The 72,089-nt window shown below is 46.1% G+C and overlaps 1 long non-coding RNA gene across 1 annotated transcript; it reads right to left on the bottom strand.

Annotated features, from left to right (window-relative positions):
* Window positions 1-30,182: 30,182 nt before the first annotated feature.
* On the bottom strand, window positions 30,183-71,446 carry LOC149864017 (uncharacterized). Its single transcript, XR_016442674.1, has 3 exons — window positions 71,338-71,446; window positions 36,044-36,103; window positions 30,183-31,200 (listed from the first exon to the last, which is right to left on the bottom strand). It is a non-coding gene; the product is annotated as an uncharacterized LOC149864017 (long non-coding RNA).
* Between the last annotated feature and the right edge of the window lie 643 nt (window positions 71,447-72,089).

Below are 72,089 nucleotides of genomic sequence, written 5' to 3'. Positions count from 1 at the left end.
TAGACTACAGGATTCCCTGTTAGTGCATGATATGAAGCATCCTCTGCTATTCAAGCATAGTGCCCACTGCACAGGTATTCTGCCAATGTACCTTGTTCTTCTTCCACAGCACGTCCATCTTTCCTGTTCCCAGGCCCTGCTCAGAACCATGCTTCTCTGCCATGGCATACTGATGGCGTATTGCAAAGGACGTGATAACAGTGCATGCCAAGGCCAGTGTAGGGAGTGCCCGCGAGGCTCTCTGAGCTGTTGCCACAGTGTTCTTCAGTCACAAGCTCACAGCTGACCTTACTGAGGTGACCTTGCTGAAGGGAAACTGGGAAATATCTTCTGATGAGGTGGGCCCAAGCATACCACATTAGAAATGGTCACTCCAGGCTTTCCTCAAACATGGCAACTACTGACTTCGGGCTTGTGGCCCAAACCAGGCTAACCTGCTCTCAGCAACTGGGGGAAGCAACTAGAAGACAACTATTCTCAATGGGAAGTAGGACCAGAGGGAAAAACAAATCCCTGTCAGTATCCTTCCTGCAAGGGCCTGGAAAGGCAAATAACTTGCTGTTCGTTTTTCCCTTCAGAAAAATAGTCCAGTGGGTTTGAGTGCCAGCTGGGCATCTGGGAGACCCACATTCAATTCTCAGTGACACCATATGATGGTGGGCAGGTCACTGTGCCTCAATTTCCTGCCTATATTGGGGGTGATAGCACTTCCTGACCTCACAGCAGTAGTTGTGAGAGTAAACACATTAAAGGTTGTGAGGTACTTGGATACTGCTGTCCTTGGGCCTGCAAAAGTTCTTTACATGGACAAGTATCTCTCAGAGCCCTTCTTTCTTCTCCATCTACAATGGACTGATAGGGAAAAGGTGACTATCTGAGCTTCCCCAAAACCTGGGCCTCCATGTATCGCTTCACTGCTTAGGAAGAGGAAATCCTACATTATGAGAGGATGGCTTGTGTGAACAGCGGCCACATCCTGCTGTCATTCTGTCCTGACCGTTTCCCAAAATTATGCATTATTATTAGCTAAGAGGGAGGAAGTGAGATTAGTACAAGAACTATAAGGAACTGGTGACAGGTAAATGACAATGAATTGTACTGAAGGGAGGCAGCCTGGCTGGATGAATGTTATCAGTGGAATTCCTTGTGGATCAGAATTAAGATCAATCTTATTTAATATTGTTACTAATGGCCTTGGCACAGGAAAGTAGGAGTGTACTAATGATATATGTTGAAGAGACGAAGTTGGGAGGCATTGTCAATACAGAAGAGGGTTGAAATACTATACAGGAAGACTTGGATGACCCTTGAGGGCTGGAATAACAGTAATGGAATTAAATTTAGTAGAGAAAAATGCAAGGCTGTGCTTTTGGGGACTAATAACAAGAATTTCTCCTATAAGCCTACCAGTTGGAAACTGCAGAGGAGCAGGAAGACTTAGGTGTTCTACTTGGTCTTAGGATATCTATGGGCCACCAATATGTTGAGGGTGTGGAAAAGGTGAGCCCAATCCTAGGATACACTGGAAGAGGAATTTCTAGTAGAGAGAGCAGTAAATGTGTCATTATACAAATCCTCTGGAAAGATGCACTCTGGAGTACTGGGTATAGTTCTATTTAATCCCATTCAAGAAAAATGAATTTAAACTGAAACAGGCATAGGGAGAAACTACTACAATCAGCAGGATGGATATCTCTTGCATGTGAGAGGAGATTAGAAGATCTTGACAGCAGGTTCAGTCTAACAAAAATGAAGGCAGGGAGGAGGGGAGTATGTTTGTTCTCTAGCCATACATGGAGGGAAACACCAGGGAGAGAGAGCTATTTAAGCCCAAAGACCTGTGAGCAAAAGAACAAATGGATATAAACTAGACATGAATAAATTTAGTCTGGATTTTATAAGGTTTCTAACCTTCAGATGAGTGAGGTTCTCAAACCATCTACCTCTGAGGCAATCCATTTTAGATGGATTTTGATAAGCTGATGAAGGGGACTATCTGACTTGGTTGCCTGTGATAGGATTGGAAAACACCTTCTAATATAACCCTATGTAGAAATTCACAAATAAGTGTAGTGCAGGGTAGACAGGTTATGGGGTAAAGATCAGTTGAATTATAGGTTGACACTGAACTGTGACTCCAGACAGACTTCAGACACAAAAGAGCCAGCAAAGAAAGTATGAGTTTGAGAAAAGAAAATGAGGTTACTGTGCAAAGTGAATAGAGTAGCCAGGCCAGTGGTTCTATGCGTGGGGTGTAAGAATTTGGCCTGCACAGCTGCCTCTGTTTCTAAGGGGACATTCTTCAAGTTATTTTCCCAAAATATTTTTCATAGTTCCTGTGGCCTTGATGATAGTGACAGAGGGAGTCCTAGGGAGACTCCTGCTTTCTAAGTTTTCTTCTGCAAAAATGAACAATATAGCAGTTGTCATATCACATCTGACCCATGGTCTACTTAATCTAATGTCCTGTCTATGAGACTATTCAGTCTTGGATGCTTCAGATGGTGAAATACACCATCTTGTAGACTGTTATGAAATTGTCTTTTAGTTTGTTCCAAGAAAGGGCCAAATCAGTAGTTGGCTTACATTCTGAAACATTAGGGATTTAAATCCCTTCTGTTGTCTTCATCCTCATTAATATAACAATGGATACTATTGTTCAGACATAAGCTGCTTGTCATTGCTTTCAAGGTTCTTCCTAATTTATTCCTGCCTTAACTACCTATCTCTTATTCAGTGTTGAGGAATTGACTCCCAACTCGGATCAGTTCATGATGCCAGTCTCCCTCGCTTACATTTTCAAACCCCTCCCCACTTTCCTCTGCTGCCCCTTCAACTTGGGAGGAGATCCCCATGAATTGTTCACAAAGCCACTTTGTTGTTCTTTTCAAAACTCTCCTTTGCCACGATGCCAACAAAATCCCCTTATTAAACTTGGATTGCTTGATGTACTGAGACTCCTGGCCTCCCTTTCTGATGTTGTCTTTAGCTCTTCTATCTGTTCTCATACTTAATTTGTGAACTCTTTGGGGCAGGGACTAGCTTTTTATTTTTTGTAAATCAATTAACACGTGGGGGAGACCAGGTGCTATCCAACAAATAGTAAACAATAACGATATAAATGTTGATTCCTTGTTTCAGTCCTTGTAATTGCTTGGATGCAATAATATTTTGTTGCAGTGAGTTGCACAGGTTAATTAGGCTTCCTGTAAAATTATTTCCTTTGATCAGTTTGGAGTGCTTTGGCTTTTAATTTCATGGTGAGTGTTCTTGTTCAGTGTTATGAGAAATAGTAAATGCAAGCTCCCAATTTATGGCACTACATCAATACCATTAATTACTGGAGAAGATAAAAAGGGAACTCCTGTCTGCATAAGGGTAATCAGACTTACCTGCTTCACAGGGAAGTTGGGAACTGAAATTCATACATTTCTGAGATCATGGCATGAGACATGTTGAGGAAATGCAAAACATTAGTGTATTGTGCTGAACATCACACTTTAAAAAAAAAAAAAAAATTAGACTCAGCTTGCTGAGGGAAGGTCTGCATTGCTATTGAGACCTAATCCTGAAGACTGATGTGTACATCTTATCTTACCTTGTTGCAGCTGCACATGGTCTTTCCTGCACCTTGAACAGAGCCCAGCCCTTCCAGGAAGATCAGCCCACTACTTGACTCTCCTACTGTGCTCGTCTCTAACTGCAGAGGCAACAGAGACAGGAAGTGGGATGCAGAAGGACCAAAATCTCAGGAACAAAGAACTGTGGGATAGCTTCTGGTAGACTTCCTGGACTCCTACTGTGCACTTCCAGGTGAGTTCTGAACACACAGCAGGGGAGGTGCAGTGAAGGGGGTGCTCATGCTAGGATGCTGGTGTTCAGCTGAACTTCTGAGGTCAGGTTGGACGGGGGGAGGCAAGGTAAGCTGGTCAGCAAGTTGGAGCTTGAGAACAGCTTTGAGTAACAACATAGACAAAATCCTGAATTTCCTTGATACATTCCCAAGAAGTTTATTAGGATGAACTTCAGCTGTGTTTTTGTTGTTCATTGATAAGCTGTATCAGTAGTATAACTGCCTCCAAAAAAAAAGGGTTGTTCTAGTAAAATCATTTTGGTACAAAATTCATAATGCAAATTTAAAATAGTTATACACTTAAATCTGTGTGCAGACCAGACCCATGCTGTCTATGGGACTATATGTTTCTTGCATGAATTTGGGGAAATCAAATCTGTGAACACATCTCAGTATTCAAAGAAGTATAAGTACATGGAAGATGGTAGAATTAATTGACTAAAATCTAACATTACAACACAGAATAGCTGAGTTAACGATTTAGCTGATTAAAGCTTAACTGTGGGACAGAAGAACTTTTAATTTTTACCGATGACTGGACTAGAGAGACCTTAACTTTTCTAAAGGTTCAACACATAACTGTATGGGCAATTTTGCAGGTGAAACTGTGGCCGAACTGTGCATCAGCTGGGTATGTGAGCATTGGAGAGGCATCTACATAGAACTTGGGGTAGGCTGGTGTCTGAGTTATTCACAAAACTGTAATAAATTAGTGAATAATGTGAGTGAGGGCTGCTTAAATATTTGTTTCCCAGTGTTCATGAGCAACCATTTCCTTGTTGAGCAGAAATTAATTTGTGGGGAAATGTTCAGATAGTAGCAGGAGCATGAATCCTGTTCTTGCTTACCCTGATTCTACCAGCACAACCCTACTGGGTTTTGAGGCATCATGTCTGAAACTGCCAAACTAGAGGGGAGTGAAGGGGTGCTCAGTTGAGACTCTTCAGAGCAAAACAATCTTACCCCCTGCCCCCATCGCTACCCTGCAAAGATCTGAACCTGAGCTTCCATGGATTAAATTGAATAGACTTTTGGCCCTAAAAATGGTATCTGGTATTCAGGCCAAAAGCACCAGCACTCCACTTCGGCAGGGAAGGGACCTCTCCGCACCACTCTTGCTATGCGAAAGGGGTCAGTTATGTTTGGAACGGCCATCTCTGAAACCATCTGTCAACTCTTCTGGGTAGCCATGCGCCCAATAGATGGAAGGGGGAGAAAGGATTTGATTAAATTGTGAGAGCATGATGGAGGCAGAGGTACCCCAGAAATGCTTGGGTTCTCGGCTTGTTAAGCCTCAGAGAGGACACTGTTGAGCTGAGCTGGCTGCTACCCTCTCAGGGCTTGCTTGTCCATGGCTCAAGCGAGGTGATGTTGCATGGGCCATTCCCCTCCATCCACCCTCCACAGCCTTGCTCCGTGCTCTTTGCCAGGGCTAGGGACAGGGTGCTGACTTGATTCCTAACAGTAGTGTAAAAAAGGGTGGGAGACTGGGGCACCAGCTCTGGATTCCTAAGAGAAGGAGTGCATGAATGGCAGCTGCTGCTGCCACCGCTGGCCCTAGCCCCTGCTGCCGTTGTTGTCCAGGGTGCAGACCCTGGTAGATTTATACCTCTGATTCTCAGCTGCAGTCAGTACCACCCTTAAGAGCTTTCTGAACCCTATCCCCTGTTGCAAGGGCCTGTTTGGACCACTGCAGATCTCTGCTAGGGCATGCCTCCTCCTGTCTTGGGTCCTGCCAACACCCTCCTGCTCTTCCTGCCCTCCATCTGTGCCAAGCAGTGGGCTACTGAGTAGTTGCCCATATCTTTGTGACTATTATACAGGCCCTCAATGGCTCTTAATCTTACACTTCTGCTCCTTTGGCTGGCCCAGCTGACAAAAGGCAGCTGCAGTGTGTGGCCTTCCAGTAGAATGTACTTGCCTCCACTGGCGCCAAGCAAAGGTAGTCGGCTGCATTTTGAGGCAGCTGTAGCTTTCCCCAGGAGAAACCAGTGCTGCATTTGAATCTTGCAATCCCACAGCTCACTGCTGTCAGCTATTTGCCAGTGAGGAGCAGCTACAGACTTCTTGCCAATAAAGGATAGAGAACAATGCTCCTGCCATTGTATTCAATGCTGTTTTGATCTCCATGGCCTTCAGTCCCTGTTTTCCCATTTCTGGCCTCTCTGCTTTCTTCCAACCTCCAAGATGTTTCTCCACTGCAGCTTCTCTCGCGGAAGCAGTCACTTAGCAAAAATCCTATAATAGCCTTTGTGGTTTTAGCTCAATTTTCTTCAAAATTACCATATGCTCTAGGCTTTGCAAAGGATTAAAAGCATGAGAAGGCTGGATTCTTAAATCCAAGCTAAAAGGAGTGTTCTTTGCAATACAAATGAAAGTGAGAATGAAAACAGGGTTCATGCTGGAATCTAGGAGGCACCCATACTGTGGGACTCTGGTTGCTGCTCAATAGCCTTGTGGCCTCAGTAGCCAATAACATGGTGCTGAATGATACTGAATTTCCATGGTGTGCAGACATCAGGGCAAACTGCTTGCTTCAGGTGGTTTAGATGAGGGGAGGCTACCTTATGGCATGGGTGCCACACGTGGGATGGCCTCGTGTGTGTGTGTGTGTGTGTGGTGGAGAGGGGACAAGTAACACAAAAACAGATAGGGCAGGCATAAGAAAACAGAGCATTAGACTGGAAGGGAGCACAAGGTAGAAAGCAGAAAGAGCAGGAGATCAGTCAGGAAGCTGACTAGCAGTTGGGGCAAGGGAAAAGGGTTGGAATAGCATTTGGAGAGAGTGAGGCTAACTTGTGGCATGCCTACCAAAAGGTTGGCTCCCTCTAGCTTAGACTATTACAAAGTGCCAACTCTCAGTCCATGTCAGCGTGTGATATTTACTGCCTGAAGTATGTCCTGGTTAGATCTACAGAGTAAAATGGGTAGGTCAGAATACTGTTGCACCTGAAAAGCTCTAATCAAGATGAGCTTGTTGTGAATTCATTTATTACAGGTTTTCCTTTGTTGTATTCACAGACAGACTTTGCTCTGAAGTTTCAGTTCTGGTAATCAGGGCACTTCCTGCTATTTATGCATTTGAGCTGATGAATATGCATAAAATTATGCAAATAAAGACATTAAGTATTTTGCCTAAAATCTTCAGCTCTTTGGACCTACTGCCTTAACAGGTCTGTCCCAAAGCAGCTGCATTTTAGTGATGGGTGAAATAGCCCTGCATTGTAGTTCTTCTTTCATGGGGAGGAATGTTGCAAGGCTTAATTAGCTGATGTTTAGAAAGAAGATGCTTGGAGGTCCTCTGATGAATGGTGCTCTCGAAGGACAAAGTGTGGGGAAGGGGATGGTTCTGGGAAGCAGAATTCCAGAGTTCATTGGTAAATGGGCACTGGTACGAAAATGGAGTTTGCAAAAGAGCTGAAGATATTTACGGCCTGTGTGGCGATTCCTTTCCCAGCGCTTTAGTTTTAATGGCTTGGCTGCTTTCAGCTCTCTTTTTGTTTAATGAATATGTTGCTGAGTTATTGGAAGCACAAACTGCATCCAAAAGCAGGACACTCGGGGTTTATTATATTCATATAACTCAAAAACAGCCAAATTGATTTTCCCCCCACTCCCTCTTTTCTTCTTGTAAATCTTTTGAGTGGATTTAGTGCTGGTGAAAGGTGCTAGACTGACAGCCCTGGCAATAGACATCTTGCGCTTATCTGTAGAACAGCTGCAATTTAGGCAGTGGAAGCTCCCTCCCCCCCATTCCCTGGCTCCCTGTGCCTCACTTCTAACCAAATGAAACTTCCTTCTGCTGTAGCCAGTTGTCCCTGCTGAGACTACTCCTTAGTACCACTTGTGCTGAGGATCTGACCCTGAATAACTGAGATGGACAATCCACAGCTCCCACCGACTCAAGCTGTAGTCAGAAGCACTTCTTCCTCTGAAAATCAAGCCCACAGGGTAACTCAAATGGTTGGGGGCAGGGGAGGGAGGTGCTGGGACTCTCTCCTTGGTCTGTACGTGTATAGTGCCAAGCACGATAGTCAGAATCTCTGACTGGAGACATTTAGATGCTAATATAGTACTGACAATGCATTTATTTAGTTTTAAGCAAATATTTAAAAAACACAACTTTTTGGACACTCTAGGTGCCCTGGGCAGGAATTAAAAATACGTGACAAAAATCCCATAAGTGCCATTTGTATAGTGTGGTGTAATTTGCTGCCAGTGAGCCAGGTGACTTAACTTGAACCCTAGCTACAAAAAGCACTCTGGCTTAGATCCTGCACTGGGAGTTAGGCACCGAAATACCAGTGAGGTTCTACACCTCTGGCCTGTTTCCAAGTGCCAAAGCCAATCCTGGCTTCACCTTAAGGTCCCGTCCCCAGGACATCCAGGCATACAACAAAGCCTTAGGGCAAACTCCAAGAACAGTATGGGCACCCAGGTCTTTGGGTATCTGTATCCTTAGGGAAATTTCAGCTCCAGTATAACCATGTAAGACCTTTGGCGGAGAGGTTAATTGGCTGGCTGGGTTCTGTTATATGCCAATTCATTCAGCATTTGAGATGAGGCAGTGTGCTAGCTGCTCTGGTGCCTTGCTGTCTGAGATGTATCATGAAGACAGCCATGAAGCTGGGTTACAGTGTGTGAACACTTTGAACTCTGTGCTAGCCAGCTGACCCCTAGTTTTTGCTTTGCAGCTACCCCACCTGGCTAATCCAAGTATAACACCAATGGGCTTGAAAGGGATCGCTGGCCTTTCCTCTAAGGGAAAGGATGAGGGTGGAAGAGAGGAAGAAACTGGGAGCAAAAGGGGTGGTGGTAGAGAGAAGGTTGAAAGAGACATAAAGGACTGTGCCTTCAGTCTGAAATAACAATAGGTTTTAATTCAGGTCCCAATTAATAAGGCATTTTGATCTACAGTTGTTGACTGCAGCAAGAACCTAAGTGATAAAGGGGGAAGGGGATTCCTGGGGGAAAGAGGGAGAAGGTCGCTGAATATGCATGGCCTGGGTCTCTTTGTTTAGCTGATATCTGACTATATTTATTCTTCTAGATTACACATTCTGACTGCGGAACAAAGGGCTGGCAGAAGCTGCTCTCTTGTGCTTAATAATTTGAGTGAATTTACATTTCAATGCAGCCCTGTGCCACTTCTCCCCCATGGAAAGAACAGAATTTCCCTATAGAGGGGGAGGGAAGAGAGAAACCCCCACCCAAATGGACAGGCAGGGAGATTTATTGATATTCCACTCTGAATTTATTCCTTGTAAATCCTATTTTTCTGGGTATGTGTGTGCGTGCATAAGCTTTGTTTTGTTTGTACATCAGACATTACCAAGTACAATGAGATGCCCCTAAACATTCTTCTCCACGATCCTAAAGAAGGAGCTGATGAAAGCTCTTCAACTTAACAGCAGGAGCAATGCTTACTGTGTCTAGGTTGCTTTGTATTTTTTGTGTGCGTGTATGTGTAGCATATACGCTTTATTTCCCCCACCCTTGCCCATGGCTTGTTCAAATAACATCCCCACCCCCCAACACTTCCCCACCGAGTGGAGTGGAATGATTCACTGTCAAGTAATTAACCATCAGCAATACAGAAAGTACCTTGCTAGGCAGAAGTGTGAAAACACATCTACACCTAATGGAAATGGGACAGAAGATTTCCAGTTTGAGTGACACGCAGGGAACTGCAAAGTGACAAAGACAGAGTTATCCGTTGTTAAAATCCCCTGAACTCCCAAACCGTTCTCTAATGTCCTTTGTACAGTTTGGGGGCTGAAGAGGTAAAATTGACTGCTTTTTGCAGTACTGGGGAGATGGATGGCTCAGAGTTGCTTACTGCTTGATCACTGGGTTGTGTTTAGTCCAGGCTGGGACATTTGATTCTATTGATGGGTGGGGTGGGGGAAGGACAAAGGGTTCGGACCACTGCTGGTTCTGAGGCTTAGTTGAATTCCCACACAGAGTGCATCTTGCCTTGCTTTTGGCATGCTATGCGTGCAAGGATGGTTGTGGGTTTAATGAATAGGCTTCTGAAGAGCTCTGGTGGGTGACCTTTATTCTTTCTAGACCTCAGTTCTCCCTCCCTAAAAGGGGAGATGAGAGCTTTTCTTTTCTCCTCTTTGCCAATCTGGTCTATTTAAATGGCAAGCATTTTGGAGCAGGGATTATGTGCGTGTGCGGTGCCTAGCACAATGGCACTCTGAACTCTGATCAGGCCTTTTGGCATTTCTCTAGCATAATAACAAATGATGATTACTGAAACGCAGGTCACTGAGAAGCCTACATGCCATTCAGTGTGTGGCTCCTGTTGGTTTGTCCCTGCTGCTTGACGCAGCCCTCCTTCCAGCCTCTTGCCTTGTAAAGGAGATTCCTTTGGATTGAGCAGGTCCCATTTGGATGCCTGAGAGAATGTGGTGCAAGTTCAAGGGAACGTGGCTCTAGGCTGGTAGGATCTCATGCCATAGAGCCCAGGTGGAGCTACATGATGCACCAATGTACATTCATTTGCTGGCCCAGGTAGCTTGAACTTGATGCAAATGGAGACAATACCATCATCTGATTGTAAAATAGGTTAAGAGTGAGATTGAAACCCAAGGGCAGCCCAGTGCTGAGCAGCCCTTCTTGATAGCAAGTGCTCTATGGCAGCATTTCTCAACCTGTGGATAGTGACCCAAAAGTGGGCCATGAGAATATATGAAAGGGTCATGAGCAAACTTTAAAAAATGAGTCAGCAAACTTTAAAAATGGATTCTCCTTTAAAGGAAAAAAACGTGGGATACCATGACTTTTCCCTTGCAGGCTGGCAGAGATCCCTTCTGCTTTCCCCCTCCCCAGGCCCCACACACTGGGAGTTGGGGGTGGGGGATAGTGGGTTGGGAGTGAGGGGCACTGGGTTGGGACTAGCCATCAATGTTTACAAATGGATTCTGCTACAAAAAAGGTTGAGAACCACTGCTCTATGGGACTGCTGGCCTCCCAGATGCACAGCATGGTGAGTACAGGCATACGTCAGAGATATTGCGGGTTCGGTTCCAGACCACCGCAATAAAGCAAATATCGCAATAAAGCGAGTCACATGAATTTTTTGGTTTCCCAGTGCATATAAAAGTTATGTTTACACTATACTGTAATCTATTAAGTGTGCAGTAGCATTATGTCTAAAAAACCAATGTACATACCTTAATTAAAAAATACTTTATTGCTAAAAAATGCTAACCATCATCTGAGCCTTCAGCGAGTCGTAATCTTTTTGCTGGCGGAGGGTCTTGCCTCGATGTTGATGGCTGCTGACTGATCAGGGTGGTGGTTGCTGAAGGTTGGGGTGGCTGTGGCAATTTCTTAAAATAAGACAACAATGAAGTTTACTGCATCAATTGACTCTTCCTTTCACAAAAGATTTCTCTGTAGCATGCGATGCTGTTTGATAGCATTTTACCCACAGTAGAACTTCTTTCAAAATTGGAGTCAATTGGAGAATTACCAAAATGTGACACAGAGACACAAAGTGAACAAATGCTGTTGGAAAAATGGCGCCGATAGACTTGCTCGACGCAGGGTTGCCACAAACCTTCAATTTGTAAAAAACGCAATATCTGCGAAGCGCAATAAAGTGAAACGCAATAAAACGAGGTATGCCTGTACAAGGTTCCCACTGCCACCTGACAGCCAGAGCCTCCTTACACTGCAGCAGTGATATAAGGCTTAATTAATCATGCTTTGCCTGCCCCCTCTTGCTCTGAATGCACTAAACCTAGAAGCACAGCAGTGAGGCTCTGAGGACAATCCCTGCAATTGCTCTTAGGCTCCCTATAGGGTAAGGGCGGGCAATCTTTTTTTTCAAGCTGTGGTCCAGAGCAACCCAGCTGTGGTCCAACATGAGCCAGGTGGCTTTGGTGCATCAGTGGCACAGGTTGCAGGAATGGGACCCCTGCTAGAATTGCTCATATGCTGCCACTGCTTCTCCTAGTCCCCTGCCCCCTGGATGTGGTGCTGGTGTGACCTAGAAGCAACACTGGAGCAGGCACGACTCCTAGTTCCCAGCCTTGGTGCAGTGCCGTACTGCTCGCCCCACCATGGGCATGAGCGTAAGCAAAGCTCTGTGGTTCAGTGGGCTGGATCTGGCCTGTGGGTCCCATGTTGCTGGTCCCAGCTAGAGGGGAAGGCAGTCAGTCACCCTACTACACCTGGGTGGAGCAGTGCAGAATTTCTGCCTCAGAACATGTTCATTGCTTGGAAATAAAAGCTCTTGAGGAATTCAGAGCTTGTCCTTTATCTGAAATGGACATTTAATTTTCAGTTCTGACACTCCCCATTTGTTGTTTTGCATGAATTCCTGTTGAAAGGTTGGGCACTTTTTATTTCAAATCTTTATTTCTTGTAATCTTCTCCTTCTTTTGAAGGGTGAAAGCTGAGGAAAGTCTTAAGTGAAACATAGGTTTTTAAGCCAAGAAGCAAAATACAGAACTTCTCCATGGTAAAAAGGCCCAGACCTAAAGCCCATTTATCTGCAAACCAAGACTGTGGGGATGTTTCCATCTGGATCCAAACCTTATGCCTGAGGCCCATCCATATCATAGACTAGTTGGAAATGCTGGATCTGAGCTCCTTAAACCACATAAAATATTGGAAACGGATTCATAGCTGGATTTCACAGCACCACCCTCCTGTTCAACAAAACATTTTGATAGATGCACTATCGAGTGCATCTCTCTCTCTTTACATATAGCTGATCTTATGGGCCAGTTCCCCAGACTGTCTTCAGTGGAGGTAAAAACTACGTAACTGCACTAAGTTTATAGATTTCATAGACATTAGAGCTGGAAGGGACCTTGCAAGATAATCAGGTCCAGCCCCCTGCCCAAGGGGCAGGAAGTCAGCTGAGGTCAAATGATCCCAGTAAGACAGGCATCTAAGTGTTTCTTGAAGGTGTCCAGAGTAGGTGCTTGCACCATTTCTGGGGGGAGTCTATTCCAGGCTCTGGGGACATGGACAGTAAAGAAGTTTTTCTTATGTCCAGCCTAAAACCTTCTTCTGGAAGTTTGTGACCATTAGACCTTGTCTGCCCTTGGGGTGCTGTGGTGAACAAATGTTCTCCCAGTTCCTGATGGATACACCTTATGTACTTATTGGCAGCCAACACATCTCCCCTGAGCCTTCAGTTCTCCAGGCTGAAGAGTCCCATGGCTCTCAGCATCTCCTCATAAGGCCTGTTCTCTTGCCCTCTGATCATGCACGTGGCTCTCCTTGACTCTCAAGCTTCTCCACATCCTTTCTGAATTGCAGAACCCAGACCTGGATTCAGTATTCTAGTTGTGGCCTTACCAGGGCCACATAAAGCAGGAGGATGGCTTCCTGGGTCTTGCTTGAGATGCATGGGTAGGTGCCAACCAGGGTTTTGTTTGCTTTGCCAGCTGCAGCATGGCATTGGTGGCTCATGTTCATCTTGTGGTCAATCGTGACCCCAGGTCTCTTTATACCAGCTGAGGCTCTGTTCCACAATTTTTATTTTTACTTGATGAAATGTACATGTTGTTGTTACTACTACTACTGTTGTTACTATAATCATTACACCACGTATTACAATTTGCATTCCATAGTGTTCAACATCCCTTACAAGAAATGGAACTCCGCTGTGCTAGGTGCTGCACACAGAGCAGGAGACTAGACAGGCAAACAGAAATACAGAACCAATTGTCAGAAGCTCATGACTTCCACGTGTGTCTGATAATATACTTATGTGCCTACTTATCCTTCGTTTGAAATACAGTACGTGTATATATGCTTATATTGTGCTGTCTACATATATATGCATGTGCGTGATATCGCATGCTACATACATACACACACAGTACTTTAATCACTATTAAATCATATTTTTAGACCTCTTTAATGATTTAACTATTGATTTTTACATATTGGCTTTCATCTGAACTTTACAAAAGATGTCAGCAATGCATATCTTGTCACATCTCATTTTCACACTGGTGCTGTCGCTGTATGATCCACTGCTAGAAATAAAACACGACTAGAATAGTCAACCATCTGTCTGGAAAGCACATGCGGTCCCAGATGGCTGTTTTTCTCCTGTTTTCTGGTAGCAAAGTCCTCTGTCTAAGGAATGAGGGAGAAATGTGTAACAATTCAGTAGGGAGGGATATGTACAATAGGTCCCCCCTCCCCCATGCTGGGAGTTAGGATTCTACAGCAAGCGGGGAGAACTTGGGACCGTTTCAGGCACTACTTGGCTGAGAGCAGGGATTTGTTTTCTGGAGAGCAGGAGGGATTTGGCTACTTTCAGATGAAGATGGATGGTCCTATTGGTAAGGGCACTGGTTTGAAGGAGATGACCTCAGCTTAATTTTCTGCTCTGCATTGACCTCTTATATCAGGGCTGTCCAATTTAACCCCTTACATACAGTTTGGGAGGAGTTAATTTGCAACCCTGGTTTCCCCCTCCCCTGCTGGACTCCTGCCCAACCACCACTCCCCGCATTGTTCCAGCTGCAGAAGCCACCAGGGGCTCTAGTTTCTCTCTCTCTGTATCTCTCCCCAGCGCTCCCTTCACTGCTTCAGGGGGTGGGATGGGGCAGGGCAGCCTGCAGTGGTGGGGCAGCCTGTGATCTAGGGTACCAGAAAGGGGGAAGCCTGCAGTTGGGGAGCGTAGGGCGGGATGGAGCACATGGGGGTGAGGGGCAGTGCTGGGAACACAGTGCAGCAGGGAGTGAGGTATGCAGTATGCAGTTCTGGGGACCTGTGGCCCCCTGCTAGTGCAACCTGCGGGGCATGCGGCCCCCGAACACTAGAAGTTGGACAGCCTTGGTCTATGAGACCTTGGGCAAATTATTTAGTCATCTTCGTGCTATACTTAGCTACAGGTAGTGTGGCTTGTGGATTCCAGATTAGAAAGTGCTCAAGTAATAGGGGCAATTAGTACCCAGATAAAGGAAGCTGTCCCTAGAAGATGGAATTTGCTAGAGGTCAATGACCTTTCTGCCTCTTCTGTTATGAGGGTGTTAACTCTCCTGAAGGGACCTGTGAGACTGACATCCTCTATTTCCAGTTATGCCACCTTGACTTAGCAAGACCTTTACTAGAAGCAAGAAAATTCACCCTCCATGACCTTTCTGCTGTAGAGAACTGCATAGTGCAATCCATGAGAGAGACACTTGACCATCCAGAACTGGGCTAAGACTCAACAGCTTGCTGCTCAAGGACCATCAAACACCTGTCTCATGCTAATGGCTTCATCTTACCAACTTTCTCAGAGCTTAATGTGGAAAATTTACTGAAGCAACCCCAATCCCACAGGGTCATTCAGAAGGAGGCCTGGCTATAAGCACTGAAGCAGAGTATTTAATTATTGGATTGTTAATCACCCTTGGTCATGGTTGAATGTTAATGACCAAGGAGGACTTTTTTCAATGCCAGTAAAGGCGAACAAGGACCCTCAGATATGCCAAAATTAGGGGCTGGATCCTGTTCCACTTGTTAGGTGCCTCAGTATTCTTAAGTGTCTAAGCATGATTGTATTCTACCTTGCTTGCATCCCTGCAAATCTGTTAAGACATCTGCTTCTGTAATGCATTATCATCTTAGCCTTATGACTAAGTCACAAAAAGCAGTCGGGGCAACCTTTCTACCTTCAGTTTTAATGGGTTTTCAGGGACTCGAGCAGGGTGGCATAAGTCCTCACTTAGGTGCCTAATAGGTAGAATAGGATGGGGCCTTAGGTGTTTTTCCTGGCAGCAATCTCTAAGATTCTTCACTGATAAAACTAGGGCAGATAACCCAATACCTTAGAAAAGGACAGGTTGGTTAAGAGGTGAAATGCAGTGAGCTAACAGAAAAAATAAGGCTATTGGTGGAAGAAAGTCATTTTGCATCTCTCTCTCTTCCCTCATTCTCTCGCCTCACCCCTGCACACACCAGGCTTTTAAAGTAAACTATGGTGCCCATGGATTAACAGTGGATGGGATGGAAGAGAAGTAAGCCATATCCCAGTGGAGGCCAGTACAAATCAATCTGTAGGATTTAGCATCTGACCTTCTCTTTTTTGATGGTACGTGCTTAAAGCAAAGAAAAATAAAAAGATGAAGATGACAGATTCATACTATCAAGGACTGTCCCTCCTGAATGGGGGAGAAGTCATCATAAAAAACCCAAAGTGCTCTGGGAAGCAAATGTCTGAGAGTGGGACATGGACGTCTCCCTCTTAATTGATGCTTCCAATCCAGTTAAAGTCAGGGAAGAGGTTGGAACCTTCTGAAAGCTGTTGGGTGGTCCCCATTAAATGATTTTTTTGCTTTGTTCTAGCTCCCACCTACATCATGAAATCATCACTCCGTTTGGCACTAACTGGCCCACTTTTCTTAGCTTCTTCTGAGAATGCTAGTTATGACTGGATCATCCAGACTGCATTGTTTCTCTCAGCCTTGGAACCTGTCTACATAACATAAAAAAGGCATTTCAGCCCATAGTTGCTTGAAATGTTTTGAGCTTGCAACATGTATGCAAGGCCTATATGCATGCACAATTCATCTGCAGTGATTCACAAAGGCTGGTTGTGTCATTTGGTTGCAAAGTTTGCAATGAAGCATTTAGTTCAGGACACACCTAATCTGTGCAATACACAACAAACTCTTCCTAGAGCAGGCGGGGTCCTACAATTGATACAGGGTACATCTACATGAGATGCTAGAAGCACAGCAGGCTAATTCTACTGCACATTAGCACAGCAGGCAAAAACTGTGCCTACTGTGCAGTAGCACCTATTATGGCACTTTAAGTTAGTACCTATTATTACAGGTACTAAACTTAATGTGCTGTAATTATGGTGCATTAATGAACATGTAGATGGACCCACAGATTCTCTGTTTCATCTGATCCTTTGATCCCAGTGAAGTGCCTTGTATCCAGAAATGACCAAAACCATTTGACCTGCTTCCACCAACCATTTGAGGATTCTGCAGCACATCAGTGCAACAGTAATTACAGGCAGTCCTTGACTTAAAACATTTAGAGTTACAATGAATGGCACTTATGATGTTTATAAATTGACACTCTGTTTTGACTTTCTGACATCAGCTTTGACTTTATGACACCTGACCTGATGCCATGCCAACAAACAAGTTCTCTGCATTGTCCATCTTCCTAGAGAACATCTGTCCAAACTTCCTTGGACAGACTTTTTTAAAGAAAGCAGATAAGACTCCAGAAAAACCTGCAGCCAAGACTCCTGAGAAGACTCCAGCCAAGAACCCTTCAAAAAGTCCAACCAAGAGCCCTTAAAAAAGTCCAGCAAAGTCACCTCAAAAGTCCTTCCGGAGCAATATGATTGCTATTTACAATATAAATACATTAATGTAGCTATACTACTCATCTGTAATTGAATGAGTACACAATGCTGGGTTATTTTTGGTGAAAATAGGGTATTGGGCCTTGGTTCAGGAACCAATCCCCCATTTATAACATTGCTCCTTTGGGAAAATTGGTTCCGAGTTACAACATTTCAACTAAAGACGCAGCTTCCAGGAACCAATTGTGTCGAAAGTCCAAGGACTGCCCGTACCATGTAGGCAGAGAGAGAGAGAGAGTGTGTGTGTGTGCGCGGGCACCAGATTGTAGTAAAACCAGAATTTCAGTGATGCTAACCTGATATGGTGACAAGCAAGGTACACCTACCAGTGGTTGTTTTAGGGCTTGATTCTGGTAACTTAGCATAGTAGTGTAATTAAAGGCGGGGGGAAGCAGGGTACTAGCCACAGGCACTAACTTTGGATTGTGCAAAAATAACAGCTGCTACTGTTGCTGGCCCAACAGTGGTGACAGCCTGGCCATTACTGCTGCCCCATGAGCTGCTGCACAAGGAGCCCCTTTGGCAATTGCCATGTGACAGGTTAGGGTTTTTGGAGTCAGTAAACACCCATGTCTCACTACAATCATCCTGCCTTGGCCAAGCCTTTTCCAAAAGATATTAGAAAAACCTGCAGAATATTGTGAGCAGGAGTGGAGCAATCATGCAGCCAATTTATCATACTGGGAGCCTGTTATCTAATAAGCATGTAATAAATTTGCTAAGTGACCACCTTTAACTTCCCTGGTTAACTTCCATGCATGCACATGTTAGAGGCTGCAGCAGCTGATGGGGAAATGTCATTGTCTCTGATAAGCAGATGATGTCAGGTGCACCAGAATGGCAACTGTCTGGCTGGCTTCTCCAGTTTCTCCTGCAACAGGAAAGGCAAGAAATATGAAGTAGACAGAGAAGGTCAGATCCTCATGTGGTCTAAATCAGCATTGGAGTTAGAGTGACAACACTGGCTTTCATTACCTGAAAATTTAGTCCAGAAAAAAGACTCAGATTTGTTTAAACAGTTTCACAGGGTTTTCTTGGAGAGTGTGAAGGGTTAATTTCCCCCCAACTTTTTCACTAAATATATGGAATAAGTAAAAAACATAATAGGGACAGCAGCAAGGCTATTGATGGAAAACAATGTTATCTGGAGAGAGCACTGAGTAGAGAATCATAGACAACGTCTACTGCTCTGAGAAGATACCCATGAAGTCAATGGATGGCATTTGGAACTGACCATGACTGTGTGGTCAAAGCAGATTAAGGAAGGAGGTGCAGAATCACAGACCATCTCTCCAACCAGTTTCCTCCACCAGTGCTGATGAATGGCCATTCTGGCCTGTTGCAAGAGGAGGCAGATGGTCCTTGTGGGACCACTCAGTCTGTCAGCGTGTGCATAATTGCCAAGCCATGCTGTAGCCGTGCTTCCATTACTGTAGGACCAGTAATAGGAAGAGTTGAAGAGATGTCTGGAAAAGTACAGCTAGAACCTCAACCAGAGAGGTGGAAGAGGGACTGCAACTTGTTGCACTGCAGATGTGTGTGTGCAAAGTCTCTTTCTCCTCAAAGTGCAGGTGACAAAGAATTCTTAAGTTCTGCCACCGATATGAGTGTGATCTTGGTTCCCTATAGGGTGTCCCAGCTGGGAGTGAGAGGCACCAGCCTATTCAATCCCTGTGGCCTTGAAGTAGCTGTACCCACAAGAACGACTTGGTACACTATCAAAAGCCACCAATTTTAATATTAGGGACAAAAATCAAGGAGGTAGGCATGTGAGTGAGGTAAACATTCAAAATGAGCCATCAACTGATGTCTCCAGCAGGTGTGTACAGCACCAGTTTATTCAAACCTGGAATGGTAGATTGAGCCCTCCAATTGAAAGAAGCATGAGTGTGCGGCCACAGGACTAAGGCCTATTGAATTTTGAGAAGAGTGGGTGGTGGAGTCCACCAGGATGAAATAGCCATGACCTCAGATGAAGACACAGTTCTTCCACTTGAATCTTGGGGAATCATGGCCAGAGTCTACCAGACAAAAACTCTGACCCCATGGATGAGAGAGGGGCCAGAGCCCAGGGTTGACAACTTGGAGGGCTGAAATCCTTTAGCTCTCTATGGTAAGGTAAAGCACGGCTGGTGACAGCAGAAATTTTGACTTTGTATTGCTTCTTATCTTGGCACCTCTTGGGCAGAGATGAGCCTGTCTTTCTGTTGACACTTAACAAAGGGGGTCCATTGGTGATGGGGCATGTGTGTGCCTGCACATGTGTCTTTAATGATCAAGAACAATTTTCTTGAGACCTACTGATTTGTTTTATAGAGGCATCCACACAGGCGTCAGACAGAAGGCCAACACCTTGGGCACCGACTCAGCAAAACACTGAAGCACATCCCTGTTTGTCACAGCACAGTCTTGCAGGTGGATCAGATGCACTGTATTAAAAGGGCTAATCATTGTGAGCCTTACATTTTTACTGCATGTAAGAAACCGTTTCCCAGTAGACAGCATGATTGTCATTAGTGGGAGCTATAGGAGGAGGTGTATGTCCCTCAGTCACTTCTGGACAGAAACTGGCAAAGCAAAATGTGCTTAATTTCAGAGGGGGCAAAATAAGTTAATGGCAGAACTCCCAGTGTGTTTAGCATTTTGGCCTGGCAGAATCTGGTCCTGGGTATTGTTCCGAGAAGTACATTTAAAAAAAAATGTACCAGGTTTTCAGTGCAGGTATCTACTTACACCAGACATCTTTCATTTTGGAAGGTGTTGTACTCCAGTTCATATCCTATAAGTATTCTTACTTGGCATTTTTTTCCCCCTACTCAATGTACTTCTGTGCCATTATTGGCTTGTTTGAGATAAGCCAGGGATCAATAGCAGGCCTTTGCCAGTATCATATTAATTGAGTCTTATGCTTACAGCCTTTATGCTATTGATTGTAACAGTAACTTCAGTTGAAATTTGGGAAGCACTTATTTGAAGTCTGAAAAATGAGAAGAAAGTAGAACACTGCATTATTGGATTGACTTCATTTCCAGCGGATTACGCTCTAATAATTGCATATGTCCAGTCTGCTTTCATTACTCGTAGTTCTAATAAAAATACTAGAAATGCTTTCACATTTCGATCTGTAGGATTACTATGCTTCCTTTGGAACAAGCCCCAGAATGCTCTGGACAGGCACAATATTGCAGACTTTTATCTTAATAACTATGCAAAAGCTTCCCCCTCCCCCATAGCCATTCAAATCCTTAGACATTCTTTTCTCTCTCTCGCTCTCTCTCTCTCTCTCTCTCTTTTAAGGAAACAAAAATGCCAATTACTGACTGAGAACATGAATTTTTCATTGACCTCCTATAATTCTACAGAAAGCCGAAGAGTCTGAAAAGTAATGAATTAAGATTTCTTAAAGAATAAAGTAGAGAGAGAGAGAAAGATCACCTGCAGTTAAAGGCCAAGTGTTAGCTCAGATGAGTTTCTTCTTCAGTGATGCTGTCCCTTGTTAGTGGAAACCCAAGACGTCTATGGATGCAGAGAGGTAAGACGAGCAAGGCTGTGGGGCTGATACTGTCCATGCATCATTTATCCCCATTAACCCTATGGTGACTGTTAACCTAAGTTAAAACAGATTTAGTTTAAGCAGAAAGTTCAATGTACTGTGTCCCTACTATGCTTGGGAATGTCCAAGGGTGCCAGCTATTGGTAGAGTGCTTGATGGTGTTGGCAGAGCCCTGCTGCGAGGGGCCAGGAGAATGCTTTGATGTATAGGGAGCTAGGCCACAATCCTCTGCTCTCTTGTTCTTGCTGTACTTGGGGGCTGGGAAGAGGAGTCAGACATGGATTTAAGATGCCTTTGTGTCTTCCAAATTACAGGGCAGCAGGGGGTGAACTCAGCCCCTGGTACAAACTGACACAGCCTGAGCCTGCTCTGATTTTCAGCCTTTAATGGGGTGTGTGGCAGAGTGGTGAAGGCGTCTTGGTATAGCTCAAGAGATCTGAGTTACAGTATTGCTCTAAGACTGTCCTCAGCTGAAAGGGTTATTTGGTATCAGGCTGGGGAGTCAAAGGCAGCTTGGATGTGATGCCAGCTGCATCTCTGCCCTAAATACTGTTGACTACAAAAAATGGTGCTTCTCAACCACACTAGCCCAATGTGCTTCTGGGCTAGGGTGGACCTTTGGCCTTTTGAATGCACCTTCATGCTCCCAGACTGGTGTAAAAGCCCTTAGCATCACCTGAGGCACAGGGTCTTTGCACTGAAGACTGCTGCTTACTCCTCCTGAACTGTATACTTCTCAGATGCTCTGCTGGTTTGGGAGTAAAACTACTTGGCTTCTCCGTCAGAGTCAGAACTGCTGTCCAAACACTTTGGCTTCATCTAGTGGCCTGTTATAAATTAGTCAGGGGGGATCAGCAGGCATTGGGGGAATCACTATTCCTCCGTGCACTGCCAGGAGTGACCAGGAATAACGGTCACAAGCTGGCAGAGGGTAGGTTTAGGTTAGATATCAGGAGGTGCTACTTCAAGGTCAGGGCGGCTGGGGCCTGGAACCAACTTCCAAGAGAAGTGGTGCAGGCTTCTACCCTGGGGGTTTTTAAGAGGAGGTTAGATGAACATCTTGCTGGGGTCGTTTGACCCCAGTATTATTTCCTGCCATGGCAGGGGTCAGACTAGATGATCTACTCAGGTCCCTTCCAACCCTAGAAACTATGAAACTATAAAACTGTTTCCTGAAGCATCTCTCCAAGAGACCAGTGCTATAGACTCCCTATAAGGGGAGATTCACAACTGGTCCTCAGGAAAGAGACTGAAACCTGATGTGCCTTTTGTTTTTACACAACAATAATTATACATTTTTATACAAACTACCCAGACACAGCTGACTATCATATAATAGTATTTACTAACTACACACAAACATCCATGGCTTCACTAGATCTATTCTGCTGCCCTGTCTGGTTTTTGATGGCTAATAAAACATAGAAGGCAGGGTATATTTGCACCTTACAGACTAACCAAAGTAGACATACACATATAGCACAAGGTTTTGTGAGCTCTAGCTTACTTCATTAGATGCACAGAACATAGTGAGAGCACCACTAGAGGTTTCACAAACTATTTAAAGAGGTACTATTCTGTTCCTATGTATTACAAAAGTCTGTGGTGATTATGTCAGGTTCTACTAAATTTTTTGTCATTATTACAAATTGGCTTCATGAGAAGGACACAATTACAAGAGACAAACACTTTTGTTCAGTGCCATAGTGGTTCATAGGGAAACACAAGTTTGTGTCTGAGGAAGGAATGCCTGTTTCCCAAAACCAATTAAAATGTAACACTTGTCTTTTGTTTTGTTTTGTGTTTTGTTTTTTACTGACACCCTGGCTTGGAGGGGGAGAGCCATCATGCACAGATGCTCTTTGCAAAATAAAGACAGTTTCTTGCTCACAGCTCAGTGTTTGGCATAGGCGCTAACATCTCACGCTGAGCCACTTTGGATCTTACTGGGACTTTTTATTATTATTATTATTCTGCTGCAAAATAACCCAACACAAACAGCTAACAAATTCATTTATTATTTTTTATAAAAGGTTTTTTAGGGGCTGGCAAATTGCCTTGCCTTTTAAGATTCATGGTGGCACTCCTGGATGCCTCTATTTCCCCCTCCCCCCCCCCATTTAAATACACAACAGTGAGAGGGTTTGAACGTCATGGTGTTAATATAGCACTGGAAGCCTCCCTGAGGTTGTTTGTTAAAAGCAAATTGTACCTGTTAAGGGGCTGGGAAAGGGGAACACAACCGCTGTTAACTGCTTTACCAAATTGACTCTGACTCATTCATTTCAAATGAAAATTGAAATGCTTTTGACTTTTTTTTTTCCAGTGGTGAATTTGCTTTACTTAACGCTAAGTGGGGATCATTTCTTGTGATTACTGAAAAATGCATCATAACTTTTGATTACGCTGCTATTAAGGATGCAGAGTGGCAATTGCTGCCTCTCACAGAGAGAGAGAGCGAGCGAGTGAACGAGAATACACTGCTGGAGGAGTCTGTATAACCCTTTACTCTGTGGAGTGCTGTAGGGGAGGAGTCACAGCTGGGGGCATTAAGAGAGAGTGTAACCTCTGGGTCAAAATCATACCTGGAGTAAGCAAGTGCAACTCTGTTGACCTCAGTGAAACTTCCAGACATGCCTGAAGTGAAGTATGTATTTAATTGCTTTAGAGAACTATGGTCCTCATAGTGGCATCAGTAAGGTATTCTTGACAAGTGGTAGAGAATCCTTTGCCTGCTAGTGGCCAAAACACAGCCTCTGTAGGTTCATCAGGGTCCTGATCAGTGTTTTTGCTTTTCCCAGCTCTGTTAGTACAATTTAGTCTTTGCAAGGGTGGGTCATTAGCCTTGAGGGTCTCTTATTCAGGTGGGAGCATGGGTGGGACAACGAGTTGATTGAAAACAGAACTCAGTCTTTAATCTTTTCTGCAAGGAAAGTTAAATGGAGAGCAGAAATCCCTAGCAGCTGAACCAAGTATTGTTGATCTGACAAACAAACTTGAGAGATTCACAGAGTGGGAGAGAGGCTCAGAGGATTTTTTTTTGTGGTGTTTGCAGAGTTTTAAATGGCTGCAGGAATGATTAGTTAAGGTCAAAGGGAATTGTCTAAGAGCAGGGAGTGAGACTCTGAGGAATACCTGTGTGCAGAAGGAGGAATCCAGGCTTCTCAGAGGATTCCCTAGACTTCTAGGGCTATGTTTAAACTTTGCCTTTCAAGCATGGAAGAAAGATGCTTATTTTTCAAATGGAAGCTGAGATTCTTATTTAACTACATGAATCCAGGCATAGGCAGATCTAGGATTTTGAAAAAAGGGTGCAGATGGTGTGGCACCTCACATAACAAAACACCCATTTTCACTCAGTTAGTTAAAAAGAAAATAGAAGCTTTACTAATAAGCTAGGGGCACAGGGCTATTTCAGTAGTATTGAACCTATCTAGCCCTGTGAGCTGTAAGTGGCATGGGGTCCATGGACTGGATCTAGTGCATGGTGTCAGTCCATGGGCCTGATCCAGTGCAGTCTGCAAATGCAGCCTGATTTGCAAATGCATCCTGGTGCACTGGCTCAGTCCCACATGCTGGATCCAGCCTTGGCTTGATGGCACATGGTGGTGTGATTCACCATGTGGGGTCATGCCATCTGGCCCATGGGGCTCCCCACAGGTCCAGAAATTTGGTAGTATGGAAGCAGTGGCAGCATTAATTAATACTGGAAATCACATTAATTAACATGGAGACTGTGGCAATTAATGCTGCCACTGCTCCCCTGCTACCAAACTTCTGGACTTGTGGGGAGCCCCCCACCATTATGTTAGAAATAGAATATTGTTAAAAATGCGCAGCTTGCATCTTGCACCTGATAAGAAAGAAATACTGCCAAGGACTTTTTCTTTCCCAGCCTTGCTACAGCCTTTCTTATGCTAATTGCGGTTTCTCCCCCTCACCTGCCTTAAGTCTTTCTCATGCGAATTGCAGGAGCCAAAATTCAATTATCTGTGTCCTTGAAAGGGGTGGGGGGGAAAGTAAACTTTTGGTGACCTGTTGTAGTTTCTGAGCATGCTTAATTAGCTGATGCATATTTACTTCTCCGCCCTGCATACTTAAGTAGTTAATTATACTATACATGCGATGTATGTAGTGATGTAACTTACATGTATGCTTGTATGAAACGGAAGTAAGCTGTAAGAGTTCCTGTTTCTGCACACGTGCCCAGGAGAGAGAAGATAAATTTCGCTTGCGAATACCAATGCGGGGTCAGAGTAATCTGAATACCTGACTCTGCTCTGACCTCTGTTTGCAAACAAATGCCACCTTTGTGCCGTTTAATGTATGTGTGTCTGTGATTTTTTGCGGGCCTCCAGAGAAACGAACCGCTTTATGCATCAATTAGGCAGGTGGGGCAGGGCTATAGCTCTCTCTTCTCCCACTGCTTCCTCCCTTCCCACAGCATGCCCCACCACCCTCCACCATCAACATACAGAGACAAGCAGTTGGGGGCAATGGAGGCTTCACTTCTTCTTTCAGTGTCCCTACCCAGGGAGCCAAACCCCTCTGGATCAGCCCATGCCTAGATTTATGCCACCCTGGTTGTGCCACTGTTTCAGCCTCCCACAGCCTTCCCCACATGCTGCTCAATGAATAATCAAGGAAAGGGTCTGCAATTTACCTCTTACCTTCACCTTTGTACTTCTTACCATCACCTTTACAGCACCAGCTTGCCTCTGATTGCTCCACCACAGCACAACTCAGCCTGCCTTCAGCCCTGTCTCTCCCTTCCTTGCTTTCAAATTGTTGTGGGTTCAAATGCCATAGAAAAGAATCACCCAGCAGCAAAGATTAGTGGAAGATCAAGGTTTGTTAACAGCTGTGATGTGAAGAGATTAGTAGGGATCACATAGATAATAATGTGCCATGAAGTCATTTGACTCCCTCAGCTCTCTACCTGAACAGAAATGTGGCTGTCCCTGATGGGCAGTTTGTTTTAAACATTGGCTGAAGCAGGAATCAAAAGGGGGTGTGACTGCATCCCAAGTCCCCTTGTCCCACCCCAGATCTGCCCCTGAATATAGGAATGGGGCTTTAGTAGAAATATTAAATATCACAAAAATTGAGATGAAATTATGAGAATTGGCATCACAAATTTAATTAAAAATGCAACATTTTGCTATGGAAAAAAATGTTATCTCCAAAAAATGCACCATTGGTTCATGTATTAACTTGTTTATATGTAAGATTTTGAGGCAACTTGTTTTGCTGTAAAATGTGAAAGATAAAAAATTTACTGAGTCCAATTTTTGCTCAAACTGCTGTAGTTGTGCAGTTTTGAGTCAAGGCAACATAGCCTGTAAAATTCTCGTTTTATCCAGGAGAGATAAAAATGTACTCTGCTTTTTCTGCTGCTCCTCTCCAAGTGCTGAACCTGCAGAGACAGTTCACACTTACTTACATAAGGTCAGTGCTGCAAAATGCCCCAACGGTGCATAGGGGCGCAGCTACATGTAATTCCTTGCAGGGGCCGTTGCACATGCCTGTTATTAAATGAATTATCTTTTGCACACTTCTCTCTGAGTCAACAAATGAGAGTGGCAGTAAATCAAATGCCAGCATTTTGCCAGCTTTGCATTAAGCTAGAAGAACAGGGAGTGTGTATGACAGAATTAAGGCCAGGCAAGCAGGATGCATAGATTGGTGTCACTCAGCAGCAGCAAAAGAATAAAAAGAGTTTAAAGGAGGGGGTCTGCAAAACTGCCACATGGAAGAGCTTGTTTGTTGGCAGCAAACAGTAATTAACTGTTTCAGGACACATTCCCCAGTATAGTGGGAAATAGTGTCATGTGGATTTACAGGTTTTAATGGAATGAAAGACAATTAGATCACCTAGTGTGACCTCTTGCAAACTGAGCCATTCCATTTCATCCAGTCACCCCTGGAACAAGCCCAGTAACTTGTGTTTGACTAAATCATCTTTTCCAGGCAAGCACCCGTGCTTGATTCCAAGGTTCCAAAAGGATGAAGAATCCATTTCATCTCCTGGGTACTCTTCTGGGCTAGGGACAGAAATTATATATAAACCAGTATAAGTGATCAAAAACCGTTTCAAATCTGAAACACAACAGAAGTTCGGTGCACATAAAGCACTGCCACCTGCTGGTAAAGGCCTAGCCATCTTTCTTTATACATCTGCAGCACTCTTTGCTTAGAGCGCCAGTTTGGGCAACATGGTGCATGTTATGGATGGTGCAGAGTTAGAGTGTTGTAGCTGTAATCATCCAGGAAGTATGTGGGAAACAAGGGTTATTTTTGGTCATATCTTTTATTTGACTGACTATATGGTTGGAAGAGATGTTAGAGAAGCTTTTGGGCAGTGTCTTCTTGCCATAATGCATCAGGTCACGCTCTCTGTTCTGTGTTGGAACAGTGAAATAGTTAACAATGAAATTCAGAGTCATTAGCCACTGCCATTAGTACCCATTTAAATGCACAGACTAGTTCATTCCTCTGAGTTAGTTTAAGGCCCTCTCCAAACACAGGTAGACATCTCTGACTCAGGTACATTTGTATAGATGTTGCAGCCCTTAAGCCTTGTTGCATAGTGCCACAGTTTGCCTGTGTATAAACTGGGTGTAATGACACTGGCCCACCTCAGTGTAGAAAAGTTTAGATATTAAATGTATATCATGTGCTGTAAGTGCCATGAGTTAAAGGCATGGAACTTTCTGTGGAGTACAAAGGGGAAAATGTAAGAGCAAACAAAGCTGATAAGAGAGCCAGTCCACTGCCAGGAGATTTTTTTTCCATGCTCTAAACTGAAATATAGTCCATAGGCCAGCCAAGCTCATCTGAAATGAAAGCTGGTTATGGAAGAGGCCTGTCCAGACAGTGTTGGCAGTGTAATGAGGACAGTCATTATTCTGATTTCTTAGCTATGCTCGCCTCAAGGGATCACGTCTTCACCAACTTGCTACCCAATCCCTTCTCCAGTGGAAGAAGACAAAATATAGTCATCTCTCCCATCACATCCCTCTACAGATTCTAATCTCGTTCCTGTGTGCAAGAATAATGGCCAGCTCAGACCATTTCAAACAAGCAATTGTTGGGAAGATGGGGAGAAAGGGAAATACCCTGTACCCCAAGGGGAATTCTAGTGGCCAGAAGGCAACAGCTCCACAGTGCCCCTAAGGTCATTGAGTCCCATGTTTAAAAAAAAAAATTGCTGGCAGCTGAGATAAAAGGGATATAATGAAAATGTAAACGAAAAACTTTATACCAGGCATGGGCTGACAGAGAGAAGATTGATATCCCATGATGCTTTGTCTTGATGAGACAATGAAAAATAACCACCACAGCAGCTGTGTCAATATCAGACTTGGTAATGCACCACTAGCTGTGGGTTTTTATTTAATCCGCTTTGCTTTAAGATGATAACGGTTGTTACTTTTCAGTGCCTGTCTGTCAGCAGCCCGGCATTGCAATATTCCTCCGCAGCTCTGCGAGCGGGTTTCATTTATTTTAAAATACCATTTCACACACTGCTGACTTTTAACAGTGTTCCATGTGAGTTTGTGAGATTGAATAGTGACAGAAACAACACTTTTTATGAGAATACAGAATATTAAAAACGGGGCACAATATACAGATGGCAGTTTTCACTACAGCTTGTTTTTTTTCCCCCCTGCTTCTGCTACTCAGCTTTCCCACTGAATGCATTTGTAGTAACACCATAAATGTCACTTTCGCTGACTGCCTTTTGGTATTCTATTTAAATGGGAATTCAACTCTTGCTGCTGCTACTGCACTGAACTTGTGTTTTGCAGGAGTGCTGCTGAACACAGTCCTCTTGCACTGATTGCATTCTCCATTGCCCAGAATTGGGGTGGTGGAAAAAAAAGCAACTTTAGCCATGCAGCCAAGACCAAGAACTTGTCAGGGAGGAATCAGTGGTAATCATCAATGTATGGCACTTCCACTCAATGAAATGCTTGGCTTCATCCTGATATTCATCTTTCCAGCAAAGTCCGAAGGCACTCACTGCTTCAAAATGTTGAGAGTCAGATGATATTTGGAGTTAGGGACCATTGCTTTGGTATCCTTGGGTGCATTATGTAGCTTTATGCCTATTATCATGCTAGGGTTTTTGATGAAACTGTGCTTCTGTCAAATGAATTAAAGCTTGTCCCAGTTTCTGGATTTATCTGGGAAAGGAAAAAGTGGAGTGTGCTGATGCTTTGGAGAGTGGGGTTTAAGCATAGATATATGAAAATCCCTTTTTTTGACCTGGCAGAAATGTTATGTGGCCATATTGGTCCTGAGAAATCAGGATAACCTTTGGTAATACTGACCTGTGACCTGTAATCAGGTCTGAGAAATAAATATATACATCTTGCAGTGGTTGGAGCTTTCTGCCAGTAAAAAAGCCTGTTAAGAGCTGTGTGGAACTGGGCAGAATATCGGGGCCTGAAAAGTTAATGAAAAGTGTTGGGGTTTCTCTGATGATCTCAGATGGTCAGGATCTCACTTGAAGGACTATGTCCTTTCATGCCATGCTGGACCACCAAGAGGAATGTCATACTGAAGCACCCACCCTCCTTTTTGCTGGGTTTTCTGTAGGAGTGACGTGCTGCTTACGAGGCTGACTAAGGTAAGGCCCCTCACCATGTAAATGCAGATGTTTACAAAGGAGTAATGGTTCCTTACCTGATGCATATGATTGAGAAGGGGCCAGCACAGGTTCTTATCCCCAAACTTGGACTTTGCATTGATTTCTTGACTGTTCCTCTAAACCCTTTGTGTTGCAGAGCAGCTGGGGATGTGCAGTGACCTCTGCACCTTCGGCTCCTTTGAGAATAGACATTGAATTGATTTCTCCAGAGTTGTCATGCCATTCTCCAAGCGGTGCCCGGTGACCCACGGCACCTGAATGCACAGAGTATTACAGCAGCGTAGCGTTGCGAGGCTATTGCTCTGGGGCTCTGGCATTATCCACTGAGCACTGATAAATGCTGTTTCCTCTGCTTCCCACCCATGGCAAGCTGTTGGAGACATTTTTTCATACATGCATGTATGCTTTGTTTGGGGAAAGCCAAGACTGCTTCAGGACATGCTCACCCACTCCACATTGGAAAATTATGGAAGGATAAGTCTCTCCTTATTGCCTACAACCGTGTTGCTAACACACTCCACAAAATCTTACCTTCCATCTCCAGCAAATACTCAAAACTTTCAAGGGGACCTCTTCCTTCATCTGAACACCAATACCAATAATTGCCATACAGTCCACACATTTGGGAATGGAGTCTGTTTCAGTGCTGCTGAGATCATTGTGCTGGAGAGCAGTCTTTTATAGCTCTACTGAATATGTTCTTCGAGGTCAAAGGGGTGTAGAGTTGTTTTATCTACAGCTTACTGTAGTGGGAGCTGAGGCACAGAGCAGTTGAGTAACTTGCCAAAGATCATGCAGAAAATGAGTGACAGAATTAGAAACAGATTGTTCCATGTCTTTAATTCATGGCACTTAGAGTACATTATATACTTCATATACACATTTCCTAGTGAACCTTGTCTGTAGTGTGAGGTGGGTCTGTCTCATTTGCTTTAATCACTATACTATGGTCCCTTATCTGACACCCTGTGACAGGTTATTATTAGGATAGTATTCCTGAAGACTGGGTGAGGAATGTGTGCTGATGTAATATAAAACTTTTGCCAATCTAGCTAAGCTCTTTCTATTGCTCTACTTGCACAGAATCTGACCTCCTCACAACCTTTAGTGCTTTTATCTTTGATACGTATCTCTGAATGAGTTAATCTAAAAGGTACCACCCTGCTATGCCTTCTACCTAACTTTAGACTAACACAGCTAACTACCACCTTCTTCTCTGAGGTAGGGATGTGGTACTATACATCTCTTAGAAATGAGGTTGCAGGGTCAGATTTTTAAAGGTATTTGGGGTTTTAACTCCCACTGAATTCAGATGCCTTTAAAAATCTGGGCCTAAATGAGTTGTCCAGTAATGCATATGATGCTTGGGACAGAGCAGGAACTGAACTTGTGGTTCCTGCAGCCCAAGTTTGCATATTAACTGTTAGATCAAACATCTTCAATGTGGCTTGCTGAACAAAGAGGAACAATGTGTGATGGTGTAGGATAAAAGTTAAACTAGTATGAATTTGGATTGGTGAAACCAGGAGCAAGTAAGGCAGCTCAGCGCGACTGAGTGCCAGCAATCTTCACCCTGGAGCCTGCTGAACACTTTTTATTGCAAATGTGTTTTGTTGAAAAATGGCTTCCTGAAGGAAACAAATACTCTTATGAAAAATATGCATGTCTTCCAAAGTTATATCATGTTGTAACTAAAAAAACCAAAGTAAAAGTTCACGACATTTTTGTTCCATTCTGGTGTTTTCAGGATTTTCCTTTCTTCCTTTCTGTTTATCACCCCACTGGAAAACAGAGAAGATGGATTTAAGAATAAGGACAGAATGGAGAGAATATTTTATTTTATTGAAAAATTGAGTGAAAATTTTAAACATTAGGAAACACTTATTGTATGACTTTGTTTTGTTTTTTTGACCTGTCTTACTTTATGCCATGCATTCCGTGGGTGCCAATATATCACAGAAAAATGATGGTAGGAATGTATTAATGGTTCTTAAAGAATTTTGTTTGGATTATGTTTTGAATCCTTCTATTTGTAAACTTACTACGGTACCATGAGTCTCGCTGTAGTTAAAAGGTTATTTATAAAAGCCTCTAAAATTATCTAAAATAGTGGTTCCCTCCCTTCTCCACCAGTTAAAAAATGTTACGTTTAGACTCTTCTCTCAGGATCATCTAAGGAAGTATGAGTTCTGGGCCTGATTGGGAGACAGGGATATTCTGGCCTTTCTTTTTCCACTGGGACAAAGCTTCCATTTCTAGCCATGTAGGTTGTAAAGGCATCAGATTAAAAAGAGGCATAATTTGAATGGCATAGAAGTTGCTTTTTGGGACAGGTCTGAAGGACAAACGATTAAGGAGTAGATTGAGTTTTTTGTTTGCTTGTTTTTGTAAATGATCTGTTTGAAAATACTATACCATAGGAAAGTTCCAAGCCATCCCAGAAAAGGGCTTTGTGCAGGTGAACTGGTCAAAGGCACACCATAAAATAATATATCACAAGGCTCTATAAACATTGGAACAAACTACCCATGTGAGAGTGATGTACTATTTTAAAATTATATTATGACAACACTATAGGGTCTAACCAAGTTGGGGCTCCTTTGTGCTAGATGCCGTGAAAATATATAATACATGATTTCCCCTGAATAAAGCGTTTGCTATAGGAGTTTTGCATAAATATATTTGATCCATGGCCTAATTCACAGTAGGTAAATTACTACAGAAAAAAACTTTCCTCTTATTTTTCAGCTAAAATCCCTGAATTGTATTTCTAGTACTTGGCTATTTGACATAAGTGAATGATAATGACCTGTTTGTATAATATATCTGAAGTCATTAACATACCTGTAGCCTGAGCTTTCCTTATTTTTAACATATGTGTGGGATGATATGGATAATAGTCTTAGTTAAGGAAATGCTAATGCCATTTACGAATGCTGTAACCCCGGTATTTTCAAATAATGTTGTTTCTCCTTTCTTAGGGCCTTCATATGCCAAAGAATTTACATGCTGCAGCAAAACATTATGGTATTGAATGATGATGTCCAGCTGTTTGCAAACGGGCTTGCTTTGGAGGATTGTGTGTACACAAGGGGAGAGCTATGCTTAACTGTAGCATTAGTTGCATTTGAGCTGCAAGTATGCTCCTCACAGGGCACATCTACATATGTGCTTTACTGTGCAGTAGACTAATTTACTTCGCAGTAAAGCATCACCATCTACATGTGTGCGGCAATTGGGCCAGTATAGACTAATTTACAGTCAGACACAGGTACTATCTGATAGTGGAGTTAAATTACTGTGCTTAAATGCACATGTAGATAGTGATGTTAGGATTAAGTTATTGTATTGTGCTGGAGTTGATTCAGTCACTTTGGGGGACTTAACATGTGCTCCAGGGTACTGGGGTGGGGAGGGGTGCTTTAATTAAAGCAGCTCTTCAGAGCTGCTCTAATTAAAAGTCCTGCAGTGTCTCATGTATTAAGCGTCCCATGCTTCAAAATGGCAGTGGGGGCACTTTAACTAAAGCTTGTTTGATGAGTTTTAGTTAAAGTGCTCCTACTGCCATTTTGAAGTGTGGGGACACTGAATGCATGTGATACCAAGGCTGCTGGAATGTGCTAATTAGCAGGCATCAGGCATGTGCATAGGTGCCCATTAATTGCCCATGTAGATGCATCCAAGTGGCAGGACCCAGGCAGAGAAGTCTTCTCAGAGCTGCACCCGGGACCCAGCTGGAGGTGGCTGACCTCCTGGTCACTTGGGTGAGGAGGACATGCTTTGACAGTTCAAAACAGGCCACCACCCTGAGAACATCTTCTGAGCAATAGCTGCCCAAATGGACAGGCAATGGCGCACATGGCAGTAATGCTGCAGAAAGGCAAACTGTGCTGCCACAGCCCACTGGCAGCTGGTTCAGAGGTGCAGATGCCTCTAATGGCCATGCAGTCCCCATCCAGGTCTGGCAAGTGTGCAGCCTTGGGGCCACATGCTGTTGTAGGTGGCAGCAGGTCACAGCCAGGCAGCAGCCCCGACTGCCAGACTGCTGCAGTGGGTAGAGGGTGCAGTGTGCAGCACAGGTGCTGCTCCAGCCTCTAGCTCCCCCTGGCTGCAGATCTGGGAGGAGCCAGGCAGGGTTATTTTGTTCCAAGTGTCACAATTTGTCTCACAGCAAAGTGCATGTTCGGGCAGGTGCGCTAAGGCAAAAAGCCCCGGCTCAGATTTGCGCCACTTCTATTTGAGCTGCTGCAAGTGTACGTGCCTGCATGTGTGGACACACCCATAAGCTCTGAGTCTTGCCACCTGAGCACTGGGGATTGCTGCTATTACTCCACTACTGTTGCCACTGCCTTCCTTCCTTCCCTTCTCAGTGTCTCACGACTATTCAAAGGGTTCATCCATTCAGTCGATTAGCTTTTGCTCCCAGAGTTTGTACTTGGGCCTTTCTTAGATAGTAAGAAGCTCCCTACCCCCTTCCCCTCTCCCTTCTCTTTTTTCTAAGTAAGGGTGCCTGTATTTATCCCCAGTGTAGTGCTCTCAGAGGTGCCCTAGGATGGTGGTGATTTGCCCACTTTCCCTGTCGCATTCTATAACGGGAAGATGGTAGGAGTCAATGCTTGCATCATCCCAAGAGAGAGGCCTTGAGGGATCACTGTAAGATCTTGGGACGTTGCACACAGCTTCATCAGTGGCTGCTCAGGTGGCAGAAAATGTGGGATACCGTTCATGAACTCGGTAGAAAAAGAGGAAATTGCCAACTGCTTTTCCTTTCCTAGCATGCAGCTCATACACATTTCTGGAAACATACTGCTTTTTTAATCAACCCATACACAGGATCTACATCTGACAAATACTACTGCTAAAGCTGACCTAGTATGTTTTACTGAAGGTGTCATTGGTCTATAAGTCCATCCATGGTCGGGTAACCCTCTAGCCCTTTGAGAATGAATTCTACAGCCATTTCTGCCTGGCACAGTTCAGGGAAAAAAGAAAGGATTGGTACCTTCCATCAAGTAGCAAAAGCAACCATCAAATCATGGAAGCCTTTTGAGTGGTGCAGTTTAGGTACCAATGTCTTTTCTCAGGGAGCTTTTGCATTAGAGTTTGGCAGTAAGTTTGGTCCTCCTCTGTAACTATGACAACAATATCTGGTGCTTGGTGTTGGCGTGGAAGCCATTAAAATTGCACTCGAACAGTTCTTTAAGTCAGTGATTTTCAACCAGGGTGCAATGGCATTCTGGGTTGCTATGAAATCCTTTCAAGGGTACTGCAGGGTGCCATGCAATGTTAGCACTATTAGCTGTGCAAACACGGTTGACAAGATAAAACCAGAGGCCATGTCCAGACATGCATGGACATTTGGTCTCCTGGGGACAACTAGTGGTGGCACTTCTTGGGCCACTGCTAGTTGTCCCCAGGGAATGCCTGTGCTATGTGCACACTGGCACATGGCAAGTTACCCCAGGTGGGTTGGGGGAGGCTAGGGACAGTACTAAGCTGGCCTCAGCAGCCTTTCCTGGTGTACTGGGGCCTCCGGTGGCTGCAGCCATGTTGTTTCTGCTGTGCAGACCTGGCTAGCACTGGAGTGCGACCCTGGCTGACCAGTTCTGGCTTTTACGGCACACACTGCCACCATGTGTGCCACTGCTTTTTTTTTTCCAGTTTTTGTTTTTTACCCCTGGGTATCCAGGGGTCAAAAAACCCTTCCATGCTGCTCCCTTGCAGCGTGGAGAACAACTGCACATGTGGTATATGGTGCTGCAGACATGTTTGCCATGCCACATACCACACAGCTGTGCTCATCTGGACACAGCCAGAGATTTCAAATAGGAATCCATAGGGTTAAAAACATTTTGACCTGTTGGGGTCTTTCTGAGTTCTTTGCAAAAGGAAAATTGCTATATTATTTTTCTTTAGTCAAAAAACAAGCGAACACTAAGATGTGTCATTTTCTAAGAGGTGTCTCAAGCCTATTGGGGTGTGTCTTGAGTCTAAAAAAAGGTCTTGAGAAACCCTGGTCTAAATTAACTTTTAATGTTTCACATGCCACTGTCCTTATGGCTAGATAGAACCTCATTCCTTTGAATCCAAATCAAAGCCAATCTCTGATAAAACGACAGATTTGGGGAATTGCATTGTATCTTTAGAGGGAAAAAAAAAGATAAAAAAAATGCAGTTACAAAATCACAGCACTAAATCTTTGTCAGGGGATCTAAAAAATTATAATATATTGGTATATATAAAAAACAAAGATAATGGACATTATATGACAGCAAGTAACCTAAGATTTTATTTTGTTTATGTGTATATGTGATGGTGCTGAAGGCAAAGAAGCAGGACCTTACCTGCTAAGTCAACTTGAGGCGGCAGAGCAGCAGTGAAAAGCGGCACTGGGAGAAAAGGCAAGGGCCAGGGAAACATCAGCACCGGCATGGTTGTCCTTTATAAGCACATGCCACCGGCACTTAAAGGGATGGAACTGCATGCTAGAATTAAAAGGACCCTGACCCGCAGAGACCAGAGGACCAGAAGTGAGGTCTGAAAGCCGCAGGAGGGGCGAATGGTGGAAGGCAGCCAGCTGGCGGCAGACCCATCATAGTGGCTCAGAGGAGCCAAGCAACTTACCCCCAGCTTGGTCCTGGCCGTCAGGGATGGAAAATTGGGGCTTGACTGGGGACGCTGAACCTAGAAAAGAAGAGAAGAACTGTGAGTACAGTGGGCTGAAGTGGCCCACAAGAGACAGTTACTACAGTGAATCCTAAAATACAAAGGGGCTTTCTCAAGGCAAGGACCAGGGCTGTCTGACTCTGGGCTAGAGAGAGACTAAGTCCCGGAGTGATATTTTGAGTTCCACTTTTTTTTTGTTTATATACATTACTTAACTCAGAAGGCACAATTTGTAGGTATAGCCTGTGTCCCCATAACATCTTTTGGAGATCCCAAAGGTTGGCATAAGGTGGGGTGTAGGGGAGGGAGAGCCCCAGAAGACAGTGCCAGGGCTGGCTAAGGACACCACCCACGGGGGATAAGACCTCCTCCCAAAGTGCATAGAAAATCAAGTCTTGGCAGGCAGGAATGGTTTGCCCTTATCCCAGCTCCAGTTGTAAGAATCTAGAAGCAAGCTGTCCACTCACAAAAGAAATGAGACTGTGAAAGACCCCATGGACACATTAAGACATGCCTCATGGGATAGGCATGGGTGCTTCCACAGTATACAAGAATCTTTGCAGGCTAAGGAACAGCTTGTTCAGATGTTCTCTTTTTAAGTTTGTTAGCTTAATTCCATTCTTCACTCAATACTGTATATCAGAATAGGTCTGGAGTTGTATTTCTAATTCTTTGCTAGAAAATATTTGTTAGGACTGTTTTAGATACCTTCACATCATACTTTGATTGACGTCTGAGTATTTATTAATCCAATTTGGAAGATGAAACACCGTGGGCATGTCTACATGTGCACTTTAATGCACAGTAGCCTATTTTACTGCAAATTAGAGAGTCATGTCAAAAACTATGCTAATATGCTAATGCACAGTAAAATTAGGCTACTGCACATTAGGCATCACTAAAAACATGTGTGATTGGCTTGAAAATCATGAGATTTAAGAATGAGTCCATTTGGAGCTCTCTTTATCAGTCTTCTGGTTTTGGAAACACAAGATTTTTCCATAAAACTATAAGGGTTTAGTATAAGAAAAAACAAAGTTGAGATGTTCTTATATGATCATCTACCTCTGGGAGTGGAAAGTAAGAAAATCACCAAATATGCCATGAGGGTTGCTTTAAAATTGCAAGAGTTAACAATCTGCATTAGGCACCTAAATAAATGGCTTAATCTTTCAGAAGTCCACTAGGGTCAGTGGCTGGACTGTTTAGGGATTTGGCAAGTAGAAAGGCACTAACAGGTTTCTTGTAGATACAGTACCTGCTAAAGAAACTGCTTCTGATAGGTAAGTGTGACTAAATATTAATCATGTGATAATACTCATTGACCTAAGCACTGGGTACAATGCAGTGACAGTCCTGGAAATACTTAATGAGTATAGAAGCTTTTAGTTTGGCTAGTCACCCTGTCTCCATGTTCCTCCTGAGTTAGTATCTTGAAATTGGGTATAATTATACATTATGGTAAAAACAAAAGCCTAAATTTAAATATTGAACTTTGACCTTACAATTAGAGGTCACCAAAATCCATCTATTTTTCTTATGGGATGTCAACTGTCTGAGTGCCCTTTTGAACTAAAACTTGACATTAGGTACATTTGTCGGTTATGGGCTGCTGAGTACAGGAAATACTAGGTATGAACTTTGACCTTTCAATCAGAAGTTGTTTTTCTTTCTTATCAAATTGAGGCTACTCCAGTGCACTTCTAAGCTACAGACTTAAATTTCTTGTGAACTCATTCATTATGATCCACTAATTACAAGTCCAAATTTGACATTTCTGTCATAGGTCATGAAGAAGTTGTCAGCTGAACAGGTAGGGAAATGTGTTAAATTCTTCTTTGTTGCAGACTTGTTGGATAAGACCTTAAGAGAAAAAGGGGCTTATGAGTTAAAGGAGTCTCAAGTCTCAAAGCCTGAGAGGTACTGCGTACTTGTAACTCAATGGATTTGTCTTATGACTTGAACTAGGTTAGTAAATAGATATTAGACTAATGTAACTATGACATTAATTTAAGAAAGGGTTTAACAAAAGTGGTATGCAAGGTATAGAAAAAGTGACATACTTTGGTATTGTTTGAGAAATTGTATGAGATCAAGGAATTAAAGACTTGCATCTACACTATGGGGCAGAGTTAAGGATATATAGAGAGGAATACAGTGTGAGGAACTTCCCTGCTTAAAATGCAGGAATCTCTGTGGATGGGAATTTGCAGAAAAAGAAGCCTGTCTAGTTGAATTATCTGCGGGAGCACTTGTTCTGGTGGGGTTTAGGACCATAGCCAGCCAGGTGCCTTGGCCAGTTGGGCAGAATCTAATGTTTAAAGACTTGGGCTCTGTTCTATACAACTTGGAAGGTGATCTAGAATGTCCTGTAGAGTTCCTACACCCCCCAGATGCAATAATTTGCTTGTGTGGGCTTCTGAAATGTTCTTCTGTGTGTATAACCTTGGCTTTGTGAAAGTTGGTTTTCAGCCATACTAGAAAGCATGGAGGAGGAATGGAGTTAGCTACTTGTACACATGTAATTCCTTAGATGTGTTCTTTCTGAGTGTAACAAAATACCATATTTTCACACACATGCACCTTTTTCCCTCAAAATCTGTTCCCAAAAACTAGGACATGTGCTTTAAGCAGGGAAGCCATTTTTTTTTGTTGGAAAAAAAGCAAGCCTGGAGACACTATGGGTGCCTGTGGACATGTGGGGATACTGCTCCAATGGACTGTAATTAAAGTGCATTGGAGCAGACTCAATTAATCGAGTCTGCTGGAGCATGCTAATTAGTATGCTCCAGCAGCCTCTGCATCTCATGTATTCAGTGTCCCCATGCTTCAAAATGGTGGTGGCATTAACTACAGTTCATCAAATGAGCTTTTGTTAAAGTGCTCCCACCACCATTTTGAAGTGTGGGATGCTAAATACACGAGATGCTGTGGATGTTTTAATTAGAATGGCTCTCAGAGCTGCTCTAATTATAATGCCTTCCTAATCCCAGAGCACGTATAAAGATGCCTTATAAATGCCATGCAGCTGCCAAGATGGCCGAGTCATGTTTTAACCATCTCAAAGCCATAGCTATTGGCTGAGCACTATAGCTGGTATCTGAAGCAGCAAGTGAGCTGTTAGTAGTATCTTGATGAAGCTTGTGATGTGGAAACAGCACTTTAAAGGAATTTATATAAAGCACTACTTACAGTAAAGAACTGAAGGTGAAAACATGTCACTTTTGTGCTGACAAAACATTTTATAGTGGCATAAAGGCCAAAAAAACAGATGTCCATACCCCTTGTCACACTGCAGAGGCCCAATATTAGGCTGTGAAAAAGGTGGTAATAGTTTCTGCCATGTTATTGTGGCAGATATGTGTTTGCTTTATGGTGTGAGAGTGTGGGCAGCTTGGAGCTTTCTGGCTCTCCAGTCTCCCTGGGCAGGCACTGCCAGGACTTGAGGGGCCCAGTTCTGTGCACCTTGGGAATTCCCACACAGGATCGGGTCCCTCAAGCCCTGGGAACATCTGCCTGGTTTTCCCCTCTTACAGAGACGTGCCCTGGCCATTGTCCAGGATGTGTCTCTAAGTGAGGAACACTAGCTTTCCCAGCTTACAGAGGCGTGCCTCAGAGATTGCCTGGGGCACATCTCTGTAAGGCCAGGGACAGACATTACACATAAACTGGTTTAAACCTGTAAAAGAATAGATGTTCTGTGCACATAAGCCAGTCTGAAAATGGCTGAAACCAGTTTGAGATAAACCTGGTTGAATATAGTATCAGATTTAACTGATTTGGGTCAAACTGGTTTATGCAATGTCTGTGCCAGACCCCTTGCTGGTTTAAGTTAAATCAGATTTCCGCAGCATCCTGACACGCTCTCTGGGCTGGGTGGGGCTCTCTGCTCCACAGCAGGGCTGGCCCCTCCCCTCTACTCCCTTGCTGGAGCTCCAGCACAGACTGCAGGAATCTGCCCAGCTTCTCCCTGCTAAGCAGGGATTATTTCCCCTTCCCCTCTGCTTTACACAGACACCTCTCAGCATTAGTTAGCAGACCACATGCTGGCTACAGTCTGTGCTGTGGGAGATGACAAAGGCAGACATGTTTTTTGGCGCTAATCGACAGGTAGTCCTTCCTTGGAAAAGTTGGTTAAGAAGAGCTTGAACTAATGGAGAGAGTCTTTGTTTTCTTAATGGGTTGATAAACACTGAGTTAAGGGTGATAAACATTCCCTGCTGGGCTGCTGGTGGGGGGAGCCCCTCCCTAATCAGAGCTCCTGCTGGGGCCTGGCCCACCCCCTCAGCTCAGCTTCCCTGTGCAAGGGAAGGGAGGGCTGCTTTAGCCCCCCCCCCCCCAGCTTCTAGCCTGAGCCACTGCAGGCACATGCCTGCATTTTTTCAGTCTAGAGATGATGCCTGTATGGTTACAAACCAGTTTAGCCTAGCGAGGTTAGACTAACCTGCAAAGATTGAATCAATTCAGGCTCAGGCTTTTGAATGTCTGTCCCTAGCCTAAGTGAGGAACGAAGCACTTGTTGTCCTTCAGGATCAAGCCCCTGCCCAATGTGGGACAACAGGAGATGTGTGTTTCACCCAACGAAGTGGGTCAGCTGTGGTGGGGCACATCCTGCTACAGTTGATCTACTTTGTTTGGCAATGCCTGTTTATATTGTAATAGTCTTGCTACTGTCTTTGTAAAGGTCTAGGGCCTAACCTCGTGTGACACTGAGTAATTCCTCCTGAAATCGCAGGGCTCCTATACACATGTGCAGAGGCTCCTCCGATGGGCTGGAAATCTAGCACATCAGAGCAGACTCAGTTAATTGAATCTGCTGGAGCATGGCAATCGACACGGTTCAGCAGCCTTCTACGTCAGGTGTATCAGTGTCACTGCGCATTTCCGTGCTGAAAAAATGGCGGCGGTGCGCTTTGAAATAAAACATGTTCGATGAGTTTTAATTCAAAGCACCCCCAGCGCCACGTACCACACCACATGTAAAATGCCACAGTGTCCAGGAAGTGTGGCAATCCAGGGTGATCCAGCAAGTACCAGGAATTTCCTGGTGCCACATTTCCTCAACACTCTCTGTTGCCAGGAGGACTTGCTCTGTCACACAGTTGGCCATGATTCTGGGAAAATCTTTTTTCCTACATTCTGCCTTCTGAAGACAAGGTGCATATCTTATTTGGGCATGTATTGTATGTGAGAGAAAACAGTAATTGTCTGCTCATGCCTATGCATGATTCAGGGATCCAGGTATCTGTAGCTTGGTCAAATTAAAATCAGCTTTAGGCAAATGTGTTTGTGTGTTTATACAGCTGCATTTTACACATGCACATACAGTGTCACGTGCACATGCATGTATTTTGTCATTCTCTTCCGTAATCGGAAATGCGGCTGTTTAAACTGTACCTGCATGAATTAATAGCGATTGCTTCAAATGTAACTTGGTTTGTTTGCACTCACACAGCTAACACACAATGGCTCATTGGTTCTTCTCTATTTTTATTGGTTAAAATGTACTGAGCACTAAAACTTTCAATGGTGACTTTACAGAGATTAAACAAAAGCAAGAGACATGGCCTCTGATTTCCAGTGAGTCACTCTGATTTACAGCAGTAGAACAGAAAGCAGAACTTGGCAAAGTGGCTTCCAAACACTATAAGAGCAATTTATAGAGGGCATATAACAGCAGAAATGCTGTTTCAGTGACTGCTGATGAAGTGTCCTTCACCTACACACCACTAGCTTTATGTAGTCCTTGTATCCATGACTCAGGCAAAAGTTCTATCAACTTCACTGGGGTTTCAGTCTCAGGATCAGTAAAAACCTTGCAGAATCGGGCTCTTATTGGGCAGAAAATAGTCAATTAATCTAAAATGTCTTAAATGCCAGAATTTGGCTCCCCTTGGGAACTCATGCAATAAGAGAAGCTTACCTGAAAGCCTGATTAGAGGGGACACACTGCCTGGGAAAGTCAGAGTTCATTGCACATAAGGCCTGGGCCAAGAAAGGAGTGTAGCTCTGAGCAAATTGCCAGATGCCTTTCTGTGTGTCCTCCCCACACTCCTGCTTTCTCCTTGCCGACATATCAGTGATGTTTATTAAGAGATGACAAGTCTATCAGGCCTCATAAGCAGCCTTTCACAAGGAGGAGATCTTACATCCAGAGAGTATCATCAATCTTGTCCCTGCTCTGCTCTTCTGAGCAGCTGATAGTGAACAAGGCTGCATTCCCCCTACCCCTTCTCTTCTCCTCCCACTCTTTTTTGCAGCACAGCAGGAGATGGTAAAAGAGAGTTCCTATTTGCATAAAGTATTCCTGGTAGAGAGGGGCTGGGAAGAGAGAAATCCAGTCAGCTTCTTAAATGTGTGGCTCTACTGGTGTTCCTTTTCTGAGGAGTTATGGGAATATACAGATCACAGCTGTAGACTCTGATCTTGCACATACCTACGTCCATGTAGAGCCATGCTGACTTCACTGGGGCTCTACACAGAGCTTGATGCAAGGTCATGCCTTTGGATACAAACTGTGCTCCCAGGCATGGGGTGGGAGGGGGCGGGTGAAGGGGAGCTGTCCTGGCTCAGTGAGCAGCTCCCTGCCACACCAACTTCAGGGAGACTGGGGTTGGCCCGAAGCCCTGGGGTTTAGGGGGAGCTGTCCCAGCCTAACAGGCAGCTCCCAGCCAGCTGTGCGCAGATCAGGGCCAGCCTCAATCTACATGGGGTGTGGGAGAGCTGTCCTGGCTCATTGATCTGTGTGTGGCTGGCAGGGAGCTGCCCGCTCAGCTGGGACAGTTCCTCCTGCCCTTCCCCGCCTCTACCTCTGGCTTGGGGCCAGCCCCCATGTCCCCACAGATGGGAGGAAGCTGTCCATGAAGCTGAGACAGCTCCTTCCAGCCCCCTGTGGCCCCCTGCTGCCTAGACTGACCAGGAACAATTTGCTACCAGTCAGTGTCTACACATATATTGGGCATTAGTTTAAAGTGCTGTTTTCTAGTACTTGTATCTGTAGGTATTGGGCAAATGGCACTTTAATCTATTACACAGTAATTGCTGCACATGGGTAGATGGTGATATTTTACTGCATGTTTGATTAGTCTAATGTGCAGTAAAGCATCTCATGTAGATGCACCGAGTGACTTACCATACATCACACATAGCTTGTGTCAGACCTGGAACTGAATCCAAGCTCCTCTGTCCTATTGTGATCTCTAATGCCTTTTATTTGTGAAACATAGATAATGAATTCCCTGGTTCCATTTTACTGCCTGGGGTCCATTTCCTTGCTGTGCTAGACTAGGAGGCATGAGTTGCTCCTGTTTTTCCTTTTATAACTTTGTTCTAACGAGCTCCTAGATAAGCATTTCCCTGTCTTAGTAGTGGATACAAACAGACCATGTAGTCCCCACACTATGTATCTGTGTAGGTCCCCTGCTGACAGAACCCCCAGAGCCACTCAGAGTTATGTCTCATTGTCAAAGCTGGCAATATAAATCCCATCTGTGCTTTGCAGGCCAAGCCACTATGCAGATACGATGAGGCTAGGAAATGTTTTAAGAAGTCAAATTTGCTGATGACACTAAGATGTGGGGGGATGTGAGCACACTAGAAGGTAGCATCAGGCTCCAATCAGACCTAGACAGGCTACAAGGGTGGGCGGATGTGAACAGGATGGGATTCAGCACAGACAAGTGCAAGGTGATGCACCTCGGGAGGAACAACCGGCACCATACCTACAGGCTGGGGAACTCCCCTCTTGTCAGCACGGAGGCGGAAAAGGATCTTGGAATCATCATTGACTCCAAGACGAACATGGGCCGGCAGTGTGGGGAGGCAGTTAGGAAGGCTAACCGCACCTTATCATGCATCCACAGATGCATCTCGAGCAGGTCCAAATAGGTGATCCTCCCCCTCTATGCGGCACTGGTCAGGCTGCAGCTGGAGTACTGCGTCCAGTTCTGGGTGCCACACTTCAAGAGGGATGTGGACAGCATGGAGAGGGTCCAGAGGAGGGCCACTCGCATGATCAGGGGCAGCAGGGCAGGCCCTATGAGGACAGGCTGCGGGACCTGAACCTGTTCAGCCTCCAAAAGAGAAGGCTGAGGGGGGATCTTGTGGCCTGTTATAAACTAGTCGGGGGATCAGCAGGCATTGGGGGAGTCACTGTTTCCCCAAGCACCACCAGAAGTGACCAGGAATAACGGTTACAAGCTGGCAGAGGGCAGGTTTAGGTTAGATATCAGGAGGCGCTACTTCACGGTCAGGGCAGCTAGGATCTGGAACCAACTTCCAAGAGAAGTGGTGCAGGCTCCTACCCTGGGGGTTTTTAAGAGGAGGCTAGATGTACACCTTGCTGGGGTCGTTTGACCCCAGTACTGTTTCCTGCCATGGCGGGGGGTCGGACTAGATGATCTACTCAGGTCCCTTCCAACCCTAGAAACTATGAAACTACGAAACATTAGCTCTGCTCTTTGCCGTGCAACTTGAACGAACATACAAATCATCCACCCTGATGCAAAAGGAATCTCGCAAGCTGGCAAAGTACTTCTCTTGTCTGCCACCTCTGCACTGCCATCTTCTCTGAGGGGGATGTACCAATACCACCTGACATCAAGTGTAGAAAGGGATGTGGGGAGAAGGTGAGCAGGGGTGGTGACCAAAGGAGGCTCCTTCATGAGAAATGGAGCTATTGCCAATAATGCAAGGAAGCCCTGAAATTCTGTGTACCATTTGAAGGATCAGGGAGCTGCAGCTAGCTCCCTGTGCCATGTTTTGCCCTCCATCCAAGAACAGCTCAGTCAAGGCAGAGAATTAAGGCAATCCTTAGTGCTAGAATCTGCTGTAGAATTACCCTGGAAAAAATAAGGGGTAAGTCTCAGCCAGCATAAGTTACACCGGTGTATGAGTTGGCTATTTGTAGTTGTCTATATCCCACGGTAGCTGTTTGCTCAAGGTAAGCAATCAGTTACCTGTTCCCTTCACCTAGTGGTGAGATGTTGTTACAGCTTTGTGTCTGTTTTAGGTTTTGTTGTCATTTGGATTAGTATAGAAAACTGATATAAATTACACTGGTATAAACTTGTTGCGTGTCCAAGCCTCTATTTAGATTAAAAGTGGCTTATGTGGACTTCTGCAGTTTTGATGTCTTGACAGTAGCTTAACTAGGGTGGGCAAATGGGGCAGCAGTCCCAGCCACTGGTTTAGAGGAGGTGCTGGAATGGAGGCCCCCAGGGAACCTCACATCACCAGAGCAGCAGGAGAAGCAGCCTGTGCGCCATAAGCCCTGGCACACCCCTGCTCTCTACTGCTCAGCACTCTATTCCCTGCATCTGCACTACATGGGGCACCTCTTCCCAGGACACCAACGTCCCTAGTGATGCTTTTGTTGACAGATGCCATAGAAATACATCAATAACTTTACGTGTGCTTTAAGTACAAATGTGCATGCACCCCCATACACATGCATGTGTGAGCTTGCCAATAACATACTGTTTTAAAGAGTGTTTTCATAGGATAAAGAAATGGCTCCTTGTAACTATTACAGGGTATGAGTTGCCCTGCACTTTGTACTGCTGTTTTACATCAGGGAAAAAGTGGGCGTTAAATGCTTTCAAATCAGAATAATGACTTTTAACACCCGGTTTCACCAATGTAAGTGACTATGAAAGATACAGGGCAATCAGACCCATCATTTAAACTCCCCCCCCCCGAAACATGTCTCCACGCAGAAGGCAAAACTGCTAACAGCAACTGCTGCTTGTGAATGGACTTAATGCACGTGGGTCATTGGAGTGTTACATTAGTAAATCAAATGCATTGCAGATTAATTAGTAATTGGAAGGCTCCAAACCTGGGAGCTGCAGCATCAGGTCTGTAACATTCTGTCGGAGTGGGTAATAATAGCATCTTTATATTTCATAAAATATATTGAGACTTACAAATCATTTCCTGGCATCATTTCAATATTTTAACATTCCAGCAAATCAATACATCAAAAGGCGGGAATTGTACTTTTTCCTGAGCAATCTTTTTTTCCCAAGACTGTTAAGGAATGCATTCTGTGTCACGCTGCCATCCTGATTTGTGGTATATTATTTAAAGGCAAGTCCACACAGGGTCTCATAGAACATTCTTGCAGTGGCCTTGTGGTAGTAGTAAGGCAGGTGCCCATGGATTGAAGAGTAGAGAATGTGTATTAACTTTTTATAGGGTTGTGTTATGCATGTTAACAGATGTAACAAATCTGGCTCCCGGTGTATCTTGTGTATAATTTTCCCAAGGTTTTCTTAATGTTTAAGCAGTGAATATATGCATGTAGGGATGGGGGAGGAGGAAATAGATGCATGTGGGGAGTAACTTGTGAAGTGGAAAATGTTATCCACTAGCACTTGTGCATGTGATGAGCCCTTATATGCCAGCAGCTGCACATAAGCCCTTCTCCATTTTAGGTTAAATCCTGGATCTTGATGAAAAAGGGTTACCTGACATGAATGATTTTTGCCTCAGTAGTCAAGCTTGTGAGTGCAGTAAGCAACCTTACAGTCATGACACATCATGGTTAAAAAAATGCTCCTAAAGCTAGATTAAAAAAGAAAAAAAAAAAGCTATTGCACCAGATCCAATCAAGATCCACCTCACCAAGTTTTGTGTAGGTGGGCAATTTTTGGAAGAGATATCAGTCAACGGTGGAAAGGAGACCTGGCAATTTCAAAGCCTTCCCATTAAAACTTTATGATGAGAAACTGAACAAAAACTGCACAGAGTATTCAAAGGCATAAAAACTAACCCGGTGTGAAATTTCACACTGATTTTCCTAAAAGTAGGTGTACTTTTAGAGAAAAACCAGTAATTTATACTCCATTTTAGGGCTTTTTTAGAACACAAGCTTAACTACAGAATTGTTATAAAGTGCCTACATAAGACATCCTCAGAGACCATTTTCCAGCTATATCTGTGCATATAAATGGATTACCATTTAACTTTCTTAGGTGTACTTTTGGGGTCTAATCCAACTACTGTTGAGACTGGTAGCAAATTTGCCCATTAGCATGGCATCAAGCTTCCAGCAAGCCAATGGAATATCGAGAGATCATGTAAGGAAATAAATATTTTACTCAATATCCATACCCATGCATTAGAGCACTCTGTTATCCTGTAAAAAATACCACTTTGTCTGCATGAAGAATGTTTTTGAAATCCTTGAACTCGGTCAAATCAAACTCTGTTTTCATCAATCCACCAAAAGACATATACGATTGTTCTCCTGGCCAAATTGCTCAGTCCCTTCTCCTACCACCTCCCCTCCTGGGACTTGAACTGTTCAGAAAAAATATGGATCCTGGATTTTTATTTCTCCTGGCAAAAGTGTAATGCATTTGCTTCCTTTGTTCTTGAAAATGACTGAACCATTTTTGTTCAAACTTTCAAACAACTTTCATACCTTGTCTGAGAACATGGGAAACTGTCAGCTCGAGAGGTGAAAAGCTGAAAAAATGATCAGCAACTGAAAAAAAATCCTTTACAGAATGGAAACGATTTTGGTGCATTAACTAAATAAAGACACAGGAACTGCCAGACTGGATCAAACCCACGGGTCATCTAGTCCAGTTTCTGACTGTGACTAGTGCCAGCTGCTTCAGAGGAAAGTGCAAGAAACTGCACTCAGTGGATGAAAGGCGTTCTGCTCTACTAAAAGGTCAGTTTAAGTCTTGACATTTGATGTTCCATATCTTCAAAATTTGTGTTTTCATTAACTATAGGTGTCTTTAACCTCTCTGCCTGTCATGTGCAGGCCTCCCCATCTCTAATACATACATAGCAGTCAGTCTCGTCACACTGTGGATCATGCTTTTGGAGCAGAATGTGACATGCCTCTCCCTTGCATTACTCTTGCCACGCTGTGCCTTTGAGAGAGGGGCTTCTCTGAATTCCACTTTATGCTCTGCCTAGAGGGGCAGGCAGAGCCAATACAGGAGAGTAACTTCAGCACACCATGGCTTACTGGTATAGGGTTCAAAGATAGCATGACAGCTGTTATTGTAGGATATGCATTTGGTTAGAAGATGGACTAACAGTCTTAACAAGGGAGTTTCCTATCCTCAGGAGTGGTACAGCATGAGCTATGGGTAATGCTAGACTTCCCCCCCATAACAGCTGTTCTCCCCGGGACACAAATGCTGTGTTGAGGGATCATTCAGTTCTGTTTCTCTGCAAAGACTAATACCCCAAGGTGCAATTAGCACTAGGTGACATGGTGTGCTATATGAGCTCTAGTTCATAAGTTTGTGTGTTGCTCATCTGGTGCAAGTCAGAACTAATTTAAACCAGCTGAGGATCGAGTCCTTTATTTTTCTTCTCCCACCTTCATTTTCTGCTCCAGTGATTCTCATATAGGGTGCCATAGCAGCCTGGGGTGCCTTGAGATCTTTTTAAGGGTGCTGTGCAATGTTAGCACTGTTAGGTGTGCAAATGTGATTCACAAAATAAACCAAGAGATTTCAAATATGAATTCATAGTTTTAAAAGCATTCTGACCTGCTGTGGTCTTTTTGAGTTCTTTTCAACAGAAGAATTGCTCTATTATTTTTCTATAGTCAAATACAAGTGAAAACTAAAATTGTTTTTTTCCCAGGGGTCCCTTGAGTCTAATGAGGGGTGCCTTGAATCTAAAAAGGTTGAGAATCACTGTACTACTCAAAGCATTTGTTTCTCTGCTCCGTTCTCCACTATGGAGAGGCTGAGGGTATAGCACCTTTTGCATGCAGGGCTATATACAGGTGCATCTCAGAGCTTTTCTGTCAAATGGACTTGGTAACTCACCCCTAATGCACAACTATCTATCACTGGAATTTTCAAACCCTCTCCTTGTAGGGAACGCCTCTGTAGGACTGGCAGCAGCGACTCAGGAGAGTTTCCAGATGGAATAACAATGGAGCATGAATGGGCTCCAGGGACCATCAGGTTTACAAAGGTCAGGGGGAGGGAAGACTCTTCCTGAAGCAGTAGGGCTGTGTGAAGCTTTGGTCCCTGATTTGATTCAGTGGAGATTTGGCCCAATTCAATGGCCAAATCTCTGAATCCTAATTGAATCAGGGACCCTTGAATCTCTCCAAATGGAATCATAACCCTCTGAATCGATTCGGAGAGATTCAGAGATTCGGAGATTTGGATTTAAATATTTTTTTACATACCTCTAGGTAGCATGCAGCTTGTGAATGCTGCAGTGGTGGGGTGCATGGAGTGTCCCACAGGAGTGTGGGGGGCTCCCCAGCATGCTTGGCAGCAGACCCAGAAGTGGACCAGAAGCACTTCGGGTCCGCTCCTGGGTCGGCTGGGGAGCACACAGGGGGCCCTGCCGCACTACCCTGGCTTGGTGACGGGTGCCTTCACGGTCTGGGGGGGTCCCCCTGTGCCGCTCGTCAAGCTGGGGAGGCACAGGGGGGCCCCCCAACGTGCTCCCTGGCAGACCCAGAAGTGGACCAGAATTAATTCTGGTCCACCTCTGGGTTCACCACCAAGCATGTGGAGGGTCCCCCTGCACTCCTGTGGGACGCTCCTTGCACCCCAGCACTGTAGTGATCATGAGCTGCACCTGCTACCTCAAGGTATGTAGAAATTTTTTTTAAAGCTGTGTCTACGTCTGAATCAGCATCAAATCTTCAGATTTGGATTTGGCTGAATCGAATCAGGGACAGTGATCTGAATCAATTAACCCACGCTCAACCACCGCTACTGCCCCCGCTCTCCCCAAGACAAAACGAAAGGTGTTTGTTGTTGGAGACTCCATCCTGCGGGGGACTGAGGGGGCAATCTTCCGCCCCGACCCCTTAGCCCGGGAAGTCTGCTGCTTCCCAGGGTCCTGCATCCGAGACATTGCGGAGAGGATCCCAGAGCTCCTCCGGTCCACAGACCACTATCCCATGCTCCTTATTCACGTGGGCACCAATGACATGGCTCGGAGCACCCCCAGTCAGGTCATGAAGCGCTACAGGGATTTGGGAGCGGGGCTTAGGGGTCTGGGAGCTCAGGTGGTGTTTTCGTTGATCCTCCCAGTCTCGGGCTATGGGCTGAGGAGGGAGAGGAGGATCCACATAGTGAACCAAAGACTGCGGAGCTGGTGTCATCGGGAAGGCTTTGGCTTCCATGACCACAGCCCGCTCTTTGGCGAGAGAGGCAGCGAGCTGCTGGGAAGAGATGGCCTCCACCTCTCCCCCCTGGGGAGGAGGCTCTTCTCAGCCAGGCTGGCTGACCTGCTCCACCAGGCTTTAAACTAAGCCCGCTGGGGGATGGGGGGACTACTGCCACTGCTGGCCCGCTGAGCGACCCTTGCAAAGCCAGCAGACCAAGGCACTTAAGGGAGCCCACCCCTGCCCCAGCCCTGGCACAATCTGTGGGCAAGGCAAGAGCCCCCAAGGGGACACTTGCCTGCCTGTACACTAATGCCAGGAGCCTGGGAAACAAGCAGGACGAGCTCGTCCTCCTGCTCAGTGCAAAGAATTATGACGTCATTGGGATAACGGAGACCTGGTGGGACTCCACCTATGATTGCACCATGGGTATAGAGGGCTATACCCTGTACAGGAGGGATCGTGTTGACAAAAGGGGTGGGGGTGTAGCTCTCTATGTGAAGGAAAGCTACATGTCCCTGCAAGCTGATGTTGGCGACCGGCATGGACAGCTAGAGACCCTCTGGGTAAAAATTCGTGGGGAATACAGCACAGGGGACACAACGGTGGGAGTCTACTACAGCCCTCCCACTGAAAGTCCTGAGCTTGACCAGGAGTTCGCCCGGGAACTGACTGAGGCCACTTGCTCCAGGACCTTGGTTATCATGGGTGACTTGAATTACCCGGACATCTCGTGGGAAGATCGCTCAGCAAAATCCGAGCGGTCACAAAGCTTTCTCTCGTGCGTGGATGACCTCTACCTGACTCAAGAAGTCTATGGGCCAACGAGAGGCAAAGCGCTGCTTGACCTGGTACTGGCTACAGGGGGCGACCTAGTGATCGATGGGAAGCTGGGTGACAGCGACCATGAGTTGATCACCTTCACCATCCACCGTAAAGCTGTCAAGTCAGTCAGCAACACGGAAGTCCTTGACTTCAGAAAAGCCGACTTTGCTCAAGAGGCTTGTCGGTCAGGCCCTTAGGGACCAAGACCCCAGGGAGATGGGAGTTCAAGAAGAGTGCTTGCTTCTCAAGGAAGCGATCCTCAGTGCACAAGCTAAATCTATTCCAACATGGAGGAAAGGCAGCAAGAAGGCACAGCAGCCCTCCTGGCTCTCAGGGACGTAGCAGACCTCCTGCGGCTAAAAAGGAAAGCCTACAAAGGATGGAGGACGGGATTCACCTCCAAAGAGGATTATTCTGCACTGGTCCGGTCCTGCAGGGAGCAAACCAGGAAAGCCAAGGCTGCAACTGAACTCCAACTAGCTTCAAGCATCAAGGACAACAAAAAGTCCTTTTTCAGATATGTGGGGAGCCGGAGGAAAAGCAAGGGCAACGTTGGACCCCTGCTAAACCAGATGGGGCAACTGACGCCCAGGAAAAAGCCAACCTATTAAATAGGTACTTTGTGTCAGTCTTTCATCAGTCTCATGGGATGCCCATGCCTGCTATGGGACAGGGAGATCCGGGTGATGGGGATCCCCTACCCTCCATAAATGCTGACCTCATGAAGGAACATCCTGAGAAGCTGGATACCTTCAAGTCAGCTGGCCCTGACAATCTGCACCCCAGGGTACTCAAGGAGCTGGCGAGTGTCATAGCCCAGCCCCTGGCACAGATCTTTGAAAACTCCTGGCGCTCTGGTGTAGTGCCCGAAGACTGGAAGAAGGCCAATGTGGTGCCGATCTTCAAGAAAGGGAGGAGAGTGGATCCAGCTAACTATAGGCCCATTAACCTGACTTCTATCCTGGGGAAGATCTTAGAAAAGTTTATTAAGGAGGCCATCCTTGATGGACTGGCCCAAGCTAACATCTAAGCGATAGCCAGCATGGGTTTGTTGCGGGTAGGTCTTGTTTGACCAATCTCATTTCCTTCTACGACCAGGTGACCTATTACCTGGACAAGGGAGAAGAGATTGATGTCATATATCTTGACTTCAAAAAAGCTTTTGATCTGGTATCCCATGATCACCTCTTGGCCAAACTGGCCAGTTCTGGCCTTGGGTCCACCACAATCTGCTGGCTGGGAAATTGGCTCTGTGGTCAGACCCAGAGGGTTGTAATTGATGGCAGTCACTCATCGTGGTGCCCTGTGACCAGTGAGGTCCCTCAAGGCTCTGTCCTTGGACCCATACTGTTCAACATGACCGGCACATTGTGATGAGAGACATGCTGGGATGGGATGGGCTCCACCTTTCCCCTAAAGGTAAGCGTGTGTTCTCTTCCAGGTTGGTGAACCTCCTTCGGCGGGCTTTAAACTAGGCTCGTCGGGGGAGGGGGAAGATGAGGGCGGAGGAGACAATGAACTACCAGGCCCAGCAACAGCCAGCGAGCCCAGACCAATCGTCAAAAGGGAGAAACAGGTAAGTGATGGGGGATGGGGCATTGCTGAGACTAGGGGGTCAGTGGGCACAACCGTTGGAGGCCTCAAATGCCTCTACACGAATGCTCGAAGTATGGGGAAGAAGCAGGAGGAACTCGCCCTCCTCCTAGCTGTCACCAGCCCTGACATAGTAGGGATCACAGAAACGTGGTGGGACTCATCGCATGACTGGGCGGTGAGTGTCAAGGGCTATAGGCTATACAGGAGGGACAGGATAGGAAGGAAAGGTGGAGGAGTAGCACTCTACATCAAGGAGGAATATACTTCCTCGTTAATTAGCAAGGGGGTAGAGGGGGGGCACTCTGAGGTGCTCTGGGTTAGAGTAAAAGGCAGTCCAGGGGAGAGAGACTTAACGGTGGGAGTCTACTATAGACCTCCCAACCAGGGAGAAGAGCTCGACCAGGAATTCTTAGGTCAGCTCACAGAGGCAGTGAGGGCTAAGGATGTGGTCATCATGGGGGACCTGAACTTCCCAGACATCTGCTGGGAGGAGCAGTCAGCCAAGTCTGATCGCTCACGTCGGTTCTTAGCCAGAGTGCAGGACCTCCATCTAAACCAGGAGGTGCACAGCCCCACCAGGGGAGACGCCTTGTTGGACCTGGTGCTGGCCACGGGTGATGACCTGGTGAGGGGGCTGCGGGTGATGGGCCACCTGGGAGACAGTGATCATCGCTTGCTGGAATTCACCATCCAGCGTAAGGTGGCAAAGGGCTGCAGCAAGGCAACAGCCCTAGACTTTAGGAGGGCTGACTTCAACAAGCTAAGGAGGATCGTTGGGGAAGCGCTGAGGACCCAGAGGGGAAGGGAATCAGATGTCGAAGGTGAGTGGTTGCTCCTTAAGGAGACGATCCTCCATGCCCAAAGGGAGGTAATCCCAACAAGGGTCAAAGGGAGCAGGAGGGCACATAAACCCCCATGGCTCACTAGGAGCATCCGGGAATGTCTCCTTGCTAAAAGGGAGGCATACACCCAATGGAGGGATGGGGTCATCACCAAGAAGGACTATGTTACAGTCACCCGAGGATGTAGGGGGGCAGTCAGGAGGGCCAAGGCAGAGATGGAGATAGGACTAGCTTCCCGGATTAAGGACAATAAGAAGTCCTTCTTCAAATACATAGCGGGTAAAAAGAGGGTCCCGGGTAATGTGGGGCCCCTGCAGGACACGATGGGCAACTTAGTCATCACGCCAGATGACAAAGCTAACATATTTAACGATTTCTTTGCCTCTGTCTTCCTAAGTAGGGACCAGTTCAGCCACCTCCCTGCTGGGCCCCCCTCGGGCCCCGGGAGAGACACGCCTGGGCCAGGGGTTAGCGAGGAGTTAGTTAGGGTACTTCTGGAGAGGCTGGATGTGTTCAAGTCCGCTGGTCCGGACGATCTTCACCCTAGGGTTCTACAGGAACTGGCCGAGGTCATTGCGGGACCCCTGGCACGGCTCTATGAGCACTCGTGGTGCTCTGGTGAGGTGCCGGAGGACTGGAAGAGGGCCAATGTGGTCCCTATCTTCAAAAAGGGAAAAAAAGAGGACCCGGGAAATTACAGGCCAGTTAGTCTTACCTCAATCCCGGGTAAGCTCTTTGAAAAAATTATCCTGGCACACATCCAGGAGGGCCTTGCGGGGGAATGCATGCTCAGGGGCAACCAACATGGGTTCATCAGTGGCAGGTCTTGTCAGACCAACCTGGTGGCCTTTTACGATCAGGTCACCAAATCATTAGACGCAGGGGTTGCTGTGGATGTAGTCTTTCTGGACTTCCGGAAGGCTTTCGACACTGTCTCTCACCCTGTCCTCATCAAAAAGCTGGGAGACTGTGGTGTCGATGCCCACACAGTCAAATGGGTCGCCAACTGGTTGGAGGGCCGCACCCAGAGGGTGGTAGTGGATGGGTTCTTCTCGACCTGGAAGGACGTGGGCAGTGGGGTTCCGCAGGGCTCGGTCCTCGGGCCCGCGCTGTTCGACATCTTCATCAGTGACTTGGATGAGGGGGTAGAAAGCACCCTGTTCAAGTTTGCTGATGACACTAAGATGTGGGGGGATGTGGGTGCACTAGAAGGGTGCAATAGGCTACAAGCTGACCTTGACAGGTTGCAACGGTGGGCGGATGAGAATAGGATGGGGTTTAACACTGATAAGTGCAAGGTGTTGCACATGGGGAGGAAGAACCGGCACCACACTTACAGGTTGGGGAACTCCCCTCTTGCCAGCACGGAGACGGAAAAGGATCTTGGAGTCGTCATTGACTCCACGATGAACATGGGCCGGCAGTGTGGGGAGGCAGTCAAGAAGGCCAACTGTACCCTGTCATGCATCCACAGATGCATCTCGAGCAGGTCCAGGGAGGTGATCCTCCCCCTCTATGCGGCACTGGTCAGGCTGCAGCTGGAGTACTGCGTCCAGTTCTGGGCGCCACACTTCAAGAGGGACGTGGACAATATGGAAAGAGTTCAGAGGAGGGCCACTCGTATGATCAGGGGTCAGCAGGGCAGGCCTTATGAGGAGAGGCTACGGGACCTGAACCTGTTTAGCCTCCACAAGAGAAGGTTAAGGGGGGACCTTGTGGCCTGCTACAAACTGGTCAGGGGGGATCAGCAGGTATTGGGGGAGTCCCTGTTCCCCCGTGCGCTGCCAGGAGTGACCAGGAATAACGGTCACAAGCTGGCGGAGGGTAAGTTTAGATTAGATATTAGGAGGCGCTACTTCACAGTCAGGGCGGCTAGGGCCTGGAACCAGCTTCCAGGGGAAGTGGTGCAGGCTCCTAGCCTGGGGATTTTTAAAAGGAAGTTAGATGAGCACCTTGCCGGGGTCATCTGACCCCGGTGCTCTTTCCTGCTAAGGCAGGGGGTCGGACTAGATGATCTACCTAGGTCCCTTCCGACCCTAGCTACTATGAAACTATGAAACTATGAAACATCTTCATTAACGATGTGGACATTGGAGTCAGGAGTGGACTGGCCAAGTTTGCCAATGACACCAAACTTTGTGGCAAAGCATCCACACCAGAAGACAGGCGGGTGATCCAGGCTGACCTGGACAGACTCAGCAAATGGGCGGACAAGAACCTGATGGTGTTTAACACTGAAAAATGCAAGGTTCTCCACCTTGGGAGGAAAAACCTGCAGCACCCTTATAGGCTCGGCAGTGCTATGCTGGCTAGCACTATGGAAGAAAGAGACTTGGGGGTCATTGTTGACCACAAGATGAACGTGAGCCTGCAATGCGATGCTGCGGCTAATAAAGCAACCAAAACGCTGGCTTGCATCCATAGATGCTTCTCGAGCAAATCCCGGGACGTCATTCTCCCCTTGTACTCAGCCTTGGGGAGGCCGCAGCTGGAGTACTGCGTCTAGTTTTGGGCTCCACAATTCAAAAAGGATGTGGAGAAGCTTGAAAGAGTCCAGAGGAGAGCCACGCGCATGATCAGAGGTCAGGAAAACAGATCTTACGATGACAGGCTGAGAGCCACGGGACTCTTTAGCCTGGAAAAGCGTAGGCTCAGGGGTGATCTGATGGCCACCTATACGTTTATCAGGGGTGACCACCAGGATCTGGGGGAACGATTGTTCACCAGAGCGCCCCAAGGGATGCCGAGGTCGAACGGTCACAAGCTCCTGCAAGACCGTTTCAGGCTGGACATAAGGAAGAATTTCTTTACTGTCCGAGCCCCCAAGGTCTGGAACAGTCTGCCCGTGGAGGTGGTTCAAGCACCTACATTGAACACCTTCAAGAGTAAATTGGATGCTTATCTTGCTGGGATCCTATGACCCCAGCTGACTTCCTGCCCTTTGGGCAGGGGGCTGGACTCGATGATCTCCCGAGGTCCCTTCCAGCCCTGGTGTCTATGAAATCTATGAATCACTGTCCCTGATTTGGGCCTAATCCGTATCGAATAGGGCCCACTCTGCACACCCCTATGAAGCAGTAGAAAGAAGTTGTTTGGGTCTGTGTTTTCTGTAATCTGATGTGTACATAAAACAGTAGTACCAATAACTAGAGCTGGCTGAATCCTTCTTAAGCTTCAGAGGCAGAGCTGGTGAGGACCCAGTGGTGAAATGGGCTAGTGATCCCAGCCCTCATCCCTGAATGCTTTACCTCTAACCCTCTTCTTAGTAAAACTAGAGGCATTGCACTTGACAGCAGTCACTGTGTGAAATTAATCAAAGCCATCTTTCAAGGTTATATTTGGTAGCCGTGTTGGTCTGAGACAAAAAGAAATACAAAACTAAAAAATTCTTGATACCTTTTATTAGACCAACTAAGAAATCGCAAAAAAAATGATCTTTTTCTGCACGCTTTTGGGCTCTCACACCTTTTCTTTGGCTCAGGGGAAATTAAAGATGGTAAAAAGTCCCCATAGGTAGGAAATAAACTTCATTTTTGCACAGAGGAAGCTGAAGATGTAAGTATGTTCCTTCAGAGAAGCCACCAAATTGGGCCGAATCGCCGTTGAATTGAATAAGACTGAAGCTTTCCACAGCCCTAGTAGGGAGTAGTTGAGATGAATTCTCAAATATGTGGAGCAGCAAGCCACAAGATAGAGCACACAGGTAACTGTCATGAATATTGAGCTGAGCGCTATCCTCCTGATGAAAAAGCCTGTTGTGATGCAAAACCAGTGCCTTGGCCAATATCAGAGATCTCCAAGAGCTAAAAGTATGGGATCTCTACTGCTAAGTTCAAGAGCAAAGCCTTCCTAGAACCTATTTTACAGACTCCTAAGCTCAGAAGGGAACGTATAACACAGCTCCTAGTGGGTTACATAGCAGTTAGCACAAAAGCATTATGACAGAGGTATTGCCAAAGGAATGGAAAAAAAACTCCACTGCCATTCATGTGAAACTGGGGCTTGTGGTTGGTAGCAAAACACAAAGTACCCAGTTTTAGAGTAGTTTGCTTACATTTCCATTATGCATCAATGAAATTTTGGAGATAAATGCTATTCAATAGATGTATAATACAGAGAGGACTTTCCTGCATAGATGCACAATGGGGTCAGAATTAAGGATGCAGTCCTGGCAGTTGTGGTGCTGGGACAGTAGGCAAAGACAATGATTGCAGGGGGACAGAGCTTGCATAAGGAGCTGAGCTAGTTTCATAGTTTCTAAGGTTGGAAGGGACCTGAGTAGATCATCTAGTCCAACCCCCGCCATGGCAGGAAATAATACTGGGGTCAAACGACCCCAGCAAGATGTTCATCCAACCTCCTCTTAAAGACCCCCAGGGTAGGAGCCAGAACCACTTCTCTTGGAAGCTGGTTCCAGACCCTAGCCGCCCTGACCGTGAAGTAGCGCCTCCTGATATCTAGCCTAAACCTGCCCTCTGCCAGCTTGTGACCGTTATTCCTGGTCACTTCTGGCGGTGCTCGGGGGAACAGTGACTCCCCCAGTGCCTGCTGATCCCCCCTGACTAGTTTATAACAGGCCACAAGATCCCCCCTCAGCCTTCTCTTTTGGAGGCTGAACAGGTTCAGGTCCTGTAGCCTCTCCTCATAGGGCCTGCCCTGTTGTCCTCTGATCATGCGAGTGGCCCTCCTCTGGACCCTCTCCATGCTGTCCACATCCCTCTTGAAGTGTGGCGCCCAGAACTGGATGCAGTACTCCAGCTGCGGCCTGACCAGTGCCGCATAGAGGGGGAGGATCACCTCTTTGGACCTGCTCGAGATGCATCTGTGGATGCATGATAAGGTACGGTTGGCCTTCCTGACTGCCTCCTCACAATACCAGCCCATGTTCATCTTGGAGTCAATGCTGACTCCAAGAGCCTTTTCTGCCTCTGTGCTGACAAGAGGGGAGTTCCCCAACTGGTAGGTATGGTGCCGGTTGTTCCTCCCCGGTTGCAGGGGCTGAGTTCCTAGTGTGGTAGAAATTTAAGAGTAATGCTGGCCAAATACCTTCCTCAGCTGTGGCACTGTAGTGTGCAAAGAAGCTGGATGGTAGTGTGGCTAAATTAATGTCCCCAGCCTTAGAATGCTTCTCTGTAGCCTCTTATGATTGGTTCATGCTTATTTGCAGTAACTCTGACTGCCACTAACTAGCCAGCGGGTGGCGTGACACTTCGCCCTGCTGTGCCTTGGTGATCCTGATAAAAGCATGGCTTCATCCCAGGTGATTCCCACTTTCCCTGGATAAAATCAATACACTGCAGCAGTGATCCAGGTCAGGTTCATTATGGGATGGGTGTGTGAGCCTGTGGGAGTCAGCAAGGATTTGGCCCTGCGGCTCTGAATGATGTTATGACCGTATTTGTGGTCACTGCTGTAGGTGAGCATAGGTTTTAATGAGATTTCAGGCACTTTGTTATTGTGGATATTGTTGTTCCAAAAAAAAGAAAAAAAGTAAGCTACAATTCAAAATATACTGCAGAGATGAGCACCTGCTGCCTTCAGGAGTGTCCATAATGAGCCCAGTCCAGCCCATGAGCTACTGAGTGATGCTTGCTTTCTGTCAGCTCATGGAGGATACCATAGGTAATTACCTTTTCTGCCTGCTCTTCTCTGCTGCCAACTTCACTTCAGGTTCAAATATTTGTTGACAGGGAGAAGGGTTTTTAGATGTATAATTTAAAATTCTGGTGGCATGTTGTCAGGTCAACATGTTGCAACATGAGAAGGGATTTTACATCATAAAGACTCCAGTGTCATCCTGTGTGTTGTAAGGAAGGCAAATTACCACTCTAGCTTATTTTCCCCTGTGTTGAACAGTGCTGGGAGCATGCATTTGTGATCTCTATGGGTGTGTGTGCAACTGGGGGTTGGCTACATTTCCCAAGACTTCCTGGGGCTATTGTTACCTTTCTTGGTTCTGTTTGCAACCGGTCCCTTGACAGGATGCTTAAATTTAAGTACTTATGACATAAAGAATTGCATCAATTTGTCATGATGTTGAATCACATGACATGAGCATGCAAAGTCATGATAAAATGCATGAATTGGTCCATTATGCCTTGATTTTCTTTTTTCTGCAGAAGGTAAATAAATGGCAACTCAATTTTACTGCACAAGTGTCAGCAGTTTGAATTTTAGCAATGATATGTGGGAAACTGTTTCTGGAAAGTCCATATGTATCCCTACATTTCAATATGTATATTGTGATCCTTCATACATCTTAATCACAGTACCCAGCCATGCCATAATGTCAACACACTGAGGGCATATCAGTACTGTTTATTTAGATACCAGTAGTAGTCTGACATGTTCTGGCACAGAACTACATGTAGGCTACAAAATGCACCCAACATACTGGGAAAATACTTGGGTTTTTAACTGATTGTGCATTCCCTGTCAGTAGGCACAGCTAGACCGATAGAAGTATACCTGAGACAACACATGTGAAGCTAGCTGAGGTATGGGTACACTGAACTGGAGTAGATGGTGATTGCATTAGCAAAATGTTGCATCTCAGACAGAGTCATGCCAGCATCAGGAGTTCAAACCTTTTCATACAGCATTGCAACAGGGCAGAGGCTTGGAATACAATGTCAGGACTCAAAAGCCAACCTTTTATCTCCTGCTACGCTTGTGGCTGCTAAGAACTGACTCACTCATTAACTGCAAATCCTCCCCTGGGTAGAGGAGGATCTCTCCCTTTTTTGCTCACTAGGCTGGAGAACAGGCAGCTTTACGCAAACCTCCTGAGCTGCCCCAAGCCACCTCCACTTGGTTCCACTACTGTCTTTGGTCCTGTTGCCTGTTTTCATCTTCTACCGCTAACCCCAGCTCAAACAGAGGCTTTATGTGAGAGGTTCAGGGTTTCCTGAAGATCTGGATTGTTGTCATGCAACTACAGAGCAGCCACTAAGTTTCCTTACTCCATAACCATATTAGTACCCAAGTTCTCTGTGATTTAATCTCTCCATTCCCCTTCCCCCCTGCAACTTTAGAGCGTGGGCCAGCTGGTTCCAATTTTCTAGGAGGCAAAATAGAGTTGCACAGCTAACTACTTCCCTCTAATTACCCATTAATTCTTCCAGAGGCTAACAGGAGCCTAGAGCAAGTAGAGAAAGAATGGATAGGATTCAGAGTTCAGGTTATGGCTACCTTCCCATGTTCTCTGCTGGAAGGAAAAAGACGAAATAAAGACTTTATTTGTATCTGAGGTAAGTGAGCATATATAGTAGTTATAGGAGCTGGTTGTAAAACAGTGGTAAATGAAATACCAACACATCTTTATTTTAAGAGTTACTATTGTAGCCCAGGTAACTTGGGTATATACTCCCCTTCTCCAGGTGAAGGGGTTGTTAGCTGGCAGGTGTGTTGTGGGGTGGGAACTGCAGACGGCTCAGTTTCCCTCTGTCCCTATAGAACCAGGCCAGGACAGTCAGGGGACTTAAGTTAATGTAAATACATTTGTATATAGTTATCACAAGGGAAAGGAACATGGCTATAAACATATGCATTGTGTGTGTGTGTGTGTGTAAGATACTTAAACCAGTAACATAAACAATACCCTCTGGGTAAATGACATAAAACCTTATACCAATGCTCCAGATACAGGTAAGTATCTGATCTGAAACAGATAAACTCCAAAGATAAACTCAATCCAGAGGGGAAAGCCCAATGCCCTTGGGATTTTCCCAAGCCCTACAAAGAAGCTGGTAACTTTAGGGGGGCCCTCTCAGTGGGACCTCCCCTTTCAGGAGCCCTTAACTAATGGGGGGAAGGGGAGAAGACTCCCCTCCCCTGTGGGAATCCTCTTTTACCTGCAACTCATGGCTCCCAGGCCTGGAGGGTGGTCCTTGTCCTCTGCACCAGGCTGCTCTATCACCTGCAGTAGGCTTTGCGGGGAGGGGGTCGCTGTCCCCTGGAACAGGGCTCTGCTATGCACGGTTTCTGGTGCCTCTGGCTTGGCTCTGTTGGCTGGCTCAGCAGCCCGATCACCGTTTGGCTCTCTGGACTTAACCTTTAGCTATGGGTCAGAGGCCTAGGCTGCCTCGTGCAGCACCAGGCTTGGTCCGCTCCCAGACCCTCCATGCAGCGCCTCCTGCACCAAGCTCACAGCCTCGTTCCGGGGTTGAGGACCTGAGCTGCCCAAGCACTCCAAAGGTCCTATTCTGTGCACCATCCTGTGCACCATATCTGTGGCCACACCAGAAGTTGCAGACCTGAGCCGCCTCACGCAGCTCCCAGGGTCTGGATGCCATGTGCTGTGGTGCACACTGAGAGCCTAGCTACTGGAGCCGTCTGCCGTTCCCCGCTGATGGAAGTCTTCAGGGGACGCTTCTGGGCTACTGCTTCACCCTGCTGAGCAGCTCTTCTAAGCCCCACTCTTCTCTTTCCCAGATGTGCTCCCCTCATGCTGGGCATGCAGCTCCTTTTATACGCTCCAGGGCTCCACCCCTGAAGTCTTCTGCACCTGAGTGTTGCAGTCTACAATCAGGTCCACCTGGGAGGTGGGGGGGTGGGGTGGGGACAACTCCTCTCCCCCTCCCCTCAGGAGAGGGGCGTGACTGAACTCCTCTTGCTGCTTCCTGATTGAGGGATGAGCTCCACCAATCAAAACAGCAAGATTTCCAGCCTGGGACTCAACCCAAGCTCCAAAAGGCAAGCCTGGTACACTCTCCCCCGTGGGAATCTTCACCGTCCCCGATGAAGGTCACATCCCCAAGCCCAACTCTCACTGAGCCCATGGGGTGGTGATGGGTACCTCTCCCAGTATCCCAGGGGCATCATATGTAAAACTGCCTTACAGGCCTGCGGTCAGGTCTGGGACAAGGAGTGTGGTCAGGCTCTGGGCTCCCAGGAGGCCCAGGCAGTGCAGGTCTCGGGTCACCCACAGTGCCTTCTCTGCTGGTGGATGGAAGCGGTGAAGACATCTCTCTGTGTGAGCCTTCAGGTGGATCGTCCTCCCCAGCAACTCCCATGGGTGGGGCTACAGGCACGTCAGGCCCCAAACCCAGTTCACGGTGTGCAGCAGAGGCCTCAGGCTGGGGTGGAGCTCTGACGGATACCACCCGCCACAGTCGGAGCCAGAGTCAGAGTCTTCTGGCACTACGGCGGCTGGAGGGTCAGGTGCAGGTGTACCCTCCTGGCAAGAGAGTCGGGGTCAGGCTTGTGGAGGTTGTTGAGCCGGTGGGCAAGGCCCCACCAGTTCCCTTATAGGCAGCAGGAAGTTTCTGTGTACAACTTGCTTTTGTCCAGGCCCGGCCTCTGGGGCAATCTTACATACCGGTAAGGTCCCCATTTGTCAAACTATAGTGTAGGGCTCGGCCCTCCACTGGTCTGCAATCTTATGTCTGCCAGCCAATCCCAGATTGCATAAAAGCACCCGGTCCCTTGGGCACAGTCCCTGCTCCTGTACACAAGCATCACAGTTTTTCTTGTGGCACTGTTGATTCCTCCCCGCTGCATCTGCTGTCAGTTGGTATGCTCGCCTCAACCAGTTCCTCAGCTGTTGGGCATACTGCCCACGGGTTAACTGTTGCTTGTAGGCCTTCTTCACCCCAAAACGCAAGTCTATCGGCAATCAGGGTTGTTGCCCGAACATCAATAGATACAGGCTGACCCCAGTGGCATTGTTACAAGTAGCGTTGTATGCATGCACCAGGTAAGCAAATACTGGCTCCAAGTGGCCTTCTGCTCGTGTCTTAAGGTGCCGAGCATGTTCAGGAGTGTTCTGTTGAATCGCTCTGGCTGTGGGTCCCCCTGCGGGTGGTAAGGGATAGTTCGGGGCTTTCAAATCCCGGCAATGGCAAAGACCTCCCTTAGTGTTTGCTTTCAAAATCTCGGCCTTGGTCTGAGTGTATTTGTGTAGGCAGCCCAAACACCGAAAAGTAGTTCTCCCAAAGCACCTTTGCCACGTCCAAGCAGTCTGGTCGCAAAGCTGGATGCAACCGGGCATTGGTGGGTATTTTAATCTCTGATTTTTTCCCCCCCCCCATCTCTGGGGGTCATGCCATCCAGAGGAAATAATCTGGTGATAGGGAAGAACAAATTTGGAATCTCTGGGAGAAAGCAAAAGGCTGTTACATACCAAAGTATTTCCAGAGCAGACTGGCAGCGTATTTCCTTGATTCTTGCAGCTAATGGAGGAGCATTAAAGACCATATGATACTCAGCAAGGACAGAGGAATGAATGTGTGACCCATGGTAAGTGTGCTACAAGTCGCCTTCTCTGAGTAATCCACAAGGGTTTGAGTCTATTACAGCATCAGGTAGGGAGACTTGGCTTTCTCATTCAGGCTACAGTAGCTCTTGCCTTCAGGCAGGAAGGTGCCTGTTTTAGTCCCTGACCTGCTTGCCAAACAGCAGTTATCACAAATGCACAGACAGCATAGAGCTCTTAAAATGAGTGGTAGGATCTACTGTCTTACTATGGAGTAAAGTTACATTATGATTTTACTAATCATAAAAGCTTAAATCACTGAATGTAAAGGAATTCATTGAGTCATCTTGGTCTCCACCTATAACTATGAATTAGCAACACATGTAGGTCCAGCAAAACTTAGCTTCTGCAGGAAAAATCTAGGTCGTAAGGGTTGAGCCTATAGTTTTAAACTGAGAAATAAGAGCAGAGCTGAAGTAACAGCTACAGCTGCAAATCTGCGCTAAAATGATAGCAAATTCACATAATGTACACCAGTACTATAGCTGGTTCCATCTATCCTAGGTCCTTGAATACCGACTCTAGAGTGTTTGAACACCTTGCAACACTTTTGTGCGGTAGGGAAGAGCTATTATCCCTTTTGGATGAGTGGGGAAACTGAAGCTAGAGAATAAGGGCCAGTTTTGTTTTGCTTTTTTTCCCCTTTCCTTTGAAGGCAAGTGTCACACAGGTGCCTAGGTGTCTTGCCTAGGGTCAGCTGGGAAGCCTGGCAAAAGGAATTGAACTCAGATAGTCATCTTCACTGTGAACTCACCTTTGTTATTGTGGGTGTCACCAGAGTCATCTGTTGGTGATAACTATCAATAGATCAATTTCCTAATATAGACAGCTTAAAAATGACATGCAACTAAAGCCTTGTCTTTAACATGAAATCATTAGAGACCTACAAAACAAGGTAAGAGTGAGAATGACTGTTTCAATACATGTTGAGTTGCGATTAACTGGTGTCACCGTATTTACTCAATTCTAAGATGAGGCTTTCCACCCATTTAATATGGCGGGGGGGAAGTTCCTCATCTTAGAATCAAGTACAAGGGTGGCAGGTGGGCAGGCAGCTGTTGTGGGGTTGGGGCCATAGCTGCAGCTGCTGCCTGCCCCCACCCCACACCTGCACCCTGCCATCTCATCCCTGCAGCCTCTTCTCATCTCCTCCACTTCCCTTCCAGTCCCTGCCCCCTTGTCTGCCCTTCTCTCTTTCCCACTTACCCTTGCTGTGTGCTGGCAGTCTGTATGCATCCTGCAGCCTGGGGCACTGAACGTGGGTCCTGTAGCAGTGATCTGTGGCCCGCACTGCTGATTGGGGGGGCGGGGGCTGGGTTGGAGCTGTGCTCAGTGCCCCAGGCTAGAACAGGGACAGAGCCTGCTGGTATGGAGCAAGGAGGCAGGGGTGGATGGGAGGTGAGGGGGGACCAGAGGCAGGAGGGAAAGGAAGCAGAGGGGGAAGGAGGTGCCTAGGGCTGCGGGGATGGGGGCACACGTAGGGGGCATGCTGCTTGACCTCCTCACCTGTCCCCTACAGTGGTGAGAGAAGTACATTCAGGATGACCCTTCAATTGTTAGAACAAATATATGGAAAATTGTAACACACTTATAATTTTTCCATGTATAGAACTGAATTGTGGGGATGTGTTGTCTTACATTCAGCATTGTCTAAAATCCAAGTAAATATGGGAGCTAGTGCTGTTTGGCTAATCATGACTGACTGAGATATCATTCGCATGCTTTTCATTTGTCAGCAACTTGGTAAGTTACTATAGAATGCTTGAATGGAGCTACTATTTCAGTTTATCATGTCTCTTTAAAGTGAAGGGAGAAGCATAATTGGTTTTGGCAGATACAGGGTTAACCTAGATATTCAAGCCTACAAAAAAATTTGTTCTGAATGGTTCCCCCGGTAAGGGCAATAGAGCCCAGTTCAAATGTCCAGTGGAACTGCAACTATATAACCTGCCTTCCTGTGTGTACCTGTGTAATTCTGATCTGCAATAACTCATGTTATTGACTATAATCCCCCAGGTAATACCCAGGCAACTCTGCCTTCTGACAGTACTGCCCCATAAGGTGATCCTGTTTCCTAGTTTGTAGGGCTTTGATTTTGGGCATTATTTCTCTTTAGAGGTTCCACCACTTGGAACGGTTTTTGTTATACTGGATTCGGGGAGCAATATCATGCCTTTAGTAAGATGTGGAACTAAACTGTTACATGGCTGGTAGAACAATTATTTTTAGTAGGCAAAAAAGAGAGTAGAGTCAACCTACAGTTCTTGTGTGGATTTAGAACCCAATTCAAAGTCAGAAGGAATCTTTTCATTGATGTTAATGGGCTTTAGATAAAATCCATAGTGCTGGTGAAAGTTGCTGTATTGGTAGCCTGGGAAGCCAAAGCCCTGTCTTCAATTGGTATAGTAATTTCAGCAGCAGTACAAGTCTGTTCTATTGCCTATCAAAGTCCACTACCAAGACAACCAAGTAATAATTTGTATCAAATAATATTTAACCAATTTTGATTTTTGCTGTTTACCAAGTCATTAGTAAACAGCGTGTGAGTTAAGTGACTGTTACCTATTGTTGGAAATTGTTTATCAAAAAAAATTCTTGGTCTTCAGAAGCAGTTTGCATATACTCAAGTATCTAAGTAGATTCATCTGATTTTGATTGGACTCGTGGGTATGTCTTCCTTGATGTGGCTGTTAGGGGTTTTGGTATAATGTTGTGACCTAAAGTGAATATTCCATAATATTTGTTTAAGATAAGCTTCTTTGTAAACACTGAATTCTGGAGCAGACCCACTGAATGAAGTCAATTGAAAGACTTGCCATTGATTTCTTTGGGCTCAGGATCAAGCCCATTTTGTGCTAATGAATGATTTCACTACAACACTTGCAGAACGCCAAGGCAGTGGCACAGACACAGCTGAAACAAATTCAGAATTGCTCCTCGTGCAAATATTCAACACTCTCTGTTATTAACTTGGCTCTCTCCTCCATTATCCTGGAAAGAAATTGTTTAAGGGGGAGGCAATAATTCGGTCTTGATGCTCCATTTGGCTTCTCTGCTGAGAGAATAGGTAAAAGGGTCAGCAAATGCCAATTATGGCAGTGGTTAATAATGTTGAGATCTGGACTGAGATTCTGGAACTCATTTTACATGTGTTTCATAGAACAAACCATCATATGGAAACTGCTCTTGGTCCTGTATTACTGGACTGACTCACACATGCACATTCACAATGAAGCTGATAACTACTGGTATTTCTAAAAAAAGGTCATGTTAGTGAATACAATTGCCAAATTAGCTGGCCAGAACACACCAGCCAGAGTGAGTTCATAGTGTGAGGAGCTGGAGCCTACTAGTAATGCTTAAGTTTAAAGGTCTCTTTTTGACCGCACCCCAGCTCCTGCTGCTTCCCAATACCTTCTGAAGGTGCTTGGCTCTATACTCTAGTGAACTTTCTCCATGGCTCTGGCTAGCAAGACTGCCCCTTCTTTTTACCCTTTGTTGCCTCTGTGGCCTTGGGACAGCTTCTTTCCAGGGCTGTATCATCCTGGGAGAAGCAGGATTTTTTTTTCCTGGTGATATCAGCCCAACTGTATAGAGAGGTTAGACAGCCTCAGGCACAGTTCTGTCCTTCTTCAGGTCTGGGCTCAACTTCATGTGGATTTTTCATTGTAGGTGATGAATCTCAATAGCCTTCATGCTGCAATAGGGTTGGAGTTTTGTAGCCCTACTGGTCCAGGTAATATGTGAAGAGCAAAGGGTTTTTTTGTTTTGTTTTGTTTTTTTTCCCCTTGTGATATCACTAAAACTGTATTGGTCAGTTGCATGGATATTTGCACTTCCTTCCTGCAGAGGTATGCAGATATAGCTGAAGTGGATTCATTGCCCAATGTGATTGGAGGTGTGTGATCTGACTCTACCTGCAGATGGGTAATCAGAATATGGTAGATCTGCAATTGCTGGTGAAGAAATTAGTGTCTTCTGGATGGGCTGCACAGAGAACTCGGGTAAATAAATAGTAGCAGGTGACTTTTGAATGATTCTGGTGACTTTTGAGAGCTCTAAGGATCACTTCCATTAAAAAATGAAGCCAGATAGGATATTGGTGTTTGAAAGTGTTATCTGCTCTGCAAAGCCATGATCTATGCTGTACAATATAGTAGAGGTCTGTCTTGGTCCATTAATCAATCCTTTCCAACTGACATAATGCAATGTGGACTTGTCATGCTGCATGCCCTCTACCCCAGAAGTAGAATTGGATGCCTGTGAAGCATCATGGGAGAATCAGAATGATTGACATTGAGTAGATGTAAAATACTGGGCCCAACCCAGCACTGCATTCTGTTGAAGTGAGTGGCATAAACCTGGAGTTGCACCAATGGAGTAATAAATTAGTGAACTGAGCCCATTACTTATTTAGGTTTCAGTGGCAAGATCTTGACCTCGGACAGCACAAAAGATCCTAGAACACAAAAGGAATGGGGAAAGAGGCATAGGCACAACCTTGTGCTCGTGGTGCCAATATAGCCAAATTTCTTCTGCATGGTGCCAGTATATGGGAGCTTCACGGTCCTACATCAGACAGCTCTACTACTTCTTTGTAGGAATTGTTTATCCTTTCAGCCAGGAGATGGCTCTGGAGCATGCTGCAGAACTGGGTACAATACAGTGTGGAATGGTCAGAGCCCAAGGGAAGAAAAAGAAATCTTTGATCAATACTAGTTAAGAATGGAAGGCAGATGTTTTCCTTTTGCTCTACAGAGATGAGATGTATGGATGTTCCCTGACATACATATGCAAATACAACATCAGTGTTTTTCCAGCCTGCTCTAGCTTTGAAAAAGACTAGACTGTGTTGCCAATGCAAGGGTGCCACAACGCTTGGTTGGAGGAAGTGCCAAAAGCCAGGAATGGATTTCTTACACACTAGATAGGTTTGGCTGCTGCTTTACCTCAGTATAAATCAGAAATAACTCCACCACATTCAGCGTTGCACCAGATGCAAAAATACCACCAGAAGATCTTCAACTGCCTGATATAAACAAACAAGAGAAATTTGCCTTGTGAGGGCAGCTATTTCTAAAGCACTGAAACAGAAGGGGCTGTAAAGTCTCTCTGTCTGTCTGTCTGTCACCTCCTCCCCCTGCAAAGACCGAAAGCCAGAGGCTACATGGATTCCAGCAGCAAAGGCCTCCATAGAAACAAATAGGAGGAGGCACAACTTCTGCAACATTGCCAGTGATTTTGGGTGGCTCCAGAGCAAAGCTATGGACAATATGGCTTCACATTGCCTTGTTTAGTGATATTTGAAGACTGTTCAAGGTGGGAGTGCCTGCAGTATTGCACACTACAGAAATCCAGATTTAAAGCTCCTAAAAACTTGGCCTGTATGTGATTTTTAGTGTTCCAAGTGATTCAAAGAATCATTTTGGATAAGAACTCTCTTAATCACCATTTCCAATATTGAGTTAAGAGTATAGCTGAATAGGCCGCCTCATTTTTGTTAGCATGTATATAAGGAAGAAGATGGTTGTAGTCTGGACGTTCATTTGGGAATTGGGGAAACCAAGGGTTCAGAGATATGCTATAGAGTTCCTGTGAGATCTTGGACAAAGCACTGGAGCCAGATTTGCTGAGAGGGTAAATAACGATTGTAAAGCCTTAGATATCGTAGGAACGGGGTCATATAAATTACCTCTAATAAAGGAAGTACTTTGGAAGCACAGAGTCCTGTGACCCCAGCTGACTTCCTGCCCCTGGGGCAGGGGACTGGACTCAATGATCTTCTGAGGTCCCTTCTAGTCCTCACGTCTATTAAATCTGAGTGACCTCTTCCAGAATGGAAATCTTTCTTCTGCATCTTCTACAAGCTTTCCAGAGGGGGTTTCCGAGACTAGGCTTTAGTAACTAGATTAAGACAGATCTGGTGTTTGAATATTAATACACTAGGGAGCACCCCAAAATCTGTTGGAGCCCTTAGGAGTCTTTGCAGAGGTTTTAGTGGCCAGGAATTGGGTTCTGAGTGACCTTCCCAAAGACATACAAGAGGCCTAGGTTACAATTAAGGATGAACTAGGAGCTTGTGAGTCCCTTCCCAGCACTTTGTAGCCACAAGATCATCCATCTTTACTAGCTGTAGTTAAGTTTTTGAATGGATGCATTTGAAAGCGGCCTGCCATTTTTTCACTCTTTATCTTTAGTATCCCATTAATGAAGGTGAATACTTGCTGATGTTCTTTCTGGGATGCTGCTGCTGTTAGAGCTGTGATTCTCAACCTGGGTGATAAAGCACTTTGGGATGCCTTAAGATCCTTTCAAGGATCTTAAGGCATACTGATATATTGTTATCACCGTTAGGTATTGTGAGGGAGTGGTGACTAGGGGCGGCCGTGAGCTCCCTAGCGCCGCCTACCGTCACGTTAGGGTGACGTAGCACCCTCAGAACCTCGCCCGCCACGACTTTGATGGTAAAATATATAATGTGGAGGCTGCCAGTTTCCCTAATGGACGGTCTAGTTGTTCGTCCCTATTCCAGACGGGGTATCTATGCGCTTCCTGCCTTAAGGGCAACGCGTGCCTCCAAGCCTCCCCCTTAGCACGCCCCAAGCCTCGCAGCTATTCCGGGGGATGCTTGTATGGTCCCTCGCCCCTCGGGTGCCCTTGTTCTCACTCTCAGGCACCAGGGCTCTTCGCCCACCTGGCGCCTCCTTGGGTCGGGCCCCAATCTCTGGCCCGTTCCCCACGCCCTGGGCCTATCATGCTGGCGCCCAGCTACTTGCTGAAGCCTCCTGGGTCGGCTCCACCAGCGCCGCTCACTACCGGCCCCCCCTGGGCCGGGTTCTAGCCGGCGCCTAGCTAATCGCCGGCTTTGCCCGAGTCTGGAGCACTCTCGCCGCCCGAGCCTCGGCGCCCTCGGGCCGGCTCTCTCTCGCCGCCCGAGCCTCGGCGCCCTCGGGTGGCTAGCTAGGCCTGGCTATTCGGCCCCTCTCTGGGGCCGCTACCGCGCTCCCTGCGCGTTGCCCCTTTGGGCTTCCCCCCTCCTCCGGGGCCGACACGCCACACGCCCCGGCGCCCTGTCTCTGCCCCGCTCCGGGGCCTTGCCCTCTCGGGGCTGACTCCGCGCCCCCGGCGCCCTGTCTCTGCCCCGCTCCGGGGCCTTGCCCTCTCGGGGCTGACTCCGCGCCCCCGGCGCCCTGTCTCTGCCCCGCTCCGGGGCCTTGCCCTCTCGGGGCTGACTCCGCGCCCCCGGCGCCCTGTCTCTGCCCCGCTCCGGGGCCTTGCCCTCTCGGGGCTGACTCCGCGCCCCCGGCGCCCTGTCTCTGCCCCGCTCCGGGGCTAAACACCGCCCTTATGGGCTGGGGTCTATAACCCCGCACACTGCACCTCCCTGGCGCAATATAATGCCCAGCCGCATCGACACTAGTGCCCCTGGCACTGTGCCTCAACTGGGCACTGGGAACCCCCAAGCTGTTGGGGAGCTCCCCTTGAGGCCTCCTCGCTCCCCTACAGCCTCCCCGGTCCTCCGGATAAACTGTAACTTAATACTCAAGCCATCTGGCTATAACATAAGCAAAGGCTCCACACGCCTAACAACTCCAAGCCCCACCAGGGCCCGCAATCCTACCTCCAGTCAGGGCGATGCTGTTCCCTGCATCATTGCAGCCGGTTAGCACGATGAAATAGCAGCCACTAACCCAGGCCGCTCAGCTCAGCCGCAGAGCTCCTGCTCCTGCAGCAGCCAGAAGGGAACTGTGTTTCTAGCTCCGGCCTCAGCTAGTTATAAAGGCCTGGCCCTGCCCTCTTCCGGCCATGTGACCGCCTGGTTGCCCTGGCAACCAGGCACCTGAGCTGCCTGGGTGATTGGCAGCTCTCCCAATCACCCTCTCAATCACGGAGCACCTCTGTGACTCCGTGACAGGTATGCAAACAGGATTTGCAAGGTAAACCCAGAGATTTCAAATAGGAATCCATAGTTAAACACAGCCAAATCTTCCTGCAGTCTTTGCAAGAGAAAAATGCTTTATTCATAGAATCACAGAAAATTAGGATTGGAAGGGACCTCAGGAGGTCATCTAGCCCCTTCCCCCCCTCCCCCCCCCAGCTCAAAGCAGGACCATCCCCCACTAGAACAAGGCTCTGTCTAGCTGGGTCTTAAAAACCTCTCTGTTCCAGTGCTTTACTACCCTCCTCATGAGAGTTTTCCTTACTATCTAAGCTAAAATTTCCTTGCTACAACTTGAGACCATTGCTCCTTGTTCTGTCATTTGCCACCACTGAGAACAGTCTTACCCTTCAGGTAGTTGAAGGCTGCTATTAAATCCCTTCTCAGTCTTTTCTTTTGTAGACTAAATAAGCCCAGTTCCCTCAGCTTCTCCT

This window comes from Crocodylus siamensis, chromosome 5 (genome assembly GCF_052110815.1).
Source record: "Crocodylus siamensis isolate JL-2025a chromosome 5, ASM5211081v1, whole genome shotgun sequence".
Classification (NCBI taxonomy): domain Eukaryota; kingdom Metazoa; phylum Chordata; order Crocodylia; family Crocodylidae; genus Crocodylus; species Crocodylus siamensis.
The sequence above is the reverse complement of the archived record's forward strand: the minus strand, read 5'-3'. Positions and strand labels throughout refer to the sequence as shown.